The 72,089-nt window shown below is 36.6% G+C and overlaps 1 protein-coding gene across 1 annotated transcript; it reads right to left on the bottom strand.

Annotated features, from left to right (window-relative positions):
• Positions 1-5,063: 5,063 nt before the first annotated feature.
• Positions 5,064-60,542, bottom strand: LOC142339532 (zinc transporter ZIP9-like). The gene is made up of 7 exons (XM_075389637.1): positions 60,335-60,542; positions 59,708-59,912; positions 56,040-56,147; positions 33,140-33,337; positions 28,694-28,798; positions 13,544-13,773; positions 5,064-5,609 (listed from the first exon to the last, which is right to left on the bottom strand). Exons 1-7 carry the CDS (start codon positions 60,476-60,478, stop codon positions 5,319-5,321), a joined length of 1,281 nt encoding a protein of 426 aa, XP_075245752.1. The 5' UTR covers positions 60,479-60,542; the 3' UTR covers positions 5,064-5,318.
• Positions 60,543-72,089: the final 11,547 nt, after the last annotated feature.

Genomic DNA, 72,089 nt, shown 5'->3' on the forward strand with positions numbered 1-72,089 from the left:
GTTCAGGCAGCAAGTATACGGTACAGTTTTTGTTTACGAGTAAGCTGGGTATTAGCGATACGGCGATTTAAACAAGTTTTGGATGAAAGCTGGTTGATAACGTTCGGACATCAAAAGTAAAGCACTTTTTGGCAAGTACAAAAACCTTTAAGGACAAGAGTTGCCATTATTTGGAGTTTTTGTTTCAAACTGGGATCGACAGAAGAGGCGATGAAGAGGTTACTTGCATAGTTGTGGTCAGGATTTGAATGCGAATAGAGAACGATAAAAAGATGGTTCCTCATCGCTATTCTGTATCAGTTTCATGTACGTCTGTCCGACAACCCACAGTATAATGGACAACACTCCACAGAGGTTATATGAACTGTGACACTGTTTACTTCGCATGAAACGCAACTGATGCTGAACAAATTTGGACTGTATTAAGCAATAGCTTCCATATTGAATTTTAAGATTTATTTTTCGAGCAATTTCAGCTTACTTCAGCAGAAAACTAAATTACAAAGCAAATTTCTTACGCAAACAAATATCTTTCGTACTAGTGTATCAAAAAAGGCCGCAGCCGTTTGCTTCAAAACAGGCGAAAGTTTCAAATAGACGCATTTGCAAAACCACCTGGCTTCACACCCGAAAATCACTGGCTTTTTCGTTCAACTTAATTTTCGGCTAGACCAATTTCACCACTAAAATATGTCTCAGAAAATAACCAAGACTGACAATTTGTAGACAGATTCAAAAAGAAAAAGCCCCAATTTAATTCAATTGCTTTGAATCGAAGAAACCAAGTCCGATAATAGCTCCGCTCAGCTATTTTCTGAGCAATTAATAATGGCTCCAAATTTTACTGGAGAGCAATAAAAAGCGTTCATGACATTATTTCGGATCTTTTCTACTAGCCCCCCCCCCCCCCCCGCTTAGTTAGGCACCCCCCATTTATAAATGTGTAAACATATTGCTAAAGCTAAGTAGTCTTATACGTGAACATATATGAACAATATGCATTTAATAAAAGCTACCACAGCTATGGTTTGAAAGTATTACGTATTCAACCAAAATTTGTTGCATATAGCGTAAGCATCAATAATAATTTCTGTATTAGATCATTTTTGGTGTTATCGGCTACAATGAGGGCTTGATTTTTTAAAAGTTCTTAAGGAAATTATTCTAAAAGTGCCTTCAATCTACCTAGACGACACTCTTATTTCAATGAAATGCAATATCGCTCTCACAATTCGCGAAAACTTAGATTTTGGGGGGTGCAAATTTAACGGCTATATAAGGCTGGGGGGCGCTAGCAGAAAAGATCCGTTATTTCCTCCAGGTGACTCGTAGTTAAAATTTGATATATTTTCACGGGTCTCATAAAAAATTCAAACAAAGGAAGGAAAGAAGGAGTTTTTTTGGAAGAAACACTTGAGAAAAAATTAAGTTCAATTAACAAAACTGAAAGCATTTCACCATTAAAAAAAATGTTTCGGCTTCGCGATACTACAAAAAATTCAACTGTACAATAGGAGCAACCCTACTTAAAATATATTTTTAGGTTTCTATCAACAAGTTTACATAATTTTTTCTACCAATCAACACACGAGCACTCGCTGAAAAGGTTTAATATTGCTGTCACAGTCAGTTCAGACTTAAAAACTGCAACTTATTTGCCTTCAAATTGAATCTCTAACCTATTTTTATGACACATCGCTATAGTTTCAAATTTTGGCAAATTAATTTATTTAGCCGAATATGTCAGCAACATACCAATGAGGCAATCATTTAGCAATCGCATTTGAGCGCTATATGTTCTAAGCCCACTCATCTTGAGGTGGCCGGGGAGGGGGGTTGGCAAAGAAAATCTAACCGAGATCTGACCTATCATTTGAAAATCTGTCTGTTACACTTCACCTCTCAATATTTGCATTTGATTTATTTAATTGTTCCGACCCCCACTTTAGTGGGGAGGGAGGAACTATACACTCAGCTGGGTTTTTTTTTGTTCAAACAAATTTTGGCCGACAGATGAATTTTGGCCGACCGATATATTCATCGCAGAGAATTGTGAGTGGTATCATTAAAAAGCCCGTCCAGCGTAGAATAGGGAATTAAAAAGATTTTTTTTGATTTTCGTGTTTTACAGGGAGTTATCGAGGTTTAAAGTTTTGTGAGCATTCGACTGTTTTTGTTCACATTTTCAGTAATTTTTGCTAAAATTTGGCACAATTTCGCTAATATAATTCAAAATAAGTTCAAATTTTTAACGGCAAAGTGCTTCTGTTACCGTTAGAGATAGAATAGCGTTGCTGAATTGTTTGATTTAAGTTTTCGGCTAAAATTTTTGATAAAATTTTCAAAATTCAAACTTTTTTCATCAAAAATGGCACAAAATATGCTTTTTTGGTCCACTTTGTTAAAGTTTGCCAGACTTAGTGACCTAGAAACCTTAACACAGACCCCAAATCTCAAAAAGAGCGCTAGTTCCAATTAGGCGCCGTATGAAAGTCTTCTGAAATTAAAACTTTGCCGTTTTTTGCCGATTTAACTAGATAATTATACAAAATGCATCTTTTTTTTCCATATTTGAAGAATTCCATCCAACAATTGGTCTAATTCGCAAATAACTTGAAAAATTGGTCGGCTTGCTGGGCGCGTGACAAAGTCAGGGAGAGGTTTGATAATATCATGAACTCTTAGAATCAGATTTTTTGGTTTTTATTTTGATGCTGCCTTTTTTCAAAATATTTTGCTTTTGTTTTTTTAATGTTAATTACTGACATTTTTATTCACAGCTCCCTCAATGGCAGCTTCAATTTGCGTATATTACAGTTTGTTTTCAGAGAACCAAATGATTTTTATGGCTTTGAGGAAGAGTTTTTGTAAAATTTAACTGGTTTCTTGTCTTTTGCTTTCAATTGTTATTCTTTGGTAGTCTGATTTTTAAATTAACCACTCAAAGATCTATATCTCTTCCTCAAGAGGTGCAAGTGAACCTTTTCTATTCATTCGGTTGTTACCTAATGTCTCTTATATTATTGAATGCATTTGTTTTAAGAAAATTGCTGTGATTTTTAGATTTTGTCATCTTTTATATTACTTTCGTCAACATTTTGCTTATTCTCAGTAAGTACAGGTCAATCTTTGCTCTTTATAGAATAAAAACTAATTTTGTGTCCAATTGTTTTAACAGATGGTCTTCTTGCTTTTGTAACTACGAGTTTTCATACAAAATTTTCTGATTTTTGTGCATAATTGGCCAATTTTGCTGTTGTTTTTGTTTTTTTTTTGTGAAATGTCACATTATTTAACAATCTACCTGAAAAAAGCTTGACAACATTTGAAACTGAATATTACTTTTGTTTTCATAACATATGTTCTGAAGGGCTGCGACACAGTTCTCTTGAATAAATTGTTTTTTATTTTCGCCCTTTATTTGTTGTTAATTTTTGTTGTCATATGCCAAATATTGTGTAATTAAAGGTCTCAGTGGCTAAATCTAGATAAACAAGTGAACTTAAATAACTGATTTTGGTAAATAACTAATGACTGTTTTGATTTTTGATAGATATTAATTTCAAAAAAAAAGTAAGTATTCTTCAACTTATCCCTTTTTGATCTGGTTTTCGTTTTTTTCGTATTTTACAGTGTTGTATCAATTTCGTAAATTAACCACATTATTTGGAGCTCTTTTGAATGTTTTGTTGAATCAAACAAAACAATTTTCCTGTTGTTTAAACTTTTTAAATGATGTCTTCAGGGCTTAGACAATTTGTTTAAGAAGAATTGTGTGAAGTTTAGACACTTTTCAGTTTTTGTGGTTCTTTCTGTTGTCATTTTGTGACGGTCTTCTTGCAAAAAGATAATATGATGATCAAAGGAGACGCAAATGAAGATGTTATATTCTCGCGGTTAATATCTTATGGTTAATCGCGGTTAAATTTATTGGCTTCAAAACTGGTTCCGTAAAGTTGTCTGTGAAACTTATTAGTCCAGATTGTATTTAATGTTATTTTATAGTATTATAATTTAGTCTCATTAAAAACAGTTGCAATTAGTTTTCCAAGTAGTTGCAAGACAAACTGTCTACTCTTTTAGTCGAAAGCTTTTGTTGGCTATGAATTTCGAAAAAATTTGTTTTTAAAAAGAGATAGATTTTTTGAGATCTGCCAATTTTATTTCTGTTAAGTTGTAGCTAAGGATCTCTATATACAATTCACATCATTTATCGTTTGAAATATAATTTGCTCTCCATAACGGTATTATTTTCCTCAAATGGTCTTTCTTCTTGGAACAACCAGTTTTCATAAAACCATATTTCGTGATTTTTGCAAATTTGCCCCCCTTTTTTGTAGGTTTTTGTTTTCTTTTCACAGTATCACAATAATGGGCGTCATTTGACTAACAAATTTTGTCACCTGCAAAAAGTGCAAACGAAGATTTTTAATGCTTTTAGTGATCAGCTTAATATTAATTGATCGGGGGGACATCATTTTCGTGCATAATTTTTTGTGCAAATTTTTCGTTTTTGCCTGTATTTGTCGTTCTTTTTGTAGTCGTATGACATATCCTGGATAATTAAAGGCCTCAGTCGCTCTCTATTGAGGTATAAAGGACTCTCTCAATGATTTCATTTGATGCGTAATGTTTCTAATCAGTTCGAAATTAATTCTTTTTTTTTTAAAAAAAGCAATGTTTTAATAAACTGTTGCCACTGTTGCCAAGTCGCATTGAGGAAAAGTCCCATATTTTGTTCCAAAAACTACCAGTTAATCTTCTTAGTATAATTTTTATCTGATGCCACTTTGATTTGGTTATTAGTGGTTTTCAAAAAATGGACAAGGAGTTTTGGTCGTAATTAATATTTGTAACAATTTGATTTTTATTGCTGTCCTTTCTGGTAGTCATATTATGGTAGCCACAGGTCTCATAGGCCCTCTAGAGTAGATTGTTTTAGTCTTTTAGTAGTTTGTTGAACGATATGTTGATATGTTAATTTTTTTTATCTCTTCCTCATTTGGTAGACAATTAAGTGAAAAATGTAGATGAGCGGGGTCGGAACTTAATGTGCGAACGCACATTACCGAGCCTCCTTGTTATAAGTTAATTGACCAATATGAACAGCTTCCATTTTACTCAACAGGATACCTTTTCAGCAAGAGAGATCAACATATGGTTGCTGATCTGCAAATATAACCTCAATATACTCATTATTCTACAGTATGTTCCCATAAATCCAATTTTCCTCCATTTGAAAGACATTGAAATATTAGGTTGTGCATTGTGGTGTAGTAAATTGGGTTGTTCCTCCCCTCCCTCCCTCCTCTCATCTGCTACCCAGGGTGTGTGTGGTGGGGTGCTATATGTGCCTGGGCCTGGTGAGTTTCATGGCTGTGGTGATCGTGGCTGTGGAACATATTCAACAGAGTGGGGCAGAATGATCCAACAAGGAGTAGTAATACATGGCCAGTGGATAGATGTCCCCCTGGACTGGAATGCTGGATGTTGGGGAGGATGTGGATGGTGGCCACGTACAGGAAAGTGCCGGCTGAGAAGAGCATTGCTTTGCCAGAGAAGTTGGAAAAGATTGTGGCAGATCCACCAGCACCTCCATCCACACTCGGCTGAAAATGCGAATTAGGTTTAAAGTCAACAAATTGAAACAATTAATCGCTTTCTTGCATAGAAACTATTTCTTGATTGTTTTCTGCTTCGCGTAAGGACTTCTGGTTGTTAAAATGATGAAGCAAAATGACTTTTATCAATTTAAGTTATTATCTCAACTGTGTAAGTATAGGGGTTGTGGAAATGACATGATGCCGCAGTGTCAATCTTCTCTCACAGATAACTCAGCAAATGCTTGTACATAGATACAAAAAACATACAATGAAAGCGTCGTTCTATTTGGCAATACGAAAACAACTAACTCTATCTCTGATTCGTACACAATGAAAAAATAGCTGCCAGATTGCCGGAAACTTTCCGCAAAAAACACGCACATCCAAAAAAATGAAACAAAACAGACACAGACCGAAACAGATTTTTTAATTAATTAAGGAGATATTATACTTTGATTAGGAATCTGTAGAACTTATTGCTGCTTCTTTTAACTGCTCTCAAATAACCTGCAATTAGAGTGACCCACACTCAGTTGACCTTATTTTTTCAATTGAATTAAAAACCATTTTGAAAGCAAGAAAAGAGTTATGCTAAATGTAGATTAAGAACAAGGGCGACACGCGCCCTATGGCCGATAACCTCAATTCCTACATTACCATTACTAATTATTAACAATACTTAAACAATTTTACACACCTCAGTCGGCACCTAACGCGGTATACTCGCATATTACCAGTACTCAATGACCATTTATAATTAAAAAAAACCACACCAATGAACATTTCTTTACAATTTTAAATAAACATTGAGATAAACATTTTCTAACCATTAAAAACATCGGAAACACTAAAGATCACCATTTCATAAAAAAAACTCAATATCCTAAAATTATGGGTCTAAACGGATTCATAGACCTATAGTAAATTAAAATTGATCAAGACACATGGAAGATCTCGAACCAAAAAATATTGAAATTGAACAAAAATCACAAAACTAGTTAATTATTTTTCAAAGAACTCCCACAAAAAGGTCTCAGAATCATTCTTAAATGTTTAACCCAGAGTTTACAATTTTTCGCGCACTTAACAAACACAACACTACTAAAATACATGTGGATAAAGCTGATACACCAACATAAGATGAATTAGATGATTAAATCAAATCTCTACATTGTATCACAAAAAGTTTCAATAAATCAAACATACAGGTTAAAATAGAAACAATTTTAAGCAATGAAGACCAACAAGACCATTTGAAGAAAAATTCTTAACCAAATAACAGATTCTAATCATAATCCAACGAAAATATATTTCTCAGAAGAGATACAATATAAGAAAGGAGATACTAAAAATTATAATTGGACATACAATTATTCCTTTCAACAATTTCCAGGATGTTACAATATACATTTAAACAATTTAAAGAAACTTAACAATAAGCTAAAAGAGGGAATCTGGTTGGATGTTACAAAGAAGAATATCAAGAACATTACAAATTTTATATAAAAGCTGTTGGTTGAAGCAATAGAGAATTAAAATTTAAACCACAAAAAAATACTAAGGATAAGAATACAGATGATAACTGTTGTTTAATATGGCGTTCATTAGCCAATATTTTTCCATAGCAGTCATTCAGAGAAACGAAAAAAGAAAAAAAATTGTAACAAAAAAGTGTTCTGACTCGATGTGCAATTCAGTTACATTCTAAAATGATACTTAAAAAATGAAATGCAGCTCCTAGACTGAGGGCTATTAAGCTTAATAATATCAATAGCAGCTAGCAATCGCTTTAATGAACTTTGATAACCTTATGCACTTTGACTTAATGACCGGGCTTTATCGGTTTATCCCGTATCTGACTGTTCTTTCTAGCCTGACTGTATTCACTACATTGCATTATTCAATGCCTGGAAGAATTTAAAATCCATTAAGTGGAAACAGTGAGTGAGGTAAGTCACCAATCCAACGTGAAAGTCGTGAAAGCGAAATAAAAAAACATAGTAGGATAATTCCTGAATTACAATTGAAAAGCTGAACGATCTCATGACCTGACAAGGCTGATCGTTGCAGCAACATCAACTAGGGCAGTCAGCAAAGCTCATAACCGACATGAATGCTGCTAAAAAATTTTCTCTTTCCCAAATTTAATGTTTTAGGAAAAACGGATGATAAAAACAAAATAAAAATTGACAATAACCGCCCTTAGAAAGAGTTCACATGGGCGAACGTTGAGCGAAACAATGACAAACCAACCAAAAAAAAACAACGTACGACCCTTTACCAACAAAGTACGCGAGATTGTATTGGGTACAGAAAGCATATTAGGCATATTAGCGAGTAAAATAGGAAAACTAAACGAACAAGGGTGAGTTAAAAAGATTGGAAAGACACACAACTACAATAATTGCTAAATATATGAACGATTGACGTCAGAGGAACTGCTCTCAAGCGACAAGCGGGGTATCGATTCTATTAGAGTGTTTGAGACAGATTGGGTAAGTGTTGATTGTAGACCTAGCGCGGTGGGACAATAATTTAAACGGCTTCAAATTGTGTTGTTAGATCTTAACTTGCAGGTCCGTAAAAGCAATCTGAATGCATCTTATCTTGAAACTTTAACAATTGATATTCTCATTGAAATCTTATTATTCTCTTCGAAATCTAGAGAGCCAAATATGTAAAAAAAAATGCGAGTTAAGAGTAATAGACGTTCTCACAGAGCATTACAAAATCAAAACAGATAGAATAAGGTATGAAGAGGGTGAGAAAGAGAGAGGTCGATAGCAGCAGAAGTATATAATGAGTCGGAGAGCAAAAAGATCTAAAAATAAAAAAAAACAAGACATAGAACAAAAGAAGGTTGAAAGCAGAGAAGGAAAACAGAAAAAAATACAAGAGTCTGGGAGAAAGCCAACCCGAGCGAAAAGCGAAAAAAGGATTTAACGAGATAAAGAGAAGGAAAATCGAAATTGATGAGAGGAAAGAACAGAACGAATACAAAGCAACAAAAACCTTAAGAACATGAGGAACCCACCGTAGGAAAAACAAGAGGAAACAAAAAATTTCATCAAAAACAGATATATAAAAAGAAAACAAGTTAGTAAACCGAGAGGAGAGAGAGAGAGAGAGAGAGAGAGAGAGAGAGAAAGAGAAATGAGGAAAAGGAAAGTGAGCGAGAGAAAGAACGGAAAAAACAAAAGCGGTAGAATGAAGGAAAATGGGAAAGTAAAAAAGAAGCCGAAATTACAAGAGAGAAATTAAAAGAACAGCGAGATAGTGAGCGTGCGCAAAACTTTGCGTGCAAAAGCAGAAATTTGAGCGCAAAAAGAAACATCACAGTTAGAGAAAACCCTTGAGGAGCAGAAAAAAGAGAAGATCGCACAACAGAAAAAAAAAGAAAGATAGAGACATAAACTGAAGAGAGGGAGAGATACAACAGTTAAAAAATGAAAAGAAAACAGATCATGGATCAACCAGAAATTAACAAACACAAAACTGAGTTGAAGGGCTGGCTAATGCCACCAACAAAATTTTCCTCGAAAACATTAAAGAAAGAAAATTATAAACCTATCATATTTTGTATGCAATAAACAAATAGTAACAGCCCTTAACAAGAAAAAGTCCTCTACTGAGCTATATGATTTACAAGTCCTCATATATGATTTTTTGTGCACCTACTTTGGGTTTTTGCATCCGCACCTTTTGCATCATTTAGACTTCATACAAATTTTGTTCGCTGAATTCTTTTGTATTAAAACTTTCGTACAGTCAAACTTCGACAAAACAGATTTCCAGCATCCACCTTTTAATACTTGACGTTTTCGGCGAGTGACTTTTCCTTCACATATTTTCAATACAATCTTTTTCATCATCAACAATTTTTTGACAATGAATTACAATGAATGAGTTTTTTTCGGTCTAAACACTCTTTGTCTCGACACAAATTCGATCATTTGCCTTTAGAGTATCAAAAGCTTTTCGGTCACAGACCAATTTCTGAAAAAGTTCTTGATCAGAGACCTTTTTCTTAACAACTAATCGGCCAATGATTTTTCGACCATTGTTTTGTTTTACTGAACCACCGATTGTCTTTTTTCAACGAAGAAATTTCGGCAACAGAGTTTTCGCAAAGAATTTTTCGGTCAGTGACACGACCTCTGAGCAACATCTTGGGTCAATGACCTTTTGGCAACACTTTTCGGTCAATGACCTTTTGTAACATTTTTCAGTCAATGACCTTTCAGAAACACTAATCGGTCAATGACCTTAAAGCACATTTTTTCGGTCAATAACCCCAATTAAGCAACCCTTTAAACGGGCTCTTTGATAGTACTGTTCAGTGATGCCTCTAAAACATGCCGCCTTATGTGATCACGCGATTAACATATAGATAGTACGCCACATCAACGATTCAAACTTTCAAAATGATTCAAATTTTGGTGCACTTTTATTCGGAGCTCTTAGTATATTGCCACCAATTGGGCTCAGCTATAACATTAAGGACAAGATCCGTATAGATCAGCAGCGCAATCAAAGAAGCCATCCAAAAAACAATCAGGTCAAGCTAACAATTTGCAGAGACAATAAACCTGCCGCCTTGTGTTCACGCGATTAATATATAGATAGTACGCCACAACAACGATTCAAACTTTTAAAATGATACAAATTTTGGTGCACTTTTCTTCCGAGCTCTTAATAGTACATTGCCGCCAATTGGGCTCAGCTATAACGTTCAGGACAAGATCTGTTTAGATCAGTAGCGCAATCAAAGAAGCCATCCAAAAAACAAATAGGTCATGCTAACATTTTGCATAAAGACCGTAAACTGAAAACATAGCCGGCAGATTGCCGGAAAATAGCCACGATAGAAGCTTGTGTCCCAACATGAATTGAAACAACTAAAGAAAAAAGATTGACAGATCGACCACCACCTATTCAATAGACCACTAGACTTTTTGGGTTAGATTCGGACTGTCATTCAAAGAATTGAATGAAAAACTTAAAAGTACTCTATCTGACCAGCAGATCAATTGAACAATGCCAGCCAAAACACAAATAAAATCATCAAATAAACAAAAAACTAAAACAATCAAACAAGCTAAACAAAACTATGATCAATGGTTCAAAACCAATCTTTATCGCTAAAATTGGTCCAGTATAATATCTGTAAGACCTGAAAAAAGTTCATTGGCCCTTGAAGATTAACTCGAAAATGACCAAAAAGAAATCAATTGCAGATTTTAATGAAATGTTGCTGAACATCGTGATACTAATATCTTCAGAATCAATTCTATGCCTCTAGAGACTATTCAGTACTCCAATTCTAAGCCTTAAAAACTTCATTGGCTCAGATCGAGAGGCAATAATTTGTAGAAAAAATATCAAATTTCAAAAAGCAAAAGTTCTAATAAAATGTTGAAAACCATTCAATTGTTATCTAACAATTATTTAATTACATAGTATCAAACCCTGGATGAGGTTACCTGACTACTGAGGCAAAAAAAACTCTATAACTCAAAAAGTTAAATTGTTGAAAACAAAAGCATTGACACTAACAGCCAAGCAGTAAGTTTTTATTAGAAAAACTTCTTAAAGTTTTCGGTCAATGACCTTTTGTAACATTTTTCAGTCAATGACCTTTCAGAAACACTAATCGGTCAATGACCTTTAAGAACATTTTTTCGGTCAATAACCCCAATTAAGCAACCCCTTAAACGGGCTCTTTGATAGTACTGTTCAGTGATGCCTCTAAAACATGCCGCCTTATGTGTTCACGCGATTAACATAGATAGTACGCCACAACAACGATTCAAACTTTCAAAATGATTCAAATTTTGGTGCACTTTTATTCGGAGCTCCTAGTATATTGCCACCAATTGGGCTCAGCTATAACATTAAGGACAAGATCCGTTTAGATCAGCAGCGCAATCAAAGAAGCCATCCCTGGCCCGTGAAGCTGGAAAAACTAAAAAAAACTTCACAAAAGTTTTCACAAAAAATTGCAAAAATTAGTATCAATTTGCGTGTTTGTGTTTGTAGTACCAAAACATATAGCTCCTTAGATGGTCATAACAGAAAATTTTGCCTCATAAAATGCCTTCGTCAACATTTAAAAACTTCAACCTAAGACCAGTCAAATAAAAGCTCAAAAAAATAAAAAAAAACGAAAGAAAAATTGCACCATTTTGAGCCCAAAAACTCCTAAAAATAACCTCTTAACATTAAATTAAGGCCATCCCAGCAGATACACCACTCTAAGAACTTGAAGGACTACTGAAGCTCACTTTGGGCCTCTAGTGAAATTTAATGCCCGCTGGGCTTTATCTGTTTATCCCGTTTTGAAAGATCAAAGTCATTGAAAAATGTGTGAACACATCTTAAAAAAACAGCGCCCCACTACAACTCCAACTCTTTGAATTGTAAAAAAAATAGGAGCGCAATAATAGTCACCTGGAATTGCTGACGCGGCTATTAAACATAACCGAATTGAAAAACTAACGCCGTGCGAATTGATCTAACAGCTGGCGAGCGGTTGGTTTTGGTAGTACCCCGGCGCTTAGAGATGCTAGCATTGGGGGAGGGGTGAGCGGAGGGGGTGGAGGTCTACAGATGGAGGAGGGCAGGGTTGCCAGGACTGGACGAGAGGAGAGTGCAAACCGACAGGTGGTGGAGGGTGGACTGGGGGTGTGTTGAGGGGTAGGGGGGAGGTGGTGTGACCGCCCTTCACACCATAAAATTGTCTCCTGAATACAGTTTAGGTGAATCGCATTCTTAGACATTGGTTAAGCGTAAGGTTCAAAGGGAATTTAATGCCCTCAGAGCGGTATCTGTTTATCCCGTTTTTGAGGACGAAAAGCCAAATGAATGGGTCAGGCGAAAAATCGGTCATGCGAAAAATGGCATAAAAAAGACCACAGGACTATAACTGCTACAAACTTCGTCTGAGAGCAATCAAACATGAGGAAAATATTTCTTTTTAAGCAATTAAAAAGATCTCTATGCAAGCAAATCACGCAGATTTTCATTTTTGTTTCTCTTTGAAATATTTTCAACTCTCTTGATGAAATCTATCGAATTGAAGTAGCAGCTGTATGAGCCAAAATATTCTTTTTATTCTCCTTGAAGGTGTCTGTGATAGCTCATTTACAGACACTTAAGACATTGGGTTTGTGTGAGGATAGAGAAGGTCAATTGAAAACAGTGAAAACTTCTTCGGAAGAACATTTGAAAGGGGTGCAGTGACATGACATGGCCTCAACCGGGTCCAGATTGACGTTAGTTGACAAGTGGCACACAATGACATTTTACTCCTTACAAGTTTGAGAGGGAACCTAATTATTTGATATAAATTACAGCATGCTTACCAGTAGCTAGAGCAAAAAAAGCATTATTTACAACAGCTACACGCCAAAAATGTATTTATTCGATATTCGAAGGCTAATTGACTTCCACTTGGACAACTAGACAATTGGCTAACTTAAACACAATAATTTTTACTAACTGTCCAAACCTGGAGCATATGGGATTGAATTCAAACATGTATTTGTTCTTCCAAACGATTTTGAGTGCATTTAGAAGACTCGATTTAACAAAATTACAGTTACAAAACAATTGTTTTTTTTTCTAATGAAAATGATCCCATATTGATCAAATTTGACAGTTTTTAAAGATGTCCTTCCAAAAGTTAACGAGTTTAATAATTGTGTTAATGTAATTATTGTTTTTGTCTGGAAAACTATATCGTCTCATTAGCCCACCATTTGATAACTTGCCGGTTAACAACTACAGTTAATATCAAATTTTATTTTTACTTTTCACCAAAATGCAATTGGTTAGCTCAATTCGAGAATGACCAATTTACTGCAACAGTTAAAGTTATAGCAACAACTCACAAGTTTGGAAAAGGACAGACAAGCACATGGACAATAGACAATACTAACAGTGGTGATAATGGCCATGAAGAGGTATGTGACTAGAGCCCCCACAGGAGCAGCCAGACTGAATGCCATCAAGTGTCTTCTGATGCGCTGTCTCTCTGTCTTCTCACTCAGCAGAAAGGACACTAGGCCGAAGCTGGCAGGGAACTTGTGTAACATTATGGCCACGAACACAATAACCTGTAGCTCACTCCGCTTAGAGGCACTCACTGCAGCCATAGCTATGCCGTCCGCTTAAATACACACAACCTACTAAAATCATAGCCGTTCAAGCTCCTGGGATAAAAGTTCGCAATAAGTGTTTAGAAGTAAATTCACAATTTGATACAAAGTTTAACAAATCAGTAGTATATATTGAGAGCGTAAAGAAAAAGGGGTTTCAATTTTTTGAGCTAGGACTTTCGCAAACATTCTTTTGCTTGCGAGAGCGATTCAACTTCTTTCCCTCTTCGGAATAAACTGGTAAAACCCAATTGCATCAAGTATCTGAGCAGCTCCTTGTATTTCAGGAGCTAACAATAAGCTTCCAGTGTCGGATCAGCAAAGCTGCTGAAGAGAGCTTGATGAGTTTCATGATTTATAGGGCGATCTTGGACTACTCTCCTCTACCCTCACCCAGTTTTACCTCACCCTTTTTAATCGCCCTCACTTTTTGAGATTAGCCCCCGTCTGCTTCAGCTAGCTTAAACCATAGCCAACACGTCACCTGTCCTACGGGAGCAATTCGTTCAACGTTTCTCGGTTATGTATACAATGAAGTGATCTCCAACGAAGTGTAAGATATCCGCAAAAAGTGAGTTATTTGACAACCCAATATATCAACAAAAAGCTGCTCAGTTATCTCATTTCAAAGAAACAAGTCGAGCAACCTGGAAAAATTAGAGAAAAATGAGCAACCGATTGAAGTGTTAACTAAAAAATGAAGACAACCAAAGCAGAAACATCAGAACCAGTCAGAGATAAAGTCAGATTGAACCCGAAATGAGAATGAAAAACTCAGATTTGAGTCAAAAAGGACTGCACTTGGATTTATGAACAAAAACAAAATTAAAAGACTTCAATCTATATTTGACTTTATCATGCAATCTGACTTAATCTCTATAGAAGAAAAAGCTGTACCTCATTTTAAAAAGAAACACTGGGCGTTAAAGTTCCAACTTTTGGTACAATTTGCAATAGCCAAAAGAAGAAATTAACATTAGATAATACCAAAAATCCTGACTGCGCTCAAGATTTCACTACATTTAGTATCAAACACATAGCCTGGCAGCATCTTGCAGGCAGCATCAGAAAGTGAAAAAGGATTTTAAGGCACTCGAGAACAACACAGCAGTAGTGGTTCAAAATGCAACCCAAAAACAGACAACGAAGTTTGGCTTAGCTTTTTTCAAAATGCCCAGTCAGATGTGGAAGCATGCGGAAATATTTTCAAAATCAGATCACGCAACATTAAGGCGAAGTCCAGTCCTATTTGGAGACAACTAAAATCCTTTACAAAATATTACCCGCTTCAATTAAAATTTCCAGACTCTGTTTAACTGAAGTTTAACTGAGAGAAACTAATGAAAATGTCATTAAATTTGGCTCCCTTTGACAAACTGACAGCGTAATCGCAAGGTGAAGTATCTATTAGGTGCAAGGGAACCAATGAAAACGAAATAAGCAGCACAAGCAGCTAACGCTTTCAAGAGCATGCTAGAAAACAACCAGATAAGGTATGGGCAAACGATGGAAGATAATTTCTCGGATCATTCTTAGAATTGTCTAACAAGCACGGAATTCATTTGAATAGTATATTCAGCGAAAAAAATTATGTTTTTGCTGAGGTGAACATTAGTTCACGTAAACATAATCATCGTTATCTTGAAGGAAGACGAACAAACGTACTCAGACAGTGGCCAAATAGATAAATTTGTAGACACAAACAACTCACCCGTCAATCGAGCCACACAACTTCCACCAAAAAAGATGTGCCAAGACTTGTCTCCTTAAGCGCACAAACAAGTGCAAAACAAACCTAATTTTTACATTGGTATTTTGTCGGAACCTATAAAAAAGACAAAAAGGTAAATTTAACAATAGTACGGAAAAGTTTTTGAAATAACTAAGAGGAGGTATCCTTTTTAACTAACATTATTGGACGCAGACAACCAAATAATTAAAGAAAACCTTTATCAACCCGATCTTCGAATCGTCTGTCATCCTCTTCAAAAGGATGTCAAATAAACGATTTGAAAATAAGTGTACAATGCATATCGTTTCATCAGCTTCGAATGACATAAATGGCTCCAACCCATTCGCATCTTTCTGCAATTTTCCTCGACGATCAAATTCAACTTTCAAGCGAACAAATATTTAACGGATAACGGACATTTAATTGCGTACAAAACTAACTAAACTGAGCAAATCGGACAATAAGAGCCCATTTCGGGAAACATAGAAGTCATTTCAACAAAATTTTAAAAGAATAGCCAGTAAGATGAGTTCTTGCTATGCAAACAATACAACATCTTTTAAAGTTGTAGAAGTAGTATAAGACTTTAGTTACCTTTCGAGTGTCTAAAAAATGTTGGGAAAATGGTAGAAAGATAAAAATGACACTAATTATGTTTAAATAGAAAATAAAAGCGACAAATCAACAGAAAACCAGGCGAAACAAAAACAATATTTACATCAAAGATACTAAGAGCAAGACAAGTTATTCAGATTTATCGTTTCTCATGGCCATTGGCAGATTGTGTGTTCCAATTTGGATTTGTGACAATCTTGGAAAAGTTTGATGCTATCATGAAAAATATCCGCGTCTTCAGCGACGTTTGTAATACGTTCAACTCTAAGATATTTCTGTGTATCTTTGCGTAGCTCATGCGAGCGCCAGTTGTTCACAATCAATATTCCGCAAGTTCAAGTCCCTTGAGTCAAAATTGAAAGACCTGTCAAAATATGCAATTTCGATTGTTTACGATTGCAGTCAAAACGCGTATGTCACACTTGATAAGTTGAAGTTTGGCAGCGAGAAGTAGTCATTGTGGCCACAGTACCATTGCAGGCTATGGACACGGCGTTGTTCTAATCTTCGTAGATCAGAAAGTCTAAGAAACCAGGCCAGATATGCATGTAAAAGATAGGACAAAATAATTGTCTTCAACAAAATTGCCTCCAATGAATTTATCTCTGATAGGCAGTTTGAACGGAACACTGTTTTTGAAACTGAATAACCTACGAGCTTTTATTTTTGTTTGTACATGAAGACTCCACGTCCATGATTTGATAACTCAATTGCCAGATCCCTAAAATAACGAATGTATCTCGTTATCAGCATGAAACATTATCCAACGACATTCCACTAATATGAAAATAACCGCCCTTAGTTGAAAGAAAAGACAAATAGTTAAAATAATCCAAAAACCGTAGCGAATAAAGATTATTTTGAGCACTCATTATGCAAAAGAGGTTCTGACAGACCAATTTCGTGTCTTCAGCGTAGAAAGAAAGATTTTGATAATTCGGGTAGTTCGAGACATTTCAATATCAAAGCGAAAATAGGTCTGAACACGCTTACCTCAGCAGCACTACTAGTTACCTCATCTGAGAACTGTTCGTGAGCTTAAGGAGACATGTCTTGGTAAATCTTTTTTAGGACTTTTATTGTAACATTATTGGACTCAGACAACCAAAAAATTACAGAAAAGCTTTATCAACCCAATCTTCGAGTCATCTGTCATCCTCTTCAAAAAAAATGTCAAGAAAACCATTTGAAAACAAGTTTACAATGCATATCTTTTCATCAGCTTCGAATGACACAAGTGGCTCTAACACATTTGCACCTTTCCGCAATTTTCATCAACGATCAAATTCAACTTTCAGCCGAACAAATAATTAACGAATAACGGACATAGTTGCGTACAAAACAAACCGAACTGAGCAAATCGGACGATAGCCCATTTCGTGAACCACCCAATTCATTTCAAAACATGAAAAATATCACCGTCTGCAGCGAAGGTTGTAAAACGTTCAACTCCAAGAAAGTTATTTCTGTGTATCTTTGCGTAGCTCGTGCGAGCTCCAGTTGTTCATAATCAATATTTCGCAAGTTCAAGACCCTTGAGTGAAACTTGAAAGACCTGTCAAAAAATGCAATTTCGATCGTTTACGATTGCAGTAAAAACGCAAAAACGCATATGTCACGCTTGATAAGTTGAAGTTTGGCAGCGAAAAGTAGTCATTGTAGCCACAGTACCATTGCAGGCCATGGAAACTGCGGTGTTCTAGTCTTCGTAGATCAGAAATTCCAAGAAAAGAGGCCAGATATGCACATAAAAGATAGGACAAAATATTTGCCTTCGACAAATTTGCCGTCAATGAATTTATCTCTGATAGTCATTTTGATCGGAACACTGTTTTTGAAACTGAATAACCTCCGAGTTTTTATTTTTGTTTGTACATGAAGACTCCACGTCCATGATTTGATAACTCAATTGCCAGATCCCTAAAATAACGAATGTATCTCGTTATCAGCATGAAACATTATCCAACGACATTCCACTAATATGAAAATAACCGCCCTTAGTTGAAAGAAAAGACAAATAGTTACAATAATCCAAAAACCGTAGCGAGAAAAGATTACTTTGAACACTCATTATGCAAAATAGGTCTTGACAGAGCAATTTCGTGTCTTCAGCGTAGAAAGAAAGCTTTTGATAATTCGGGTAGTTCGAGACATTTCAATATCAAAGCGAAAATAGGTCTGAACACGCTTACCTCAGCAGCACTACTAGTTACCTCATCTGAGAACTGTTTGTGAGCTTAAGGAGACAAGTCTTGGTAAATCTTTTTTTAAGACTTTTATTGTAACATTATTGGACTCAGACAACCAAAAAATTACAGAAAAGCTTTATCAACCCAATCTTCGAGTCATCTGTCATCCTCTTCAAAAAAATGTCAAGTAAACCATTTGAAAACAAGTTTACAATGCATATCGTTTCATCAGCTTCGAATGACACAAGGGGCTCTAACACATTTGCACCTTTCCGCAATTTTCATCAACGATCAAATTCAACTTTCAGCCGAACAAATAATTAACGAATAACGGACATAGTTGCGTACAAAACAAACCGAACTGAGCAAATCGGACGATAGCCCATTTCGTGAACCACCCAATTCAATTCAAAACATGAAAAATATCACCGTCTGCAGCGAAGGTTGTAAAACGTTCAACTCCAAGAAAGTTATTTCTGTGTATCTTTGCGTAGCTCGTGCGAGCTCCAGTTGTTCATAATCAATATTTCGCAAGTTCAAGACCCTTGAGTGAAACTTGAAAGACCTGTCAAAAAATGCAATTTCGATCGTTTACGATTGCAGTAAAAACGCAAAAACGCATATGTCACGCTTGATAAGTTGAAGTTTGGCAGCGAAAAGTAGTCATTGTAGCCACAGTACCATTGCAGGCCATGGAAACTGCGGTGTTCTAGTCTTCGTAGATCAGAAATTCCAAGAAAAGAGGCCAGATATGCACATAAAAGATAGGACAAAATATTTGCCTTCGACAAATTTGCCGTCAATGAATTTATCTCTGATAGTCATTTTGATCGGAACACTGTTTTTGAAACTGAATAACCTCCGAGTTTTTATTTTTGTTTGTACATGAAGACTCCACGTCCATGATTTGATAACTCAATTGCCAGATCCCTAAAATAACGAATGTATCTCGTTATCAGCATGAAACATTATCCAACGACATTCCACTAATATGAAAATAACCGCCCTTAGTTGAAAGAAAAGACAAATAGTTACAATAATCCAAAAACCGTAGCGAGAAAAGATTACTTTGAACACTCATTATGCAAAATAGGTCTTGACAGAGCAATTTCGTGTCTTCAGCGTAGAAAGAAAGCTTTTGATAATTCGGGTAGTTCGAGACATTTCAATATCAAAGCGAAAATAGGTCTGAACACGCTTACCTCAGCAGCACTACTAGTTACCTCATCTGAGAACTGTTTGTGAGCTTAAGGAGACAAGTCTTGGTAAATCTTTTTTTAAGACTTTTATTGTAACAATATTGGACTCAGACAACCAAAAAATTACAGAAAAGCTTTATCAACCCAATCTTCGAGTCATCTGTCATCCTCTTCAAAAAAATGTCAAGTAAACCATTTGAAAACAAGTTTACAATGCATATCGTTTCATCAGCTTCGAATGACACAAGGGGCTCTAACACATTTGCACCTTTCCGCAATTTTCATCAACGATCAAATTCAACTTTCAGCCGAACAAATAATTAACGAATAACGGACATAGTTGCGTACAAAACAAACCGAACTGAGCAAATCGGACGATAGCCCATTTCGTGAACCACCCAATTCAATTCAAAACATGAAAAATATCACCGTCTGCAGCGAAGGTTGTAAAACGTTCAACTCCAAGAAAGTTATTTCTGTGTATCTTTGCGTAGCTCGTGCGAGCTCCAGTTGTTCATAATCAATATTTCGCAAGTTCAAGACCCTTGAGTGAAACTTGAAAGACCTGTCAAAAAATGCAATTTCGATTGTTTACGATTGCAGTAAAAACGCAAAAACGCATATGTCACGCTTGATAAGTTGAAGTTTGGCAGCGAGAAGTGGTCATTGTAGCCACAGTACCATTGCAGGCCATGGAAACTGCGGTGTTCTAGTCTTCGTAGATCAGAAATTCCAAGAAAAGAGGCCAGATATGCACATAAAAGATACGACAAAATATTTGCCTTCGACAAATTTGCCGTCAATGAATTTATCTCTGATAGTCATTTTGATCGAAACACTGTTTTTGAAACTGAATAACCTACGAGTTTTTATTTTTGTTTGTACATGAAGACTCCACGTCCATGATTTGATAACTCAATTGCCAGATCCCTAAAATAACGAATGTATCTCGTTATCAGCATGAAACATTATCCAACGACATTCCACTTATATGAAAATATCCGCCCTTAGTTGAAAGAAAAGACAAATAGTTACAATAATCCAAAAACCGTAGCGAGTAAAGATTACTTTGAACACTCATTATGCAAAATAGGTCTTGACAGAGCAATTTCGTGTCTTCAGCGTAGAAAGAAAGCTTTTGATAATTCGGGTAGTTCAAGACATTTCAATATCAAAGCGAAAATAGGTCTGAACACGCTTACCTCAGCAGCACTACTAGTTACCTCATCTGAGAACTGTTTGTGAGCTTAAGGAGACAAGTCTTGGTAAATCTATTTTGGTGACTTTTATTGTAACATTATTGGACTTAGACAACCCAAAAACTACAGAAAAGCTTCATCAACCCAATCTTCGATTAGTCTGCCAACCTCTCCAAAAGAATGTCAAGTAAACTATTTGAAAACAAGTGTACAATGCATATCGTTTCATCAGCTTCGAATGACATAAGTGGCTTCAACACATTTTCGTCTTTCCGCAATTTTATCAACAATCAAATTCAACTTTCAGCCGAACAAATGATTAACGAATAACGCACATTTGGTTGCGTACAAAACAAACCCAACTGAGCAAATCGGACGATAGGAGCCCATTTCGGGAACCACACAAGTCATTTCAAAACAAGAAAAATATCCGCGTCTGCAGCGAAGTTTGTAATACGTTCAACTCTAAGAAAATTATTTCTGTGTATCTTAGCGTAGCTCGTGCGAGCGCCAGTTGTTCATAATCAATATTTCGCAAGTTCAAGAACCTTGAGTGAAACTTGAAAGACCTGTCAAAAAATGCAATTTCGATTGTTTACGATTGCAGTAAAAACGCAAAAACGCATATGTCACGCTTGATAAGTTGAAGTTCGGCAGCGAGAAGTAGTCATTGTAGCCACAGTACCATTACAGGGCATGGAAACTGCGGTGTTCTAGTCTTCGTAGATCAGAAATTCCAAGAAGAGACAAGATATGCACATAAAAGATAGGACAAAATATTTGCCTTCGACAAATTTGCCTTCAATGAATTTATCTCTGATAGTCAGTTTGATCGGAACACTGTTTTTGAAACTGAATACCCTACGAGTTTTTATATTTGTTTGTACATGAAGACTCCACGTCCATGATTTGATAACTCAGTTGCCAGATCCCTAAAATAACGAATGTATCTCGTTATCAGCATGAAACATTATCCAACGACATTCCACTAATATGAAAATATCCGCCCTTAGTTGAAAGAAAAAACAAATAGTTACAATAATCCAAAAACCGTAGCGAGTAAAGATTACTTTGAGCACTCACTATGCAAAATATGTCTTGACAGAGCAATTTCGTGTCTTCAGCGTAGAAAAAAAGCTTTTGATACTTCGGGTAGTTCGAGACATTTCAAAATCAAAGCGAGAATAGGTCTGAACACGCTTACCTCAGCAGCACTACTAGTTACCTCATCTGACAACTGTTTGTGAGCTTAAGGAGACAAGTCTTGGTAAATCTATTTTGGTGACTTTTATTGTAACATTATTGGACTTAGACAACCCAAAAACTACAGAAAAGCTTCATCAACCCAATCTTCGATTAGTCTGCCAACCTCTCCAAAAGAATGTCAAGTAAACTCATTGAAAACAAGTGTACAATGCATATCGTTTCATCAGCTTCGAATGACATAAGTGGCTTCAACACATTTGCGTCTTTCCGCAATTTTATCAACAATCAAATTCAACTTTCAGCCGAACAAATAATTAACGAATAACGCACATTTGGTTGCGTACAAAACAAACCCAACTGAGCAAATCGGACGATAGGAGCCCATTTCGGGAACCACACAAGTCATTTCAAAACAAGAAAAATATCCGCGTCTGCAGCGAAGTTTGTAATACGTTCAACTCTAAGAAAATTATTTCTGTGTATCTTAGCGTAGCTCGTGCGTGCGCCAGTTGTTCACAATCAATATTTCGCAAGACCCTTGAGTGAAACTTGAAAGACCTATCAAAATATGCAATTTCGATTGTTTACGATTGCAGTAAAAACGCGTACGTCACAATTGATAAGTCGAAGTTTGGCAGCGAGAAGTAGTCATTGTAGCCACAGTACCATTGCAGGCCATGGACACGGCGTGTTCTAATCTTCGTAGATGAGAAATTCCAAGAAACCAGGCCAGATATGGACATGAAAGATAGGACAAAATATTTGCCTTCAAAAAAAACTTGCCTTCAATAAATTTAACTCCGATAGGCAGTTCGAACGGAACACTGTTTTTGGAAACCGAATTAACTTTGAGTTTTTTATCACTGTTTGTATATGATGACTCCACGTAAATGATTTGATAACTCAATTGCCAGATCCCTAAAATTACGCAATGTATCTCGTCATTAGCATGAAACATTAGCCGACCAAATTCCACTAATAGGAACATTTCAGCGCTTAGTTGAAAGAAAAGACAAATAGTTACAATAATCCGACAACCGTAGCGAGTTAAGATTATTTTGAGCACTCTTTAAGCCCAAACGTTTCTGGCAGAGCAATTTCGTGTCTTCAGCGCAGCCAAAAAACTTTTGATACTTCGGGCAGATCAAAATAATTAAAAATCAAAGATAGAACAGGTCTTAACACGCTTACCTCAGCAACACTACTATTTACCTCATCTGACAATTGTTTCTGCGCTTAAGGAGACAAGTCTTGTCAAATCTTTTTTGGTCACTTTTGCAAGTTGAGTGTCTGGTGCAAGTTGAGTTGCTCGATTTATGGCTGAGTTGTTTGTCTAGAAATTAATCTACTTGGTCACTGTCTGACTACTTTAGTTCATCTTCCTGTAAGGTAACCAAGACTATTTTTTAGATTATCTAATGTTCATCTCAACAAAAGCGTACTTTTTCGCTGAATATGCTATTCGATTAAATTCAGCGTTTTGTAGACAATTCTGGAAATACTCCAAGAAATAATTTTACATCGTCAACCATTACTTTTTCAGGCTGTTTATTTTTTTAGCATCTTTAAAACGTGAGCCGCTTGTGGTGCACAATTTGATTTCATTGGTTCACCTGCAACTAAAAGCTAATTCCCCTTGCAACTATACTTTGCCAGTTTGTCAACGTGAGCCAATTTCAATGGGCAAATTTCGTTAGTTTCTCACCAAAAAACTGAGTCTGGAAATTGAAACCGAAACGAGTGATGATTTTTAAAGGATGGTGTTGTCTCCAAATACAACTGGACGTTGTCTAAAGGTTGCGTGACCTGATTTTGAAAGCGTTTCCGCATGCTTCCACATGTGGCAGGCCATTTTGGCCGAAGTTGAGCCAAGCTTTTTACTTCAAGACCTTTTCTGCTATGTTTTTTCTAAAGTTTGGTGCTTATCATCTTTGTCCGTTTTTGAGGTGGATTTTGAATCACGGCTGCTGGGTTTGTCTCGAGTGGCGTAAAATCCCTTTTTATTTTCTGATGCTACCTACAAGACTTGCTTGGCCTATGTGTTTGATACTAGATGTGGTGAAATCTTGAGCGCAGTCATGATTTTAAGTACCTTCTAAGGTTAATTTCTTCTTTTGTTAATTGCAAATTATAAAATGTGGGAAGTTTAATGCACAGTAGGACTGAAAAATCCAAGATTAAACTAGAGAGCAATGATTTCTTAAAGAGCATCTTTAAAACAGCAGATTCGGAAAAAACAAAAAAGGAATATTAAAAAGACTCAAGAAACTCTACTAAATTGTCCCAAAATATCTTCTACCTCAAGTTTTGATGTTATTACTGATAACTACAAAATGGCCCAAGTGCTCAACTAAAAAATTTCTAAATTAGGTGATCGCATAGAAGCGCTTGCAACTTTTTTCCCACCAGCCACAGGACATCTAAAAACAGTTCTGATTTTAGATTCGTAACCACAAAAGAAGTCTTACTGACTCCAAAAAAATTAAGCTCAAAAAACCATCAGGTCCTTCAGATATCCCATCATGGGCTCTTAAAGATGGCTTTTTCTTTTTAGCTGATCCAACTAACTTGTTTTTTAACCAATTTTTAGCTGAAGGAAAAATTCCTTGAGATCTTAAAAAGGCTGTTGTTTTCCAATGTTTAAAAAGGAGAAAACTCTTTGCCTGAGAAACACAGACCAATATCAATTAAAAGCTCCCTTGCGAAAGTTTTTGAGCGTTTGCTTCGTGAGCAAACTTTAGAATATCTTGAAAACTTTGGGTTGCTTTCCAATACTCAATTTGGTTTTCGTAACAAAGTCTCAACGATTGACGCCCTCGTTTGTTGTACTGAAACTATTAGGTACCATATAAATACTTCTTTACTAGATTTGTCTAAAGCTTTCGATTCGATAAATCACAAGATCCTTCTTCATAAACTGCATGAATTGGGATTTTCCAAAAAAGCCCTAAACCTTATAGAAAGTTATCTATCACACAGGCTGCAAAAAACCATAGTGAATCATGTGGAATCCGAATGGATTGGGTTATATCAGGGTGTCCCAGAGGGAAATATATTGGGTCCCCTTCTTTTAACCTGTACATTAATGACTTGAACAAACAAATAACTACTAATACAAAAATAAATCAATACGCCGATGATACTATCATTCTTACATACAATACGGACCTAAAATTAGCAACATATACTCTGGAACAATCCTTAAGAAATATATCTGAATATTACGAAAACACGGTCTAATGCTCAATCACTCAAAAACTGAATTTATTACATTCTCAAAAATCAAATCTAGAAGAAACAATCTGTTAATTGGTAATAACAAAATAACAAACGTCAATTGCGTAAAATACCTCGGAATTTATCTTGATTGCACATTAAACTTTAAAGAAGAATTAAAACACGTATTACACAAAATGGCTAATGGGATAAAAACATTAAACGTATTTCACGCCAGTTCCCTGAGCAGACGAGACTACTCCTGAACGCCTTAGTGATAAGTCACTTACACTACTCAGGCCTTTTACTGACCAGCTCAAAAAACAATTTCTTTATTACTTTGCAGAAACAATTAAGCTGGGCTGTAAAGACGTGCTTCAATCGCAAAAAATACGACAGTTCTTCTGATCTAAAACATCAAACTCTGCCAATAAAATTTTTCTTGGAATACAAAGTACTAAATTACTTTATGAAAATTACCAGTAACCAGCTTCCGATTTTCGAAAAAACTACACTTACCAACACCAAATCTACGCTACAGCCAGCGAACCAAAAAAACTCAATATAAAATCTCTTCAATCACAAAATAAACTCATGTGCACTAGAACACTATCCTGAATATCGGCTTCATAATAAATTTCTTAACCTTCATAATAAATTTCTTAACGTGAGTTTTTTAAAAACTTAATTGAAACGGATGCAAGACCAATAGTTCAAAAGAAGCATCTTAAAATGTTTTTCTTTCATTTATTTAAACAAAACTCGAATAATGCGTCGTAAGGCAAGGCATCATGGAAAACTTCCATAGTACCACTGTCTCAATTTAAACCGTAATATATTTAGTTGATTTCATTTATACTCTGACCTACACAGCCCATTTAGTTGTTTGCTGTTAATAACTTAATGGTAATTCAATGTGTTTTTTTTATTTGGACTGTCAATTTTGTCACATACGGCCTATAAGGAAAAAGCCCTAAATGAGTTTTTCAAAAACGATAATCGAAATCAAAAACTCAAAATTAAGACTCAAGAATTACGGCATATAAGCTTGGCACTCCTTAGATGCATACTACTGATCTTCAACTAGTAAATGTTCATAAAATTTAAAGTTCCATAAGTTAGTTCAGAAGTCATTTTTTTGAGTGAGGAAAGTCACGCAAATGACCTAAAAGCAGAAATGACGCCAAGCACAAAAATTTTAACTGCAAAGCAGTCGAAGTCACTGAAGTCATTCAAAAAGTCAACTCCAAGAAGTCAGATTGTAAGAATCATCGATGGAGACGACGAATTAAAAAAACATAGCAGGTCAAGTCCTGAAATACAATTCAAAGAATGCTGAAAAAATTAAGAAATGGAAAAGTACTCTACCTGAACAGAAGATCAATTGAACAAAACCAGCCAAAACACAAACAAAATTAGCTCAAAAAATTGAGAAACTAAAACAATCAGACAAACTGAACAAAAATATATTCATTACTGAAACTCTTGAAGCTTTTTCCCTTAGTCCAAGTTTCATCCCTTTAAAAAAACATGTTTCAAGAATATTTTCAAGACCATTTTTTGTTTTTGAAATCGGTCCAGTAATAAATCTGCATGACCTGAAAAAATTCATTGGCCCTTGAAGATCGATTAACTCAAAATTGACCGAAAAATAAAAATGAAATCAATTGCAAAATTTAATAAAAATTTACTGAAATTGTGATATTAGTATCTTCAGAATCATTTCTGTGTCTCTAGAGGTTAATCAATAACCCAATTCCAATCATTAAAAAATTAACTGGCTCAAAGATCGATAGGCAAAAATTTTTATAAAAATCTCAAATTTCAAATAGAAATTCGTTCTATTAAAATGTTGAAAACCGTTCAATTGCCTCCAAGCAGCTATCTAATAACATATTATTAAACCCTGGACGAGGTTAGCTGGCTACTGAGGAAAAAAACTGAATATAAGACAAATGTTTTAAAAAAAATTTTATTGCAAATTTTATCAAAAAATTTCTAAAATTCGAAAAGCTAAATTGTTGATAACAAATCCATTGCAACAAACAACCATGCAGTAACTTTTTATCAGACCGTGGAATAGGTTTTCTGGCACTTGAGAATGGACAAATATCAAAAATTGACAAAAAACCTCAGGAAACATTGAAAAAATTGCAAATTTTGTATGAAAAATTTCAAATTTCGAGGCATTAAAATATTGAAAACCAATCCAAAATTACTAGAAACATTTCACTGCTCTATTGTCAAACAACAAAGGATATTTCCTGGCCCCTGAAGCGGGAAAAACTTGAACCAATGACAAAAAAACTTGAAAAAAATTAGTATCATTTTGCATGTTTGTTTTTGTAGTACCAAAACAGATAGCTCATAAGATGGCCATAAAAAGTTATTTTGTCTCGAAAAAGGTCTTCATCATTTTTCAAAAACTTCAACGTAAAACTAAAACAAAAAAATCATACAACAGGAAAAAAAATTGCAACATTTTGAGCCCAAAAACTCCTAAAAATGACCTTTTAACCTTTAATTAAGGCCATCCCAGCAGCTACACCACTCTAAGCACTTTTAGGACTACTGAAGCTCACTTTGGGCCTCTAATGGAACTTAATACCCGCTGGGCATTACCTGTTTATCCCGTTTTGAAAGATCAAAGTCATTGAAAAATGTGTGAACACATCTTAAAAAAACAGCGCCCCAATACAATTCAATTTCTTTGAATTGTAAAAACATAGCAGGACAAGTTCTGACGTACAATTCAAAGAATTTTCATTGACTAAACGAAAAACTAGACCCAGAACGGACTACGAGTGAATTAGAAAAACCATCCCTAAAAAATCAGATAGAAAAATTTTAAAAAAAAGCAGAAAATCAATGTCAAAATGCCGCATGTGAACAAAAAAACACTAGCGAGAAATTGAAAGTTAGTTCAAAGAAAAAAATAGGCCTAGAAAAACTATTAATGCATTGGGAAAACCATTTAGAAACAAAATCCGATCCAAAAAATCGAAAAAAAACAGTAAAAATCAAAGTGAAATTGCCGCATGTGAACAAAAAAACCACTAGCGAGAAAGCGATTTTTTTGTTCAAACACCGTTTCCTCTTTCTACTTTAAAATTAGAGCGGAAAAATTTCACACCGCAAAACCACTCACTTTTTTGCTCCATTTCCTGTTTCGGCGTGACCAAAATCACCACTCAAATTTGACTTCAGAAATCATAAAAATGTGTGAAAAAGACAGCGCCCCAATACAATTCAAATTCTTTGAGTTGTAAAAACCACGATGTCCCCAATAAAAGCCGCTATCGCTTCGCGGCTATTGAAAACCACAAATAATTATTAGTGGTGCAATCAGGGGTTATTTTTCAATCTGATAATACTTTCACAAAAAAACTAAAGCCGTGTACCAAAGGGCACAGTGCATTGGACATACATGAAAAACAAATTCACTACAATTTCGAAAACCGTAGCTCTGGCCAATTTTTCCTTGAAATTTACCAGGTTCAAATAAGCCCAGCCCATTGAAAACTCATGCATCCGTGAGGTTAGGTAAAAGTGATGATTAAAACTATTTATTTTACCTGCAGCATGTACCAGTAGCCCAAGAGTGGTGGTTAGTTTGACTCTTGATCTGCTGTTTCCATTTCCACCATTGCCTCCTTCGCTTTTGTGTTGAGACTCAGAGTCTAAGCAAACTAACTATAACTAGATAGTATGTTGATTACTAAACATTAAGATTTGGATTTGGAGTGCAACTTTCATTAGTCACACGGAGATAAGATCTCTCACCAAAAAGCTCGTTCAAAAAAAAGTTCCAGGCAAAAATTTCGAGTAAAAGAAAAAAAATTAAGTCCTGGGCTTAGTTCAGATGCCGGCAATGGCCGTTCGTCAAGTTAACACATAACAATTGAAACATCACATCATTTGAATCGATAAGGTAGTATTTTCGAGTGTGACAGGTCAAAAATTCTTCACACATAAACCTTCAAGCTGGCTCAAAAGTGATGATCAAAAACGCAAATTCAAAAACGAACGAATTAATGTAAAAACTATCTGCTTCTAAGAACACATAAACCGACAAACTTCAGATGAATTGCTCTCGAACGACAGGTGGGGGCCATCAACTGGTCAGTAGTCGGTTGTGATAGATTCTTATCAAGTCCCACGGGCCGCTGAAGCATGGCCGTGGTCCGCAATTATCATTGTTTCTTTTAAAATTTTCTCCCTCCAATTATCTTGTCCTAATAAATAATACAATCCAAAATCTCACAACTGCATTGTGATTGGTTCAGAAATTTTGTGCCCATTTCAGTTAAAGTGACTTGATTGGTTTAAAATTTATCGGGTGAAAAATTGAATTAACTTTCGGCACTCTTATAATCGGCATAGTATTACATCAGCATAGTTGTACGTCACCTGCCAGAGAATAGCTTCGTAGTACTAGTCAAAATATCCATAAAAGAATCAAATTTTGAATCAACTTGGTTCCTGTCCAAAGACTTTGCTTTTAATTTACAGTTGATTTAGGGTTACGTAGTGTAACGCTGCTCTGAAATTATCTTCATGAAAATTTAGTCATTCTCAATTAACCTTAATTAGTCCTAGTAAAGCATGCTTAAGTTGATTAAACATTACGAAATATCATTTTGAGAACGAGGTATGTCACGCTGTATTCATTTGTGCTGATTCAAAAAAATATATAATTGAATTTAAAAAAAGCTACACCAATAAGTGTTAAAAATAACGTCACGCAAGAAATTGAGTAGAACATAGCCGACGGTTTAAAGGGGTTACCTTTAACTTAATTGAAGGCGCGGAATGTGAGCGCAGCTGGGGGTGGGTCGACCTCTTAGACCCGCCCTTACACCATAAGTCTCCAAAACAATTTCTGTGAATCGCTTACTTGGAGACTAGTGAGATGAAAGGCTCTAAGAGAACTCTAAGAGAAGAGGGTCAGACGAAAAATCAGTCAAGCGAAAAATTGCATTAAAAAGACCAACAGGACTAATACAATTGCTACAAACTTCATTTGAGAGCAATTAAACATAAACCGACTAACGTCGGAAAAATTGCTCTCAAATGACAGGCGGCGCAAATTAATTCAGGGGCTGTAGCCTCGATCAATTTTTCTTTATGGGTGCGAAAACAACCGCCGGCTCAACCCGATGTCCTGAGTCCGATTCCGTCACCTCGACGGAGTGTTAACCACTCGACTATCAGGGACTTGTCATCGAGTCTCTAGCAATCGGTTTTCCTTGAACAAGAACCTTTATTTCGGAGTGAGAGCAATTGAAAACATAGCTGGCAGATTGCCAGAAAATAGCCGCAATAGATTCGTAGATCGGCAGTCTAAAAAAACAGTAAAAAAGACAGACCAAAAAAATTCGTCTTTTCATTGCAGGCTGATCTGTTATATTTTGATTAAAAATCTGTATAAGTTATTGCTGCCTCTATTAGCATATCTCAAATAACCTTCATTTAGAGTGACACACCCATTTGACCTTATCTCTTTGAATTAAAATAAATAAAGTCAATTTCAAAGTGAGGAAGTCATTTTTGAGAGAGAGGTAAGTCAAGCGTGACCAAAAATTTAATCACGCGCATGAACAAAAAAACTCGCTCCACTAAGAGCGAAAAATATCGTCACACATGCAATTCAGTTAAAATTGCATGAACGAATGAACAAAAAGTGGCTGTGACGTCATATGGTCGTAACAAAAATCATGACGACGAAAAAAACATAGCAGGACAAGTCCTGACGTACAATTCAAAGAATTTTCATTGACTAAACAGAAAAATTAGACCTAGAATGGACTATAAGTGAATTGAGAAAACCATTTTTAAAAAAATCAGATCAAAAAATAAGAAAAAAAACAAAAAATCAATGTCAAAATGCCGCATGTGAACAAAAAAACAACTAGCGAGAAATGAAAATTTAATTCAAACAAAAAACTAGGCCTAGAATGAGCTGTGAATGGATCGGGAAAACCATTTAGAAAAAAATCCGATCCAAAAAATCGAAAAAACAGTAAAAATCAGAGTGAAATTGCCGCATGTGAACAAAAAACCACTACCGAGAAACCGAATTTTTGTTCAAACACCATTTTCGCACTCTACTTTAAAATTAGAGCAAAAAAATTCACGCCGCAAAACCACTCGCTTTTTCGCTCCATTTCCTCTTTCGGCGTGACCAAAATCACTACTCCAATTTGACTTCAAAAATCATGAAAATGTGTGAACAGATCTTTAAAAAAAAAGACAGCGCCCCAATACAATTCAAATTCTTTGAATTGTAAAAAATCAAGAGAAGGCCAATAATAGCCCCAGCTATCGCTGTGCGGCTATTAATCACTAAAAAATAAAGAAGTGCATGAAAAAGTAACTTGAGAAGTCAAAGATTACTCTAGAAGAGAAGGCCAGAACGGTCCAGCCAAAAATTTTTTAAAACGAGACGTTTATAATAATTGTTTCTCATTCGAGCAAATAAAAAAGTTTTAATTATAATGATCAAATTGTATTTGAAGTAAAAACAATTTAATAGGTAGTAACAAAAAAGTCAAAAAATATAGCTGGAAGAATTCCGAAATAATTTTTTCAATTTTCTCTTTATAATTGACGAGATGTCATATTTAGTCATAATTTTTTCAACATGTACAGTTTCCTCAAGCAATCTGCCTCAAACAAGGTTCAATTAGAAATATACTCAGCTCACCATAACACGTTCAATAAGTAACTGAACGTCTTTTTTAGAGTTAGGAGAATCACTTTTTGAGAGAAAGGAGAGTCACTTTTGACCAAACTGAATGTGAACTAAATTTGCTTTGGACAAATGCAGCACTCACACAATTCAATCTAAGTTGCATCATTGAAACATAAGCGACTACTGTCAGCCGATATGCTCGCAAACGACAGGCGGGGTTTCAATCAGGACCCATTAATTAAGCCAGGGAAGGGTTATAAGGTCACTGAGGGACTTAAAATGAGCTTATTACAGACTACATTTCAGATAATTGAACCCCATTGGATTAAAGTAAATTGCAGTCAAGCAAGTTTAGCGGCTTAAACATTGAATGAGAGCTATTTATATCAAGCAAAAATCAAGAAGTCAATCGTGGTAGAAGTCACTCGAAAAGTCAAAGCGTCAGACGAAAAATCGGTCAAACGAAAAACGCATTTAAAATCGCACGACCAATATATTGCTGCAAACTTTCTTTACGAAAATTTTTTTTTAAAGTGAAAGCAGATTTGAAGTGAGCGTAGCAAAAATCTTGACGATGAAACAAAATAAAAACAGAAGGCCAATAATAGCTTTGCTCAGCTATCGCAACTATTAATCATAACCGACTAACGTTGGCTTTGGGGCTTAGGGAAGCTTAAAGTATCCAAATGGGGCTTAGGGAAGCTAGCATTAGGTGCCGCGAGGTGGAGGAGGGTGGATTGTGGTGTTCTTGTGCGGATGACTGATTCGATACTGATTGTGTTCAGTTGCCGACGAAACAAATTTTTGTCCGACGAAATAAAAAATATAGCAGGACAAGTCGCGAAACAATTCAAAGAATATCCATTGTCTAAACACAAAAGCTAGACCTAGATTGGACCATGAATGGATTGGAAAAACTATTTAGAATAAAATTCAATAAAAAAACAGTGAAAATCATGTCAAATTTCCGCATGTGAACAAAAAAACACTAACGCGAAAGCAACTTTTTGTCCAAACACCATTTCTTCACTTGTGCTTTAAAATTAGAATGAAAAAAATTTCACGCCACAAAACCACTAGCTTTTCGCTCCACTTCCTGTTTCGGAATGACCAAAATCATCGCTTCAATTTAACTTCAAAAATCATGAAAATGGGTGAACAGATCTTAAAAGACAGCACCCAAATACAGTTCAAACTCCTTGAATCGTAAAAAAGGAGCGCTAACTGAAATTCACGGAGTATTCACAACGACCTTTATTCTGGCAGCTGTTAACAATACACAGGAAATAAGAATCACACAATCGTTGTTAGGCTTATGCGAATCAACCTGTGGAATGTGAGTGCGGTGCGGGTCCGTGTGAGTGTGATCCGGCTGATATGTGGTCTACGAATAGCATGAACACGAACCCAGTCACCAATGACAGTCCTATCACTCTGTTTGCCCTCATCTCTTCATCCCTCTCATCAATTTCACTCCCATTGCTGCCTCCTCCACTACCTTCTGTGTCATGCTTATGCTCCCCTCCTGTAATACACTCAGTCAAAAACAACACACCTGTTTACATTGATCAGACCTGCTACACTCGAAGCCTCTTGAAATCGTCGTTATGATATAAAACGACCCAATATGACACTCCGTTTCCATATTTTGCCATTCGTCAAAATTTGTAGTACTAAATAAAACTGATATTTATGGCATTGTTTCAAATTCAAATAGCTGCATTCTGATAAAAGCGCATTTTTTACATGGTGGATCGGCAATGTGCGTTCGGACAATCTTCTAACACATCAAATTGCACATTTTTCTTCATTCAACGTTTTCTTGCCTTCACAATTGAGCATAGCAAGCAGATTACCGGAAAATGGCCGCCGTTGACCCCTTTGAAGGCCACCGCCATTGAAACATACCAAAGGTAAAATACAAATTGACACCATTTCTACTTTAAAAATGCGTTCTAATATGGTGCGTAGTTTCACTAGATGATTACACATCAACTTTATTGCAGCTTTTAAACTAACAGCTAAGTTTAGAACTACTGCCGGCTAGCAATCACTCTAATGAACCAAATACCTTAATGAACCGTGACCTAATGACCGGGCTTTATCGATTTATCCGTGCTTTATTATTTATTTTGCTCTTTCGAGCTTGACTATATTCAAATTGCGAAATACAATGCGCGGACGAATTTCACCTCCATTCAGTCGAAATAATGAAAATGAAATAATGAGGTACGTCCGAAATCAATCGTGATATTCTTAACTTAGGTAAAACATTTTGAATAGATCAAATGAAAATATTAACTTGACCAGCAGATTATTTTCAAATTAAAAACTAAAAAGAGAAGAATCACAAAATTGGCGCAAAATATCTAAATTAGCACACAAATTGTTAATATTATTTGTGTTGAAGCACTAATAATAAATCCGAAAACAATAAACGCATTAATAGGAAGCTGTAGTGCTAACAAAAATATCGCTTGGCACTTAAGATTTACTGATAGCTATGTCTCCTAAAGCAACATTGAGTACGTAAAAATTACTCGAGAAACAAATTAAAGCTCGAAACTCAATTGGCTTTGCGAAATGAACTAACGATAAATTGATAAACAATTGTCAAAGAAACATGAAAAAATTTTTGGCAAAATTGACTCTCAAATCTTTACAATCTGTGGCAATAATGTCTTCAAAACCAACTAGTTATTACAATCAACGACAGAATTCCTCTAGGGCTATCACGGACATAACTGGAAGTATAAGAAGCAACAATTAGCAAAATAGCCCATATGCAAGACTTTAGAACGTTTAATTCGCCCCTAGATGAATAGCCACCAATCAAAAACTTTACCAAAAATTTAAACCAAAAACTTGTATTCAAACCAAAAGCCCTTCCTGTCAAAAAACAAAAATCAACTTACCTGCAGACTCACAGGTAAAACTGAAAAAAATGCAAGACTGAAAAAATTTCCTTTATAAGTGATTGAAAATTATTAACCTCACAACCAATTTTACAGCACTAAAATCCGTCAATTAATCACATCTTCCTTACCCCTCCTTCTCCCATGAAAATCAGGAAACATCAAAAAAGACAAACAGGTTGAAAAAAATTGCAAAAGCTACTGTCAACATGAAAAAAGTTACAGCTGGCCAAAAAAAACCTTTATGTAACCGACGTCACTTTAAGACGTATCTAAAAACTCAAAAAATGAAAAACTTCACAGATTGGGTCTCAAATATTACCTTCTCACCTTGAATTTAGTCCTCCTTGCAGCTTCAGCACATTGTGAACTTGAAGCACACTAAGCACTTGAAAGACAGCGAAAGCCAATTTAGCGCCTCTAATGAAACCCGTTGGGCTCTACCTATTTATACGGTTGTGAAAGCCTAAGATCATGGAAAATGTGCAAACATCTTGAAATTTAGCTGGCAGATTGCCAGAAAACAGCCGCAATAGCTTCGTAGATCTAGAGTCAAAAAGGCAGTAAAGGAAACAGACAAAAAGAAATCCGTTTATTAAATGCTGAGATGTTTTAATTTGATTAAGAATCTGAATAAGTTATTGCTGCCTCTAATAGCTGATATCAGATAACCTTCATTAAGAGTGGCACACATTCACTTGACCTTATCTCTTTAAATTAAAGAAGTCAAATTCAGGAGTGAGGAAGTCATTTTTAAGAGCGAGGTAAGTCAAGTGTGACCAAAAAGTTGAGAATGAATAAAAAACTCGCTCAACTAAGAGTGAAAAATGACGTCGAGCACAAAACTCGGTTGAAATTGGATGAATAACTGAACATAAAGCAGATGTGATTGTTACGTCATATCGTCGTTACGAAAATCTTGACGAAATAAAAACCAAGAGAAAGCTAATAACAGCAAGCTATCGCGGTGTGGTTTTTAAAAACAAAACGGAGCACAAAGAGAAAACAAATTCTTTGGATTGTAAAAAAGACAGCACCTAAATAAAAGCTTTTTGGGGCGCACGGCAGCATTCAACCAATTATACCCATTCACTAAGTACATGCAGTTGAAATTTGAGATAAAACATTTTCAGACGCAAGTAGTAAGATAATAGGGTACTAAGATAGGGGGGGGTTATCCTTCGAATTAATACGTGTGATAATAGGGGGTTATCCTTGGCGGCGCTACATGTAAAACAACGGCCGTGCGTGATACATGTAAATTGGCATGTAGGTTGATTTGGGTGGAAAAGCCTGGCTAGAGTCATTTTTGAGTGAGTGTTCATAAAATCATATGGCTACAATTGCTACAGTTGATTTGAAGAGTATTCACGAAACTTATAAGGAAATCGAAAAAGAATATTCACAATACGGTGAACGGTTTTTATACTTTTTAGCTACTTGTCTTCATTTGGATCCTGAGATTGATTCAGATATAGCTTTGAAACTACGACCTTATTGTGGTTTGATTGGCATCGACAATTCAGCCCTCGACAAATATTTTAAATCGTTCAAAATTTTGAGACTGCATGCGATACTTCACGACGCTTCCGGTTTTGTATATGAATATAGTGAAAAGGGTCCAGGCTATTCCTACGTATTACCTTGTTCAGTCACAAATGAGTACCTTGGTCATGTGACTGGAATTGCTTTTTGTTTATACGTAAAATCCTTCAAAAATAGTTTATTCAATTTGCTGGAATGTTGAAATCTGGAGCAGTTGTTCTTGATTTTGAAGGCTTTAGAAGTAAAAAATCTGGATTTATAATAAAAGAACTTGCGGTATCTACCAAAAATTACAACGATACAATTTCGTTTTTACCTCCAAACTCATTTAACATACTTTCTTCGAGTGAGCAAAGATCTTTCCTGTGGGTATCTAAATTCCTTCATGGTCTCTCGTGGGAGACAGGAGAGTACCCTTATCATTATTTGCAACAGATTTTTCAAAGTATAGTTCTTCGATTTCCCTTTTCTGATTTTTACGCAAAAGGATTAGAAAAAACGGAAACTTTACGGCAGCTGTTACAGAGGAACGTTATCAACTTGGAAACTTTTTTTTGCCCAAAAATTGAACACTTGAAATTATATCGGGAGACACCAGTTTGTAAATTACATGCATTGAGTTGCCCAAAACGACAAAGAAGCAAGCATTGTGCCAATAAGAAGGCAAAACTCTTTTACCAGTGACTGACGAATGAATCGTCGGTTGGAGAAACCAGCTCCGTCTCTACTTCAAGTGAATTTGTCTCCACATTTGACAGTTTACAGTTGCATAACGCCTGAAAATCAGTTAACGGTTACTCTTATCAAGGAAGAAAAAATTGACACAAGAGGGCAAACAGTTTTGAGAAAACAGCAGATCGTGTGTGCTGGTGCTGAAATAGAAGCTTGCAGTGCCAATTCTGATGTCTCTGGACGATGAGACTCTTCCCGATGAAATCAAGCAGCTGATTAAAGAGAACAATGTAGAGTCAATTGTTTTTAGAGATAAACAAGATTCGATGAATGCAAACTATACAATCACTTACAAACAAGGAGAGAACGACTCTGGATATGATTTGTATGAATTTTTTTATTGTTGAATAATTATGTAACATTCTTGAAAAGCAATTCATTTTTTGAATAATTTTGTTTCAAAATGAGTCAAACCGAAGATCAACTAGATTCGGGCGGAGGCATAACTGACATGGTTTTTGACGCTGACCACCAAGAAAGACGATCTTGGAGGTTTTGCAATTCGAGATTGCCTCGATCAGAGGTTGTATACTTTACACATATCTTAATAATAATTTTTCTTATAACTGTGTCTCTCGCCAAGTTGGTTTTTTTCAGTCTCGACTGTGAAGAATCCACATTTTGGTTTTCACTTTTCTCTTGTACAGTTGGATACGCTCTTCCAAATCCAAAGTTATGAATAAAATTATTTCCACCTCTGACCGGTTGTTCATGGCTGTTTGCGGGCCATCTTGTTGCGGGAAAACTGAGCTCATTTTCAAAATGTTATTAGTTGGCACTTTTTTCCCAGAATTTCAAACAATTTATTATTTTTATCAGCATGATCAGCCAAAATTCCAATCGTTAGAGAATAAACTGAACATACATTTTAAAAAATTCTCTAATTTTGAACTCATTTCAGAGTTAGACAACTGCCTCCTTGTGTTCGATGACTCATGTGAAGAAATTTTTAATGACAAAGAATTTTCAAAATTAGCAACCGCAGGGCGACACAGAAACATCAGTGTAATTTATGTTAAACACAATTTGTTCCAGCAAAGCAGATGGTCCAGAACAATTGATCTAAATACAACACATATCATATTGTTTAAATCACCACGTGACACACAACAGATTACTTTTATTGGTAGACAGTTGAATAACTCTCAATTTTTAAAAGAAAGCTATGAGCTGGCAACTAAAGAACCGTCTGGCCATTTATTAATTGATTTGTATCCCAAAACATCAGACATCTTGCGCTACTGTTCAAATATTGTTCCTCCAGGACCACCAATTTTTTATCTGCCATTAGCTAAAGCCGTTATTACAAGTTTAAGCGATGAGAGAGAAAGAAGTTTGTATGCTGGGGCGGCTGCTAAACATATCGGATACAAAACTAAAAGAGAAGATAGAGAGAGCTCCAAATCATTTCATTAAGTTCCTTTGCGAATGTTTGCTCAACATTGTCAATGGTAATGTTCCAATACGAAAAAGTTTTTTGCAAGGTTATGAAAAATCATTCAGAAAACTATTGTCTAGACAAACAAGTTTGAAAAAGAGGCAACTTTTTGCTAGAGAAACAGATTTGGTCAAAACTGTTGGTTTCGCTTGTTATCGTTATTTGACCAAATCGTAATGCACACCGAAGAATTCATTTTAATTCCAAAACGAATTTTTGCTTCACATCAACCGGTAAAAAACGAAGTTTTGGACAATCCCCTTTATAAACAGAAAGCTGCACAGCTGTCTCTTTTGCAAAGAAACCAGTCGGACTCAATGGAAAAACCAGAGGAAGCAGTTGAACCAGTTGAGACTGCAGACAAAATTATTGAAACAGCAGAAGAGGAAAAGACAGAACCCATGAGCGAAGACAGCGAGATTGAACCAGTAGTGAAAAAACAAAAAAGCAAAGATTTCGACTCCATATTGTTAGAGCTAGATTTTATGCATAAAAACCAAATCAAAAGATCAAACATCATAATTGACTTGATTAACCAATCTGAAACAGTAACTGTAGAGTCGAACGACGTTCTTCACGTAAATAAAGAAAGACTGGGCATTAAAGCTTCAACATTTCTGTACAATCTGCAGCAACCAACTAAAAAAATTGACATTGAAAAAAATTTCCAAAATTTTAATTGCTCTTAATATCTCACCTCATCTTGTAACAAATACACATGCCAAGCAAATCTTGGAAGCCTCGTCTGAAAGTGAACAAGAGTTTTTCCCAAGTAGAGAACAACCCAGTCGGCAAGAGCTCTTCTCTAGTAGAGAACAACACAGTGGCTCGAAACCAACCCAAAAAAGATAAGAACCGGACCAAACGACAGACAAAGAAGAGACCAGTCAGAAGATGTGGTCTTTCTTTTCCTGAAGTAAAAAAATTGGATCAGTTTTATTTAAAAGGACCAGCATCGTATGGAAGCATAAAGCGGTTACAGACGCAAAGCAAGATCCCTCTAGGCAAAATTCAGTCCTATTTGGAGACAAAGCCGTCTTTCACAAAGTACCGTTCAATTCGATTAAAATTTCCCAGGCTTAAAGTTTTTGTAAAAGACATAAACGAAATTTGGTCTCTGGATTTGGCACACGTTGATAAACTGGCAAAGTATAACCGCAATATAAAGTATCTTCTAGTAGCGGTTGATTGTTTGTCAAGATAATTACGAGTGGAACCAATGAAAACAAAGTATGCAACCGAAGCAGCTGAAGCATTCAAAAAGATGATCAAAAACAAACAGCCCGAAAAAGTATGGCTTGACGATGGTACGGAATTTCTTGGAGCATTCAAACAATTGTGTACCAAACGTGGAATTCATTTATATAGTACCTTTAGCGAAAAAAGTCAGCTTTTGCAGAGAGGAACATTAAATTCATCGGTATCTTGAAGAAAAGTGGACCTATAGCTACATTGACCAATTAGACCAATTTGTGAAAACAATCAATTCAAGAGTCAATCGAATAACAAAAATTGCTCCTAACAAAGTTACAAAAACGGATGTGCCACGACTAGTGTCATTGGCAGCACAAACAAGCTCAACTCAGAAGCCCAAGTTTTACATTGGAGACTTTGTGAGAGTAGTTAAAAAAGATAAAGCATTCAGGAAAAGTTATATGCAATCATTCACAGACGAAGTCTTTGAAATAACGGGAATACCAACATTAAGCCCACCAACATACACCTTAGACGACGCAGACAAGGAACCAACTCAAGGAAAATTTTACCAACCAGAATTACAACTTGTCAGGCTCCCTCTTGTTTAAAATGTCCAACAACCGGTTTGAAGACGAGTTTACAGTTCACGTTGTTTCATCAGCTTCAATGGAAATATTTGATTCAAATACACTTGAATCATTTCGGAATTTTTTCAATGACGAAAATCAACTTGCAGGTGATTGGAGAGTGGCGCTAAGTGAAATCATATTCCCAACAAAAATAGAAAACATAGTAAACGGAAATCTAATTGCGTACAACTTAAAAGACTTTGAAGATTCCCAAAAGATTTCTTCGGGAGCCAATGTTAATTCTAGACCCTATAGTCGACAGCAATTTAGTTTTATGCCAGGAACCTTTGATACAGTGGCTCAACTTCTTGCTACAATTAAGCGCACAATTGGCCTGCGCCATTTTTCATTCAGAGAGTTGAAGAGCTCTGGGAAATATGAAATTTTGTTTGGCAAGTATGAGGGAATTACGTTTCCCAGCGAAGAAAATCCAAGCATTATTGGATTTAAGGGTATTTCTGACGGTAATGGAATACACATTGGGTACAAAATGATTCCCAATGCGAACAGGTTTATGAAAAGTGATGATACGAAAGCTTATTATGGGGAGTTCCCAGCTGACCTTTGTGCTGGAAAACATCTGATTTTCATCTACACCAACATAATTGAATACCAATACGTCGGTGACACTAAGGCTCCTCTTTTGCGAGTCATTGATTCAAAACAACGTCTGAAAAACGGTAGTGTTTGTGAGCTTGAACCCCCTCATCGGATAGTTTTTACAAATTTAGACTATAAGAAGCTCCTAACCAACACAATTCAATCGATTTCAATTGAACTGAGAACGGAAACAGGACAATTAGTTCCCTTTTCGGGAACTGGAAAAGTTATTCTAACACTACAATTCAAAAAATTTTCCCATTAAAATGGATTCTTATCATGCCAATCAAGCAACGTCTTTGCCTCACTTCTCTGGACATTATCGTCCAAGAGGAAGTGGTTTTGGAGCTCTAGCTGCAGGCATTGGACGTGTTGCGCTGCCTTTAGCACGTCGTTTCATTTTGCCTACAGCGAAGCGTATCGGGAAAGAGCTATTGAAACAAAGTGTTCCAGAGATTTTGGATGTAGTCGGAAGCAAAAAATCTCCTAAACAGGCGTTTAAAAATACAATCTCAAAAACTGTCAAGAAACAGACAGAAGGATCTCGCCGAAATACTTCACGTCGGAGGAATTCAATACGAGTCAAGCCACAGAAAGCAATCAACAAACGCAAAAAACCATTTCAACGCACAGAGCTCCAAAAAAAGTCGGTCAGATTTTTCTGCCAGAGTGAACGATGATCGCTAATTGGTTACCATCAGAGGCAACTCACAGTTCTTTGGATTTGTTCGAAAAAGCTTCTCTCTTAGTAACTTTCAATGGTAGTTTTTGTCAAAAGTTGGGCCCAGTCTACAGTCCAAATGGACCCATGTTAGAATTTGAAGTCGCCGGTGACCGAAATAATTTTATTGACTTCCAGAAAATTTTCTTGGAAGTGAAATGTAAAATTGTCCAGTTATCAGAAGCTGATTTGAGATATGACGCAGGAGCAGCAACAGATGTTACGAAGACAGATGCTCCCTATTTTTGCAATAATGTTTTACATTCACTCTTCTCTGACTGTACAGTGTCTGCTAATGGACTAAAAATTTCAAACGCTAACGGAAACTATGCTCATAAAAGTTTTATTGAAACAGAATTTTCACATAACAAAGATGCAAAAAACACCTGGTTGGCATGTCAGGGCTATTCCTACGAAGAAAATCCAGGAGCGCTGTCAACTGGAGAAGTGAACAGAAGGAAAGCCTTAGTGAGGCAATCGGCTGAGTGCACATTTTACGGTAAAGTTGCAGTTGACTTTTTCACTTGTGACAAACATTTGCTAAGTGGTGTGACACTTCGCATTGCATTTAGACGGTCAATAGATGATTTTGTTATAATGTCTGACGATGCAGCCAAGCACTACAAAGTAAAAATTGTCGAAGCTAATTTGTATGTGCGCAAGATGACATTGAACGATGATGTCGTATCGGCTATAGAAAAAAACTTTTTTAACAAGTCCAGCTTCGTATCCATACTTGGAGACTCTAACAAAAACATTTCTGGCATGAACGGGTCTCCACAGTTGGAAACAAGAAGATATTTTTGCCAGAGAACCGATTCGTAGACTAGCAATTTGTCTGAACACTAACGAAGCGTTTCTTGGAAACAACAGACAAAATCCATTTAATTTCCGCAAAGTCGACCTTGAGCAGATTTATATTTACCGAAACGGTTTACCTGTTGCAGACAGTCCAATATCAACAAGTGATGACAAACGTCTCTACTTTAATACAATATCGGATTTAGCTTACATCGACAATGGTCATGGAATAAGTTTGACAGAATACGCGAACCATTTCATAATGGTTTTTGATTTGACCAGCACCCAACAAGCATCCCATGAATTTATTCATCCTGAGCTTACAAATTCGTCAATTTCAATTGAGTTGAAATTTTCTGCGGCCCTACCGAACAATATAGAGATTTTCATTATTTGCGAAAAAGCGAGCACAATTTTTGTTGATAGTGCAAGAAGAGTATCAAAGAATCACATTCTGACAAATTAATGATGGATGAAGATGATATTAATGATTTAATCCAAGGCTGCAAAACTCTTAAATACAAATTTCATGGCGTGTTTGCGGCCAACAACTTTCTGGAAAAAATGAACAGAAACAGCTTCCTTATTGTTAATGCAGAAACTGCTGAAAATATTGGCACCCACTGGTTACTTTTATGCAGAAAGAACAATCAACTTCTGTTTGCCGATCCCCTTGGTCGGCCCATTTCATCGTACAAACATCTATATCAAAGAATAATTTCTCTTGGCGGCAATCACAATATCTATCAACTCTTGGAGAATCAACTAATTCAAAATGCAAACTCTAAACTTTGTGGACTGTTTTGTATTTATATTGCTCATTTTGTTTTCAATGCTCAAAAACTTGTAAATATTAGCGATAATGAATTGATTCGTTTTGCTTTTCATATGATGTTCTAACCTTACTAACTTGAAAAATTTATTTTTTTTCAAAACTTTACTTTTTCTTCATACACAAAGCGAACACTCACTAAATCAGAATCAATATTCAATTTTCCATATCCACTCAAAAAAATATCCATAATTTGACAAAAAGCACCAGAATGAGGACCATACAAATTGTTTCAACTCTGCGTAAAGTTTCACTATTAACAAAATCAGTTTGAATTTGTTTTGATGGAGGCCGAAAATTGTAGATAGTCTTTTGGGCAACTACTGGCATCTTGGCACTCGTTTTGAGATTGACATTTGTTTGTTTTGCAGAGCTGCTTTTCGATAGTGTTGTTGTTGTTGTTGTTAGCAAAAGCTGGTAGTCGTTTGCGCACTGACTGTGAATCAGTTTTTTCTGCAGAACTGTTGAACTCGATTGCTAATTTAAGCTTTGAAAACACATCTCCATTAGTCTCCAAATTTGGTGCAGTCCAAAACACGAACTTGAAAGCTGTATAAACACAAGGCACAGGAAAGCTTTGAAATCGTTTCAATGTTTCGTTTTCAAAAGTAGTTGTATCAATCAGAACGTGATAATGGCTACTTACTAAATTGCAAAATTCGGAATCAAAATGTGCACACACTGCATAACAATTTCCAATAGAAAAGGTAGGTTTCTCTTCCACAATGAGAAATTTGAACTGTTTCTGAAATTGTTTAAAGTAATTTGGAGAACGCTCAAACATCGCTTCAACCATCGTTGTTGACAACTTCTTTTTGAATTTTTGGTTTCTTCGCTGGTGGTGGTTTTGGCGATGACTGCTGATCAGTCACTGAGTTCTGTATTTTGCTAGCTGAACTGACCAAACTTTCAAACTCTCCAAGAGCTAAGGAAATTCTCTGTTCAAACTCGTAATCGTCTGTTGCTTTTTTGAACAATTTCAGAAATATATATGTCCCTGTCCTTTCATAGGTTTTCAGCGTTGCCCTGATTAAGCGCTGATCAGTTTTGGAAATATCGAAAGAACAATCTCCAAACTCTGCGTCTTTAGTGGGAGTGAAAGGCATAGTGTCCAACTTGTTTTATTACTTTCAAGTGTTATAATGTGCAAAACTACAAATCAATGGGTGCGGCAAGTTGGGATTAAACAAGTGTCGTCAAACTGCCTAATTAAATCCAAATGATTTGTGAATACAGTCTCAAGTACGCCTATGGCGTACTTGAGTCTGTCTGTTGTTCAAATATAGTATAATTAACTTCAGCTGTGACCTTAGAGATAAGACAAAAAACATATGTGACCCTAGGTGTGTACTTGAACCAGCAGTGCTGTGTACACTGTTTATTGGAATTATATGTGGACCATATGTTTTGGTTCTATAGAGAAAACAAATGTGACCCTGGGTGGGTTTTTGACGTCATTGAGGATTGTAGTGTACACTGTTTATTGAAATTATATGCGGGCCATATGTTTTATTTCTCTAGAGAGAACATATGTGACCCTAGGTGTGTATTTGAACCAGCAGTGCAGTGTACTTTGTTTATTGGAATTGTCCATATGTTTATATCTTGGAACAGATGTGACCCTAGGTGTGTATTAAAATTGGAAACACATGTGAACCTACAGCAGTAGGGAAATTCTGATAAGAATAAACGTGTACCAGTGTACAATGAAATGCTAATAATAAAATACGTTATAGATAAGAATTGAGTTAGTACAAACTATAGACTGTATCAACCCATGTATAATAACAAATGTAGAGCATGTACCAGAGCATATACACTACCAAAATTAAAACCAATTATGACCCCAGACATAAGCTGTTGAATTACACGTTGTACAATACAACTTTAGAACTAGGTATTCAATTTCTTTAAACCTTGCGTTCAGTGCACTTTGCTTTCTTTCAAGAGTTCGTTACCAGACAAACATTATTTTTCAACCGTCTTTTATCAAATTGGTTTTAACTTCTTTCTTAAAATTTGTGCAAAAAATTATGTCCGTTCAAATACTTGCTGAATCTGTTATTTCTTTCGAGCGAACATTGGTTTATCAGACAGTGTTCGAAAACTTTGTTGTGCTGATTCAACAGAAGAGACAAGGTGATGTTTGGCAAACTTACCAGCACTGTTTGATACCTAAGCTTTTCATTAACGCAATTGCTTCTTTACCAGAGAAGACAGAACCAGCAGAATGCAGTGTTATTACATCAGGGGGACATTTACCTCCAAAAGCTTTGCCAACATTTCAACCTTTTGACATGGAGTCATTACCTAACGACGTTAAACGAATTTTGTTTCGTTACGATTGCGACTGTGTGCCTCTGTTTGAAAACCAGTTAGGGGCTTATCAAGCTTGCGAAAACTTAGCTGACATGTGGGGCATAAAGTCATCACCTTGCTCCCCAGAAAATCAATTGCAATTGGATTCAGCCAGCTTGCCAGTAACACCAGCAGTTGACCCGAGTCCCAGTTTGACACCGACATCTAGTCCATCTTTCTTTGCGGGAATTCACAAGAACAATTCTACCGCTCTGCTCAGTGAAAACCAGTTTGATACAGCGTTACTTTCAGCTACAAAATTTCAAACACCAGAACCAGCACGTGTTTTTGGCGTTACAGACACTCCAAAGATTTGCAATGCACCAAAGAAACGGCTACCTGAGAATTCTTTAATGGACTTATTTGATTGACTTGAAAAACTTTGATGAATCACCACAAACCTCTTTTATATAGTGAGGTGCTAACTTGATTTTGTTTCAATAAAGTGTGATTTCAACTTTTTGAAAGCTGAATTTAACTTTTGATATCTGTTTTTGTAGTTTTAAAATTGCTGAGCTAACGAAATTAAAATTTTGCAAATGATCAAGTTCGAACATGTTCAGAAAGGATTTTCATTAAGACGTAAACATTCGTTTCCTAACAAACACTCAACTATTGCAACTACTATGACGTGGTGTGCGAATTCTATCCATAAATACACTTCTCAATCTACAAAATTTTTGCTAACATTAAATATTAAACATAAAATTTAAGAGATATAGCCATATGTTAGAGTAAGCGGTATTGACGCTAATTACATGCAAACTCCATACCACAGCTGTAGCATGGATTGATTTCCAAATTCAATTCATAAGTTGAAGAAATTTTCAAATATTGAAAAATAATCAAAGAAAAATTTTGAAAAAATGCATTTCAGACGTCAATTTTTAACACTTAATTCAGTAGATGCGCTCTCCAGCTTACACTAGAATCACCTCTCATTTGTTACTTGGAAATCAATTGAAAGAAAAAGAGCATGTTTGTTAAAAAAAAACAAAAAACCAAAAAAAAAACAATTTTTTGACACATGACCTCTGACCTTTGACCCCAAAAAAGACGGTTCCAAAAATAATTGGGATGAAACTGATTGCTCAGTAAGCCTCAGCATACTCTGAAGTACAAAACATCTCATCACACTTGTCAAATTTTACTCATCCGTTATGGAGATAATTAACCCCTAATTAGCGACTAATTAAGGGTTAATTAACCTAATTACTAATTACTAGAAAAAAATTTGAAATTTTTGCAACGGTTTTGTAATCACTACTTGATGTCTGATGAGCATCATCATCAAAAAATGGCTCCTTCACCGATTTTCAGAACATCTGGCAATCAATGTCACATTAACATCTGGCATTAATTAGCGTATGAAGTACCTTAAGGAAAGATGTTAGATCGCCTTTCTTCACAGTTTTGGACTTGATGGGTCCTCAGTGTAAATTTATCTCATAACAGCTGTCATCGAAAAAGGCCTCAGAAAAAAGACACATGTTTATGTCATGTAATTGTCATGTAATTGTTAATTAATGACTTGATTGACAGAAAAATAAACTTTTTTTCTGTTTATTTTTGAGCAATTTTTTTATATGGGTCCTATGTTTTTCGGCACGGGGAGCATTTTTGCTCATCAAACTTAAGAACGTAGGACAACTCTAACCACCCGTAATTGAAAATGCATAAAACAGCGCATTTTATTACAATTTTAAAAAATATCATGTTTTTCCAGCTTCTCCAAAAACGTTTTTTGAAAAAAAATGATCAGCAATACTCTGTAGGGTTCCTTATGGTGATATATTTTGGCATAGGATTGCAATGGAGAGTTGAAAACACATCTTTTTTCTCTCATAACTAACAAAATTTCGAAATAAAGGTAACCGCCAAAACCGACCAATCAGATTGCAGCATTTTGAAATTTTGAGTTTCGCGCACAGAAATTACATTCGTGCTTCAGTTTTGGTGAGCTTAGTCATTTCCGAGTTATTTACTTGTTATCAAAGTTCTGTTAGAATTTGAAATTTATCAAAACTATTAGAAATGGTCTATTCATGCAACTTTTGTTCCGCTACGTTTAGCACTCGTGCGAACCGTTCAAGACATCAACATAAATTTCATCCAGACGATGTTGGCCTTCCTGTTTACAACTGCTCCCTATGTGTGTTCAATTCACGGAAACTGTCTGAATTGGAACAGCATATGCGAACTTGTCACTCGAAGTTTACAAACTGCTGCCGATCGTGCTTCATGGGATTCAATGATGCGCACTTGTTTGCGCAGCATATGAACTCCCTTCACTCGCTGCCCGTATTTGGACCTGAATACCAACCGAAAGAGGCTACAGCGGAGACAGCCTTCAACGGTGTGTTACAAACTTATGAAATTGTCAATAACACAGCTGACAGAGATCTTGAGAGCTTCATGCTCAATCAAAGATCTGCAATTGCAACGCTAATTGAGCAAAGGCTGAGCCAAGGACCACAGAAAGTACAATTTGCGGTTAAAGTACAGTTATTGAAGCTGCATCAAGATGAAAACGCAACCGAAACGGAGGAGCGCATTGAAATTTATGCCAACTCTCTCATGACGCCCATTTACGTAGAGGGTCTCACAAACGAGTTGTACTGGAGCATGGTGGAGAAAATGATGGCCGTCTTGTCTACGTTTGCTTCATCTGGAAGTGGTTGGGTTGTTGAAAAAATAATCAAACTTGACATCAAATTTGCCCGCTACCGACCAATTCGCGGCTCATCCTATCTTGCCTTACCCCATAAGCTCGCAAACTGTCGCGGATTACTCAACATTCGAAACCACGACGATGCCAATTGTTTCAACTATTGCTTCGTGGCAGCGTATCATGCGCATCATGGAATCAGTCTTGATAGAGATGACAGGAACCATCATATTGACAAAACATCCCCAGCAACATATCAGCAAGAGAATATTCACCAACCTGTAGGCGAATTTGAAATGCCAATGGGATTTGAGCAAATGAAAGCCTTTGAAACCTTCAATGATGTGGCAATCAACGTCTTTGGTTACGATAAAGGACAACTTTACCCTCTACGAGTCTCCTCTTTTGAATCAGATTTTGTTATGGATCTTTTACTTCTTTATGATGCCGACATTTATCACTATGTTCTCATTACTGACCTTGTGAAAGTCGTTTGTAAAGTTAGAGACCTGAAATTCAGATTTGGTTATCGCATTTGTCGTAATTGTTTCTGGTTGTGTCGTGATGGACTGGAAAGCTATAATATTCATACTGAAAATTGTTATCTAAATGCCCCTGCAGTTATTCAAATGCCATCACCAGATAAAAATGAATACAAGTTCTCAAATTTTTCAGCTACATGGTTTGTTCCTCTGGTCATTTATTTTGACTTTGAATCCTTTCTCCTACCCGTCGCTGGATGTGATGCAGCAACTGACCAATCATCAACACGCGTGATTGAAAAGCACGAGCCATGTGGATTTGCTTTGGCAGTTGTTGATCATCACTCGAATGTTCCCTATTTTCATCATGTGGACAGCTCAGAAGATTGTATGGGCAACTTTGTTCGAATGCTGCATTCGTTTGCAAGGGACATACATGAACGCAAAAAAACAGTTTCCTTTCTACAACGGAAATCGGAGAAGCTTGGACAAAAAGAGCGCTACACACTGTTGGATATGCGAAGAACCATTTAACAGCGAGCTTGACCCCGAAGAGAGCATAGATTTAGACCATTGTCATTTTAGTGGCCAATTCTTGGGCTGGGCACACGAAAAGTGTAATCGAGCGAGACGGTATGTCAATTTTACGCCTGTGGTCGATCATAACATACAAAACTATGACTTACATCATATTTGTCTTGCTCTGAACAACTGTGAGTCTACCACAACAACAAAACTCATTCCGTCAACAGATGAGAAGTACATATCAATGACATTCGGAGTTCTGATTGATACTATTACAACTCAAGAAGGAAGAACACAAAAAATTTACGAGTATTTAAGATTCATCGATTCGTACAAAATGATGAACAGTTCGCTGGAAAAACTTGTAGAAATTTTACCTGACACACATTTCGATATCATGAAAGCAATGTTCCCCTCGGTTTCCGAATCAAACGCACACTTACTCAAACAAAAAAGATATTATCCTTATTCTTATGTATGTGATCGTACAAAGTTTTCTGAGCAATCTCTACCACCCCTCTCAGAACGGCGCAATACATTAGAAGGCGGAAAATTGGCTGTTAGTGAAGAAAATTTAGGTCATGCTAACCAAATGTGGAAGTTATTGTGGTGCAAAACTTTACAAGACTATCATGACGCATACCTTAAACTTGACTGCGCATTATTAGCTTGTGTATGTGAGTTTCACCGTGAACTTAGCTTTCGAACATACAAACTCGACTGCATGCATTTCTACACTCTCCCCAATATGGCAAAAGAAGCGTCACTAAAGATATGCAGGGCAAACATTGAGCTGATGACAGAACGAGAACATTTGGACATGATTGAACCGGCAATACGAGGAGGAGTAACATCTGTTTACGAGGAGCGTCATTTTGTTGCAAATAATAGGTATTTATCGGATTACCGGCCCTCTGAGGAGTCAACTTTTGCGCTGTGTAGACGCAAATAATCTCTATGGAGGTGTCATGCAAATGGACATGCTACCAGTGGGGGAATTCGCCTTCAACGTAGAAATTACCCTTAACGAAATCCTCAATACCCCTAACGACGCTTCAGTTGGTTATTTTCTTGAAGTAGACTTAAATTACCCTGTCCACTTACACGATGACCACCGAGACTTTCCCCTTGCCCCTACCAAAGAAATTGTTCAAGATGAGTGGTTGGGCGAATATCAACTTGAGCTAAAAGAACAACACAGATTACCCAGCTCGAATGTTAAAAAGTTGCTTCAAACGCTATTCGACAAAAAGAACTATGTATTGCATTACAAACTGCTCAAATTATACGTTAGTCTTGGATTAATTGTTGCCAAAGTACACCGTGTCCTACAGTTCAAACAAGCGAATTGGTTAGCACCCTATATAACACTCAACAGTAATAAACGTCAAGCCGCCAGCAATAAATTCGAAGAGAACTTTTATAAGCTCATGAACAATGCAGTATATCGTAAGAATTGCGAATCGAAACGCAGACGAAGTAAGCTTACCATTGCACGAGATGCTGATCAAGTTCTGAGTTCCATTTCAAAGTTTGAGTTTGATCGGTTCATGATATTCGGAGATAACCTGGCCGCATTGTCCTTCCGCGCTAGAAAGATTCATTGGAAAACCCCAACAATAATTGGAGCAACTATACTTGATCTGGCCAAGTATCAAATGTACAGTTTCCATTACTTCACAATGCGCGCTCATTTTGATTGTCGTTTGTTATATAGTGACACGGATAGTTTACTATATAAAATCAGGAGTACAGACTTTTATGAGGAATTAGCAAGAAAGCCCGCTTCAGTTGTTAGTGAATTCGATTTCTCCAATTATCCGAATGATCACTATTTATACAGTACGAAAAATAAACGGGTAGTCCTCAAGTTTAAGGACGAATTTGCAGGAGATTTTATTACGGAGTTTGTGTGTTTAAAGCCGAAACTATACTCAATACTCTCAAAAAGTAAGTATTCTTTGTCTTTTCTAATGCATGTTAGTTCTATCTTTAAATTACAAAGGTTGTTAGTAGGCTCCTGAATGCTATTAGTTTTATTATTATATACATAGGGGTTAGTAAACATATAAAGACTTGAGTAAAAGCTTTTTCTCTTTAGGTTGTTGAAAACTTTCGGCTAAAGGAGTAACAAAGGCCGCTCAACAACGTCTCCGGCATGATGATTTCTTGAGCACACTGACGACAGGGAACGTGTTTCGCACTGAAAACACACGAATAATGTCCGATCATCATGTATTGGAAACTGTTACTACCAACAAAATATGCCTTTCAGCGTTCGACAACAAAAGGTTTATTCTACCCTGCGGAACAAAAACTCTACCCTTTGGACATTATGAGACCGTTGATTGTGGTGTGGATGAAATTGATTGGGGTAGTGATGATATTCAGTGGGATAATGACAGTTACTCAAACTTACTTCTCAGCTCTAGTCCAGAATGGGATAATGACTTTGTAGTGTCCCAAACTTCCTCAACAGCCGCTCTCTCAGTGCCAGACTCCACCACCAGCTCTTGGGAGACTCCCGACCCAGGATTAGTAGTAACTGAGCAGATAACTGAATCTGATATTGATACTGACGATATTGCAGATTTTGACGCCAGTTCCAGTGAAAGCTCCTCTCCTGACAACCCCTTCATAAACTTGGAAGCTGAAGAAGCAAGCAGCAGCGAAGAACCAGCACGCAAAATAAGACGGCGCTAATGCCAATTTAATTGCATGCAATTTTGGTGAAACTGCGTGTAGTAATACACAGTGTAAATATTTAATTTGTTTGGAGTGTTTAGTTTGGTTTCAATTCAATCTTTTCTTACAAATCTAACAAACCGGAGAAAGGCGCAAAGGGAAAGGAATAAAAGCGGAAGAAAGCTAGTTTACATGTATCACGCACGCACGGCCGTTGTTTTACATGTAGCGCCGCCAAGCATAACCCCCTATTATCACACGTATTAATTCGAAGGATAACCCCCCCCCCTATCTTAGTACCCTATTATCTTTCTACCGACGCAAGAAAAAATCTGGAAGTACTTTTATTAACTTCTGATTATTTCAGAAAGATTTAATACTTTCTCAATCAATTTGCTGCCAACGTTTATGCTCAGTTAAAATAAATCAAATGGGTAGGAAAAAAACGATGTAAAGAGGTATAAAACAGATAAGTTAAACCGAGAGCTTACGCCTCATTTGGAACAAAACTTCGGCAAACTGATACGAATATGATAGCTTCTTTTTGTCATACAAAGCCTTCCCTGTCAAAAAAGATCAGATTAGGGAAAACATAACCCAGTAACATCAGTGGAATGGCTCTCAAACGGATGGCGAGCAATTGCCTTCGTCAGTAGATAGGTACGGTTTAGGAATGTTAGCTCAAGCTTAATTGAAGAGGCGTGAAGTGAGCGGGGAATGGGAGCATCACGTAGAGGGGAGTGGTCGAGCGCGCTGGTTTACGGGTGGAGCGATGTGCACTGCCTCTCACATCAAACTATTTCGGTGAATCGCACAATTAGAGTCCAGTACACCAAAAGGCTCTAAGAGAGCTTAATACCCTCAGGGCGTTAAGTGTTTATCCCGTTTTTGAGGACAAAGTAACGGGTCAGAAGAAAATTTGGTCAAGTAAAAAATCCACAAAAAGAGCACATGACTAAAAATAATTGCTGCCAACTTCTTTTGAGAGCAACTAAAAACAACACTTCTATAAATTAATTTCCCACGGTCCATTGACAATAATATTTTTCTTAAGTAAAAACACCTAGCATATTGCCAGAAAACAGCCGCCATTGATTACCATAAGCCTGATTGGGATTGAAAAAACAGAAAAAACGAAAAAAAACTGATTGATGTAAAAAAACTTTTTTGATGTGCGAACAACGAATTTCAATTTATTGCTAGACATATTCCTGCTACTTGATAAAAGGATGCAGGGGCTAGTATCAATACCAATATGCATTTACGCATTAGAGATGACCAGCAGGACTTATAAGAACAAACTTCGCGCAGCGGGAATTTGAAATTGGGCTATATAGGTTTATCCAGTTTCTGTTTTTAATTCCGTGTTTTGATACGGATTCTGATCATTTCAGATTGCTTTGCTAAGCAACTGCTGTTTAAAAACACCGGAAGACGAATGAGTGAAGAATGAAACTAGCCTAGAGAAGTCAGAAAAATTTTACGCAATATGTCAAAAAAGCAGCAAAATGAGGTACAGCACTTTGAGCTAAGCGAAGTCGAAAAGATTTTATGAAAATGTTGAACAAGTTGTGAAAAAAGGTAAATCGAAACAAGTTCTTGTTCGACAAAGTGAAAACAACATAGTAGGACAAGTCCTAAAGGATAAGTTCAAAGAATTTTTATTGACTAAACAAAAAACTAGACATAGAACGGACTATGAGTGAATTGGGAAAATCATTTCCAAAAAAATCAGATCAAAAACATTTTTTTAAAAAAAAAAGAAAAATCAATGTAAAAATGCCGTATGTGAACAAAAAACAACTAGCGAGAAAGAAAACTTTGGTTCGAACAAAAACTAGACCAAGAATGAACTCTGAATGGATTGGGAAAGCCATTTAGAAAAAAATCCGATCCAAAAAATTGAAAAAAAAAACAGTACAAATCATTGATAAATTGCCGCATGTAAACAAAAAAAAGAAGCAAGAAGCAAATTTTTTTTTGTTCAAACAGGTTTTTCTCAAAATTTCACGCCGCAAAACCACTCGCTTTTTCGCTCCACTTCCTGTTTTGGCGTGACCAAAATCACTACTCCAATTTGACTTCAAAAATCGCAAAAATGTGTGAACAGATCATAAAAAAGACTGCGCTCTAATACAATGCAAATTCTTGTAAAAATAGGAGCGTTAGCCATAATAGCCGAATGAAAAGATGAGGGCGGCTATTAAACATAACCCACTAACGTCAGCGAATTGCTCTCAACCGGCGAGTGAGTTGAAACAACTAAAGAAATAAGATCGACCACCAGTCCTTTAACAGACCACTAGACTCTCTGGGTCAGATTCGGAATGTCAGTTTTATGACAAATACGGTCAATAGAGAAAAAGCCCTAAACAAGCTTTTTCAAAATTGAGATTCGAAATCAACAACTCATGACTAAAATTCAAGAATTCGGTCATCTAAGTTTGGCACTTCTTAAATGCACACTATTGCTTTTTAACTAGTAAATGTTTATAACAATTAAAGTTCTAAAAGTGAGTTCAGAAGTCATTTTGAGTTAGTTCAGTCACGCAATTGACGTAAAAGCAGAAATGACGTCACGAACAGAAATGTTAACTGCAAAGCAGTAGAAGTCACTGAAGTCATTGAAAAAGTCAATTCCAACAAGTCAGGTCAAAAGATTCATCGATGGAGACGACGAATTAAAAAACATAGCAGGAAAAATCCTGAAATACAATTCAAAGCATTGTATTAACTTATGACCTGACAATCATTTACTCCGCTTTAAAAGGCAAATTAGAGCTGCTAGTAATGAGACTCAGCAATAAAACAACACAGAACAAAAACAAGCAAGACTATAAATTCAACTTTTATTTTTTGAAGACAGGATCGACACCAAAAAACAACTATTATGAACTCAAACTGGCAAATAAATTCCTCTATTTCTTATTAGCAACCTGTCCCCAAATGTCGATGAGACCTCTCACTAATAATATTAAATGATAAGACAAAATAACCAAAAATTGCAATAAAACTCGCTAAAACTTTTTCAAAACACTTAGTATCAAATTCACAGAACGCAGAGTTAAGACAAAGTTTGATCAAATTTTTTGGGTTTTGAAAACAATTAGCTTCAAAGTCATAGAAAGCACTAGTTTAGAACAAAAACGATTAAATCGATAAACTTAACCCCCATTAGCAGCATCAGAGAACTGTCCCCAATGAGATTAAACGATAAGATATCAAAAAGTACAATAAAGTTGCAGAACTCAAAAATTTACTCAAAATTTTCGAGAAAAAGTAGTGTCAGAGTCATGAAAAACACTAGCGATTAACTCGAGCCATTAATTAGGTTCTTCTATGCCTCATTAATAACCAATCAAACCTGTCATTGATGATACTAACTGATAAGACAACAGTTAATTTTAAAAAAGAGGGCAAAATCTAAAAAAATTACTAAAACTTTATGGCAACGAATATTGGCCAAGTCATAAAAAGTTTTAGCTGCCCCTTAATGAAATCAAGCAAAGGCAAATAGGTACAATTAGAACACATATGTACCGTCTTAAAAGCAATGAAGGAGAGGAGACTCTGAAAACAGAAGTCAAATTGACGAACCTGAAAAAAATTCCATCTCAAAAACCACCAAATTGTTCAAACACCAATTTCTCACTCCACTTTAAAGGTAATTGGAAAAAGTCACGCCTCAAACCTACTCGATTTTTTGCTCCCTTTACTATTTCAGTGTGACCAAAATTACCACTCTAATTTTACTTCTCACTGACGTGAAAAAGTCGAAAAAAGCGTGAACAGATCTTAAAACAAAAAATACAGCGCATCAAAACGATTGAAATTTATTGAATTGTAAAAAAAAACACGATTTCCCCAATAATAGCCGCTATCGCTTTGCGACTATTAAAAAAAAGACCGCATGACTAATATGATTGCTACAAACTTCGAGAGGAATTGAAAAGATGATCGATTGAAAATGTGTACACATCTAATATGGGACGGAAAACGACTCAAATTGATTCAAAATATCGGAAAAATCTGTTCAACTAATCTGTTCAAGTACGGATCCAAGTATTAATATTACAAAACCACTATTTCTATACAACACCTGCTCTTGCACTGTCTGGTCCTCTTCTGTTATTGTCCTGAGGAGACTGACCTATCCTGTCTTTCTGAATGAATAGAGGCCCTCCCTCCACATTGCTAGCTTCCGACTCTGCAAACAGTACCAGTTCATTCCTTCATTTCAAACCCAGCATTTAAAGATTTCAAGCAATAGAGCCTCAAAAGGCTATGGCTTTCTAATTCTACTAGGAGTTTACATCCTCACAATCTGACCATCAATACATTCCTTTCTATTTTCAAATCTCATTTATACTGCCGATTTCATTCGTTATTTCCGTATTTCTTTATAAACCGTAGACTCGAATTCGATCTGCCGAATTCGGACCCATTACACTGTTTACTTTTCCTGGATGCCATTTTTTCAAATTGTCGAGAGCTTTTGCTTCGCAGTTCTTGCGTCGTTCGAGCTCCCATTTCTACATACGGCGTCGTGTCATTCGTAAGTAATTTTTCTGATCGTGAAGTTGTCGCTAGCACTTGTAATTCGCGTATTAATTTTATCATAGGGTGGTAAGCAGTTTCAACAGCTCCATTTTCATTCTCCTCCTGCTTTGATCGACTATTCTCTTGCTCATTCTACTACTTCTTTTTATGAAAAGAAAAACTTTACTTATGATGTATTTAACTTCTTGGCTTGTTGGAGCGCATATTCATCGCGCTATTATTACACAGCGCTTGGATGGTTTCTCTTTATATTTTCAGCCGCTTCACTATCATCGTAACTACAACGCAAGGCAAAACGCAAATCTGACAGTCTGCGGCAATGTTCAGCATCAATTGTATAATTAGACGAAGATCGAGGTACATGTATCTGATAAACTATAAAAATAGGATTGACGCCATATATTTTACAATTTTTGTATTTTTCATTGGTTTTGGCTCTACAGTACTTTCTATCGAAAAGCAGTTCGGTAAAAAGAACGCTGAGCGATAGGCCTCGCGTTTAATGTGGGGCAAAATAGATTATCTATTTATTCACCCCTTTCGTTGAAAAAGTCTGTTTTTGCTGAGAGTTAACAATTTTGCAGAGTTTGATCACAAATTGAAAGGTTCAATTAAAAACGGTAGTCAGTTGTTGTAGCTCTCCCGCAGAGAGCTGCAATTTCCGGGTAATTTTAGAGGGATATCTGGGCTTATTGCAATTTTTAACTGGTTCCCTAGTTGCATTTGTGTATAATGATAGATGTAATAATAGTGTGACTGCCTGTCCACAAGGTGCTTGCGGTGCTGATGAGTGACATGTGGTCCCCGGGTTAGGGGGCCGGACGGTGAATTGTCAATATCGTGAGAAAGCCCAAGGAAGGCGGACATTTGAGTGCAGTCATTTTAGTTCTATCTTTGGTAGAGGTATCACTGGTTGCTTGCTGTCTTTGTTCAACTGAGTATGGATCGTGTGTCAGTGAATGTTTTTGAGCGCATTTTTGTATTCTTTGCTATCTAATTGCTCTTTATTGTCGGCGTGTTGTTTCACGCAGTCCCTAATTATTATTTAGTGTAATGTGATAAAACTAGTTCTGGTGGTTGTTTTGTGACCGGTACGATACAATGATAACTGACGGCCAGAAGTTGCGCCAGCAATTCTGTGTAAACTTCAACAGGCAGCATTTCACCGTTACTGTGTACGCATTGATGCCAGACACTTTTACACAGCCAGTAATTGTGTGAAGAGTAATGTTTTGTTGTGTTAGTAGGTTGTTCCAGTTTGTATTGCTGATTGTGGAAGCCCATATGCGAGTACAGTATTTCAGGACGCTCCAACCGATAGCTTTGTCAGTTACTGAGAGTGTCTCCTTTGAGAGGTTTTCTGTCAGTTTTGCAATGAAGATAGGACTACAATTGGCTTGAGGCTTTCGGATTCGTCTATGGTTTTCCCCGCTTTTGTAGGGGTATAACCCGCTCAACTTTCAGATGTTAGGGATTGTTACTGTTTGCAGAAAGATTTATGGTGTTAGTAAGGTATGAGCACTATAGGGCCTACATGGTGTAGTGGATTGGCACTATTCAATCTGGGCCCAGAGTCTTACTTTTCGTTGTCTCATAGCTTTTTTCACTGCGTTACACTTAAACATTTCCAGTTTTCCTAGTTCTTAAAGCATTTCTCCTTTTCATGTTTTTGTGAGTGTGGTGTGTATTGTTGGCCAAACTTGTTTGCGCATTTCTTTGGATCATGGAGATTTGTCTTCTTTCCGCCAAAGTATATTGCTGTTTGCACGTGGTTTAGCGTTACTTGATGAAAGTCATTTTACAGTGCTCCAGGATTTAGGATTTAGGGCAGTTATCTCTGTGAAAAAAGTTTTTACAAACTCAAACCATTTTTTTGCGCTTTTGGATTTGAGCAAATTTGTTTAATTCAGGATTCAGTTGTGTTATTTTACGGTCCCTGGATGTTTTCTTTGGATTTGATCTCTTTTCAGAAAGCGCTACTGCTTCGCTGGAAAACATAAAAACCTTTGTTTTCATTCTTCCTGGTAGGATATGGCTGCCAGCCGGGCATTTGATGGCTTCCCTTAAGCTCTTTTTTCCATGGTAGACATTTTTCGCCTTTTGTGTTTCTTCAGTAGTTTTAGTTCAATGCCGTCCATAAAACATGCCTCGTCAGCGGAAGTTGCTGATAGTTCTCTGTGGTCATGTGTGTATGATGAGGTTACAGGTGATGGATAGAACTATTGGTAAATAGTCTGAGCCTAATGCGTACTCCGTGCACCACGTGATGTTCATTGCTAGGCTTGAGCTGGCGAGACTGATCTCCGGGGAACTGTTACAAGAACCAGTTACTCTTGCTGGACTTTTCGTTGCGTACTGCATGATGAGAGGTCTATTTCACTTGCATTATTGTTTTCTACTAAGTCTTCTCTGGTAGTTCCGATTACCATCGAGGGCTATAAGCATTGAAATCAACGGCAAAAATGCAGTCATCTAACTCAAGTAGTTTACTGATTAATGTCTGTTATCCTGCATCACAGCTAGACGAAGGTGCTTTGTAGGTGTTTACTAGCTTCATCTAAGTATCACTTGCGGTGAGTTGCGTTGCTTGCACTTCTAGGTGTTCGTAAAAGTCTTGAGTTTCATTTCCTGGAACAGAACTGCGTCCTTAATAAAAAAAGTTACCCCTCTATCTTTGCCTCTTACTTTGGGTCCATTCTCTTGGATTCTGCAGTTTACAGGTGGGCTTTTGAAGGCAGATTTTTCATTGACGTTGGTCTCCTGGATGGGACCTATCTGGATGTAATTTTTCTATGATGCTGTCTAGATTTTGTTTGAGACCATTACAATTCAGTTGAAGGATGTTTAAAGCATACTAGGGACCAGAATCTGTGCTTGCCTGATCCCGCCAGAAAAACCCGTTTCCCGCAATCTGTGAACACAGCGTATAGATCCTGAGAGCGTTTGCCCGGTCGTAGTCCTGCCGCGTAGAGGCGTCCATACTTGAGAACCAGTCAGTTTAGGGGCCGCAATCAACTATATACGTTTATAAATTTTGACAGCAGCTAATAACAACAAGATTTCTTAAGCGAACTTAGAAAAAACACGCATGGTGATTACGAATTGCGGTTCTAAATAAATTTAAGAGATAAACTAAGACAACAGCCGCTATAATCTATTATTGTTTTTCGACAGTTGGCTTTACAAATTAATCAAGGTGACTATTACTTGATAGCTTTACAGATTGGTCCTCTGGGTGATTGAGTTGAACGGCTTGTTTGCTAAGATCACCACCACTAAGTGGCTGTGACAAACATGGAGCGCTGATATGCATGTTAGGCTGCACCATGTTTAGACCCTCAGGCAGAATGACGGCTAGTGCAGTTCCAATCAGAAGTCCACTTCCAAACACCGACATTGATCTTGTCTTGCTCTAAAGCGTTGCACACATTCACTCAAAGTAAATGAAACTTAAGTGCACGTCTTTAATATCAAGATTTACGGGTCTTTCCCATTATAGCCCCCCCCCCCATAGCCCCCTCTCAATAATGGTAATTATACTATAATGGGGGGCTATAATGGGAAAGATCCAGATTTACCCCATTAAAATACCCACGAAACTTTAACCAGCCCCAGCTTAGTGGGCCCATATTATTTGCTCTCCCCAGACGCACAAGCCATTTTTTACATAATGATATACTATGTAATGGCACATGCTCTGTAACTGGTGGCGCATAACGTACTGGGGAGGGGGCACAAACGGAAAAGATCCTTAAATTGTGTGCTCGTTTATTCGCTCTAAGCTCACCAAGCTAGAAGGCTTATGATCCAACAGACACTAATATTATCTTTTACCTCCGACAATGGAAGTGTAAGTGGAATTAACCCAGCAAGATAACAACCAACAAACATTCCGATTGACGCCCATATAAGGCTAATGAAGGACGAAAAAGACATCTGATTATCGCTGCTTGTATTGGGGCTCATTTCAGGCTGCATTTGGGGAGCCAGCAAGATAGTTAATTGTCAATCATGAGGGCAAATCTTTTATGTTGATCATATTTTTTCTGAAATTATTCAACGCACTTCTGACTATTAATGAAAACGAGTCAACCAGACAGGGCCAGCGTAAAGAACTAGCAGTTAACAGCACCCGAAAAAGAAAATCCGACGAGAATTTCGTCAGACGTGCCAGTATTCTCTACAATATCCTATCTCGACATGCACAGTACACCAATGTAAAACTGAACAAGAGCTCCCTGACGTACATCTATTGGCAATATTTTGTTTAATGTTACGAGAAAACATCTTTCACTTGGAGAATCTTATGCCTGTGTGGCTCATGCAACCCCTACGGAAAACTCACTAATACATGCCACCAGAACTGTACAAACAAATGAACACTCAATTGGGATGAAAGATGCCCCTGGAACCCCAAAAGCCTATTACTAAGGTCGAGATCGAGCCTTTGACATTTAAGAGCGGTGTCTGTTTCATATTTAGTTTAATTCTGTTTTGCCAAAAAAAAACATTATTGATGTTGATTTTTTGATCTTGCTTGATCAAGTATGCTTTTACTGAGGTTAATCAATTTCATGTCTTCAGCAAAACCGAAAAACTCTACATTGTTTAGGGCTTCAGGCAGATAATCAATAAAAACTAAGAACATCATCGGCCCCAGGATAGACCCTTGGGTGACACTACTAGTGACTTCCCTATTGTCTAAAAGATTCTGATTTACTCTCACATATTGCTGGAGACTCTTGCTCAACAATGAAGGAGACTCTTGCTCAACAAGACCGTGAAAAGGAAGACTTGGAGAAGCGCGAGAGCAACCTGCTGCTTTTCAATGTGCCTGAAAGCAAAAAACAGAACGCAAAGGAGCGTGAGGACGACGATCTTGAAAATTTTAACGACTTTTGTGTCGAAGGCCTCACAATACCCGCAGATCGCCTGCCGGCAGTGGAGAAAGCCATCCGGCTTGGAAAAGCGAGTACTGAGGAGAACGTAAGACAAAGACCTATGAAACTAATCCTTACGAGCAGAGATGAAAAAGCTCAAATTTTTCGATAATTGAGGAATTTGAAACAGTGCCAGATTGAGGAATACACTAGTATAAGTGAATCCCACGATTACTCTAAAGAAGCCAGGGAAAACATCCGGGCTTTGATAGAAGAAGCTAACTCCGACTTGTTGACTTCATCCATCGACATTCTTACGACATAGTACTCCTGACTGAAACCTGGCTGACGCCAGATGTCAGGAATAGTAAACTCTTTCTTCCAGACTACAACATTGTGAGAGCAGACCGCAGAGCCGTAAGAGATATATCAGCACACGGTGGAGTTCTTATTGCAATTAGAAATGAATTAAAGCACACAGAAATAGATATTAGCAGCCTTCCCCCGAGCATCCAATCATCGCTAAAAATTGTTAAAATCGAGATTAACAAACCGTGCTGGATCGCAGTTTTATACAATCCCCCAAAAGATAGTAAGTACCAGATCCCGCCAGAGCATATCGGAGACATGTTCTCTTTCTTGGAACGCCATTGTATTGGAGATCTTATTCTAACAGGAGATTTCAACATGCCCGAAACTGATTGGGGAGCCTATCAATCATCCAATGACTATGAAAATAAAGTTATCAACCTGGTCGTTGAAAGCAGCCTGAAACAATGCGTAGACTTTAAAACCACCGCATCATCATGCTTGGATTCAGTATTCACATCGACGGACTCCTTGATCAACAGTGTTGCACCTGCACACCTTGTCATGTTTTCTGACCACCACCCAGTTGAGGTGAACCTGGCGAAAAGGGAGAGGATAAGCAGGAGACTACATCGCGAGTACTATAGCTACTGCAAATGCAATTTTGCTTCCGTTATTACCGAGATGAAAGCAAACCCTTTCTAGCCTTATTGCTATAGCAATATCGACGTCAATAGTCTTTGGTACAAATGGTTATTCGAGCTGATTGACAGGCACACCCCAAAAAGAACGAAGAAAAGCCAAAGCTATCCACCGTGGATCACCCAGGAAACTTCTCATCATCTTAACCAACTGGCGACAGAGCGAAGGAAAATTGCCAAGAAAGGTTCTCAGCAATCAAGGAAGTTATTACTACTGTCGCAAATTTGCGAAAGAATGCAAGACGAAAATCGAACTGAGTATGAGAAATCTCTCTTCGCCACGAGAAACAAGCAGAAAATATTCAAGTACTTGAAAAGTTTGAAGAGAGACAACTTGCCACCCATGATTCAATCAGAAGCCACTAACTGTGAAGCAAGATCGGATGAAGAAAAAGCGAAACTCTTCAATTCATATTTCGCATCTGTTGTAACAGATGATGACTACGAGTACTTCGAACCTCCAAGTGGACATCGCTTTGGCAGCATCCAGCTGGAATCCAGTGAAGTGGAGATCAGGGCTGAACTGGAGCGATTAGACCCAAACAAAAGCCGCGGAAACGATGAAATCCCACCAGTATTCCTAAAGAAAACTTTCAACGTTAAAGTCTCATCGTTGAAAAATCTGTTTGCGAACATCAAGCGACTAAGGAAGTTTCCGTCGGAATGGAAAATTGGCATCGTATCACCAATATTCAAAGACAATGATAGAAAAGAAGTATCCAACTACCGTCCTGTGACACTGCTGAACATAGTATGAAAACTTTTCGAGAAGTTCATGTTTCGAGCACTGATGAAAGCCTTCGGAGCAGAGATAAGTAATTACCAATGCGGATTCCGAACGAAACGCTCTGTTGTTGTTCAATTACTCTTCAGCTTGACCCAAATCTACAAAATGATTGGATCTGCACATTCCGTGAACTTTCTTGTCCTATTTGACTTTTCGAAAGCCTTCGATAAGATCAAACACAGCCAGCTCCTACGGAAATTACTACAACTTGATTTGTGCGAGGGAGTATTTGATTTAGTACGTGACTACTTAAGCGGTAGAACCCAAAAAGTTAAAATCAACAATGTTAAAAGCGATTCCCTCGTGATCACAGGAGGCGTCCCCCAAGGTTCTGTCCTTGGCCCGCTCCTATTCTTGATATACATAAGTGACCTTCCCAATGTAGTTTTTTCTTCACTTGCCCTGCTCTTTGCAGATGATCTCAAGGTGATATTCAACGGAGATGACACCTCAATACAGAAGCTACAGGAGGACATAAATAACTTACACTATTGGAGTGCTCAAAATCTTCTGTTGTTCAATAGTAAGAAATGCTCTGTAACCAAATTCAAAGTTGGAAAACGAACAAATACTCTGAACCAGATGCAGTTCATGCTTGGTAATAACCCGATTGAAAGTAAGGACCTCGTTAAAGATGTTGGTCTGATTGTAAATCGGCATGTAATTTGGGGAGACCATGCTAAACACCGAGTCGGCAAAGCAGTGAAGTCACTGTTCCTTCTGCGACGAAATACTTCTATGGCTTTACCACAGGAATTAAACGTACACTTGTATAGAACCATTCTTTCAACAATCCTGCTCTTCTCATCGGAATGCTGGGAACTTAGAAAGTCTGAATACCAGATCATGGAATCCTTCCACAAGAAAGCAATGAGATGGATCTGCGGGAGTATTGACTACAAGGACGCTATTTTGAAATCGAATCTACTACCACCACTTTATTTTAAAGTATTGAAAGATTTAAAGATTTGTTGATGTTTAGTAGCCTTCTGAGCGGCAAGTATGATGTGGAACTCTCAGATATCCGAGTTGTTGGAGAGGACAGAAGTAAAAGAGTGGCACTCCCAGAGGCCAAATATGAGGTTCAGAGATTGACTTTCTGGTACAGAACGGTGTTCCGAGTGAACGTCATCCAGAAAGTGATGGACTTCTTATGTGAGCAGCAACTGAAGAGGAAACTCATTGAAAACATGTGGAGCTATTTGGAAAGGAACTGGATTGAGCAGAATCCTTGCACATGGACATTCATTTGTATCGGTGAAAATTGTCGTGCACATCCTAGAACCTAACAGCGGGAATAACATCCCAGTGGCATATCCACGAAGTAATAATAATAATAATAATAATAATAATAATAATAATAATAATAATAATAATAATAATAATAATAATAATGATAATAATAGTAATAATAATAATAATAATAATAATAATAATAATAATAATAATAATAATAATAATAATAATAATAATAATAATAATAATAATAATAATAATAATAATAATAATAATAATAATGACATCTACCGGTCAGATAAGAGGCCAGGAGTTTTAGTAATGAACAACCAATTCCAAAACTTTTTAGTTCGGCAATCAGTATTTCATGTGATAAAAGTATCAAAGACCTTAGCGAAAACTATAAACAGAACGCTGAGTTCATTAACTAAAATGTTGTCCTAATGTTGGTAAATGCAGTAGAAGAAAGCAAGAAGTTGAAACATGGCCGATATACATTTCGAGAACCCAAAATGATTCTGGTATAATTTCCGTCTGCGTGCTCTTAAAATTGATCAAAAATCATCTTCTCTAGAACCCTGGAAGTGCAGTTCTGTATGCTTATTGGCCGGTAACTTGTCAAAACAGTTTTGTCACTTTCCTCATAGATAGAGCTAATTTGGCTTATTTTCCAAAGGTTTGGATATTGAATTTTGTTGAAAATAGTCTTAAATATAAAAACGATTGATTTTGAAATTGCCTGGATAAGGTTTGTAAGCAGTAAAATTCCAATGTCACTGGTACAGTAAATTTGTTGCTGTCTGAATTTTCAGGAATTAGAACTATTTTTGATTGATGGCATTCAATTTTATTCAATTCTAATGCGTCATTTTTGACAAGCATCTAAGAGTTGGCATTGGAAGCACTAACTAAAAACCCATTGATCAAATTTTCAATGCAGAGATCTGTCGTTTGCTTTCTTGTTCTGTAATGCATTATTGAAGGCAGATCTGGGTTTTCCGAATTCACGAAATGTATTTTTTTATTTTCTTAATCTTTTATTTTTAAAAATCTCAGTTTCAAATTTGGAGAGGTTTGAGTCGCTGGCCACTATCAATATTTTTTTTTCATCTTCTATGGTTTGATTAATTTTTAAAAAATCCGCCCCGTTGATTTGCTTTTATAGGTCTTTAATCGTTCGATATCATTAGAGGTCTCTGAACTGATCCATGATTGCAACTTTGATCGGCTTTAGGATAAACATGGAACAAGTATGTCAAAAATTTTGTTTAACCATTTTGATACCATTGATAAAAGAGAAGATCTACAGTACTATAACAAAAGTAGTGAATTGACTCGTCGATGATCGATTGATTGAACACTTCCCAGTTCACTTTTTCGATTGCTATTTTTTTAGTGGTTTTAATGCAATGCATTTGAAATTTATAAGTCTCGTTAATGGTTAGTGATCTGAGCAAGGTTTTCCATTTCAGGAATTGCATTGGTGCAGTTGCTAATTGATTGTACAGCTCGTTACAACATCCTACTCATTAGATAACATAATATCATATTGCGTTGATGCAATGCTTGAAAATTCTAACTCAAAGAGGAAGTGGTTGCCTAGGGATTGAGTTTCAATTTCTTTACATTAAAAAAAATGTTGACCAATTTGTACTACGTAGGTTTAAAGCGCCTGCAAATAGAACTACACAGCTTTCCATGCCATCACTGATTTCCATTAAACTACTTAGAAACTTTTTCATGCGTTCAAGAGATAAATTTTTCATGAGATAACTAAGCAAGTATACAGCTTCGACGGTTATGAGTTTTCTATTACGGGACGGCCATCCAAAATTTCCAATTCATGTCTACTAGTGGAGCCACAACACTCACCACGGTGTTGACCTGACTGTGAATCCTTCATTTGGTGTTCTATTACTCTAGAGTTAACATGCCAGTTTTTCTGCACAATATAGATGGATAAATATTCACTTTTTTATTCCATTTACCTGATAAGAATTCAGCTTTCTCTTGAAAAATAATTTCAGGTTAGGGAGGTATGGCCTTAATTTAATTTTTGCATTATGCATACAATTTGCAAGTCAGGTAACGTTTCTAATTTAATTGCAAAAATTCAAGTTAATTTGCTCAGTTATTGTAGAAAATCTTTGGTTTTTTCATGAGAAGCAGTCTGGGTTTTTATGCTTTTTTGTTAATCTGTTTTTATTTGATCTGTACTGCCAATTATAATCTGACCTGAAGTCTGTTTCACTTTTTTTTGGAAACCATTAATCTTCATTTGGATTCTCGGTTCAGCAATTTTTTCAAGCGCCTAATGGAAGTCCAGCCCATCAGATGTTGCGATAAACCCATTAAGCCGTCACTTGAAGTAGATTTTAATGCTGAGGATATGAAGAGCTGAAAAAATTAAAAATTATTTCAGCGTCGGTTGGATTTGTTACGAATGACAGATTTTGATTATCTTTTATCACGTTTGCGTTGATATCAAGAAAAGCTAAGTTTACTGTGTCGTTCACTTTTTCTAAGATAAACTGCAAGTTTCTGCGTATGCTAATTGCATTTCGTAATTACTCTTCCCGGCTAGCATTTATAAACATTTGTTTTGAACATTTCATTTCCCTCATATTTCGCCGCCAGCTCTTGATTGCTCCAGAACCTACAAATCTGAACAACGCCTTGGATTTTGGCACGTGCCGTGCATATAGTTTTGGCTTTCTGGATGAAATCAGTTTTCTTTTGAAAAACTCACAGTCTACTATTTTCCTTGGACAATCCTTGTTCATTTGCAGCATTTACAATTCTTGTTTTGATCACATTCAGAGAGATTCCTACTGATTTTCGCTTTTGCAGTGAGGCCTCAAAAAATTTCATCCACAGTTTTCTGGTATTACGCCCAATGATACAACCATGTTAGCATTTCTGGAAATACATACCAGATGCCGTTCAAATTAACTGAACATTTGTAACTGTTGGAATCAAAAAAATTTTCTTTGCGGACCTTGGAATCCCTTGTGCCAGAGTGCTTGAGCAGCGTCTTCTCAAAGTTTTTCATAAAGCCTCTTCTTTAGAATTTTTACGTATGGAGACACCATTTTTTTGCTATCAACAGGCGATAATAGACTCCAAGATTTTTCTAGCATATTGTGCGTTATTTTCAAGGTTTGCAATTGACCATTTTTGGAAAAATGGCGATGAAAGTTGTTCAAATTTGCATTAACTCTATAGGGAATAATAGGAACAGGTCATGAGATGTATTTTTGTGCACTTTCAATAAAACATAAAGCTTGGCTGCTTGTGAATGAGTCGATCAGAGTTTCCGCTAAATTTTGTCCGTGCTTTTTCCGACTTCATAAAATGTTGCAAACTCTTAATTGTCTGTTTTTCAGTTTTGATTACATTTTTCTCCTTCAATTTGTTGGAGTTAATCAGAATTTAGCACATTCAGTAGTCTTTCTCGGCACGTGGGCTTCTTCAGGACAATGAATCCGTAGACTTTGTCGAACGGTACGGCCACCAAACACGTGGCCTTTTGAATAATCTTGCACTTTTTCACCTTTGGTTAATCATGTACTAGTCTTTAAATTTACATCGTTTTGTACTACATCGTTTTGCCTACATCCATTCCATTTTGCAGATGCTTCAACTTTTCATCGCACGTGTTGTTCTCGCGCATTTAACGTAAAATTAACGCAGTTTGTCAACTTCTGTAGGGAAGCATACCTCATTGAACTTATCTCCAAGAAGGTGTTGAGGTTCCAACGATAGGACCTCAAGTACAAACTTTGGAAGTTCACATTCATCAGTTATCACAACACTGGAGCGAGAGTTTCACAGCGTTCCACTGCGGTCCGATCTGTCTTTTCGACAATTTATTAAGTTTCCTTTTTGTTCTATTTCCTACTGTGTACTGCGGACTGACCTCTCGATTCTCGGCTAAAACAGATAACTATGGATGGCGTCAGTTCTGGTATTGCCCTATTTATAACCCTATCTGTTTAAAATTTTTCTTTTTAAACTTTAAGGCCTACTTCATTGCGTATTTTTCCTGTTTTAGGAGTCTTAATTGGAAACTCTGCAAATCAAAACCATTTTATTGAATTAGCACTAAGCCTCAAAAAAGATTAAAGCTTTTTTGTAAACCCTTTGTTTTTAAAAAGAATCCGATAATTACAGCGAGTGCTTCTTTAAGGTTTTTCAAAAGATCAAGATAAAGTTTGTAGAATCTAGATTTTCTAGAAACATACCTGATGCACGTTTTGCCAGCATTAGGCACATCCCTCAAAGATTCTCAAGGACAGAGGAAAGTTAAACCTGATTGATCAGGAGCTCATATTAAGTTTGGATCAGCTGCACCAGCGTTGCATTGGCTGTAGCGTTTTGTTCTTTTGCCTAGGTTCATGCTTTTCACCTTCTTGTGCAGATTTTTTTCTTTTTTTTACTTATGTTTGTGACGTAGCAATTTTCTCAGGGTCTTTTTCTCCAATCCAGCTTCCTGGTGCAGCAAAAAATACTTATTGGGATGTGTCTTCTTCTTCCTTCTCGAAATGAGGTTTTTGGAAACGCTGACCATCAATATTCAAGACATCAACCTGAAAATTGACATATGTGCCAGTTCGTCGACAGTACATAATATCAAAGCAGCGGTCTTTGTTCGTCATCAGGAACATTATCAACTCTGCACGCTGCAGGGCCGTTAGGTATTCGACTCGTGACCTGAGATCGTGTTGCTAATCATATTGTGTCAAACCGCCGAAGATTTCCTCTTGCTAAGACGACTTTTTTGAAGCCGATATCCTGCGTTCTTGCATCATTTTTTGGAGTTCAAGTTGACCAAAAATCCAGGAGCCAATGTCACTGTTCCTAAAAACTGCATCTTGTATGGTTATAGGAGACAATTTGCAAAGTAGTGAAGCGATATTGCGGCTCATAGGTCCAGCATCTCAATTATTCTGTAAAAATTATTCCTGCCAAAACGATGAAAAATTTTCAAAAAGTGATGCAATTAGCCATGCCATAGGCTCTGTTGTCAGCCAATTGACAAAGAAAATGATGAGGAGATGGAAGTTTGTCAAGTAATATCTAGTTGTGTCTTCTAAAACAAACGTGTTCAACTTTACATTCATCTTCAGATCAAAACTGTTTCAAAAATTCCGAAACTCAAAAAATTTTTTTCATTTGTCTGAGACCACAATGAAACCAATTCTCGGAAATATATTTATTTTTTGTCATCAAGATTTTTCATTACATCAACACAATATTTAGCTGACTTACAACCTCAGATTTACTTTCGCTTTCATTTCCTTTAAAATTTGCCAGACCCCTATTTTTCGATTTTTTTCTATGTTTGTGTATTTCATGGGTATTTCAGATTTTTGTCCTAACCCTCATTTCGGGTTTTGCATGTTTCGTTTTGCCATGAGCAAAAGAAAAACTTTTTTTCCGGCTTCCATTAAAATTCAGACAAAATACTTAACTGAAATAATATTTGAGCACCTACAAACTATGTTAAAGTCCGCTTTATTGTCTATACGTTTTCCTTCTCAGGTCCACTTCTACATATTCCTATACGAATTATGAAATATCACAGTTTTAGACGTCCCGAGTGAGTTCGTTTTAAGTTCAGCGACACTGGACTCAAGGAAGCGCATTTTTAACAACAGGCCATCCTTGACGATGTTGCCAATCACTATAAGATTTGTTGGTATCACAAAAAATTATGACTTTTTTAACCGAACTGATATGATAAATTTATGAAACAGATCTCGTTTTGGCCATCCAGTGAGGGGACTCGTGACAAAACGCACCCTGAGACATCAATAATGCAACGCTACCAGGGTTTTTTTCCATTTCAGTGGTCTCAATTGTCATACATAAAAGATGACATCCAATTAATCATTTATTAGGTGATTGCTAACCCACGCTTCTCCTATGCTGGTCATTGGAGCATCGTTGACACAGTACTTCAACCCTAAGCCAACAAAGGCGACGATACACTATTTTAGACCTAACACCGGTAAAATTTCAACGGTACAAAAGGTGGAATTGAACGTGCAGCCAGTCAAAAATACAGAAGTATATAATAAACAATTGCCTAGTAACAACATAAAATTCAAAGTAATCGAAGAAAGCAAAAATGAGGACCCGAGGAAAGACGGGAGTCAGTGTAACTCAATAATGCGATGTTTAAAAGTCAACACTCAGACTAAGAACTATCAAAGACTTGGTACCTATAAACTAATCAAGTGTAGACAGATTATAAAAACTCACAGCAGTGGAAAACGTACTTTGTTATGGGATTTGTCGGAACTTCGGAATTATCACGAAAAATTTTACAAAAGCAAAGAACCCAGCCCACAAGAAATACAAATTGAGAAAATGTCTCAAAAACTGATGCCTGAATTGCTCCAAACGGTTATTATCAAAAGGTGTTAAATCAAAATAAAAGATTTGGGAAAATTAGCAATGACTGGGTTGAAGACTAGGAGGATGTACTAAAAGACGTTGAAAGAACTAAAATCATAATTGTTAGGGTTAATGTCTAACAAATTTTGGAACTCAGGCGAAGAGCCTCCTTCCCAAGTTTTGTTTTAGTTAAAAACGAGTCGTCTTTGTTCGTCATTAGGAACATTATCAACTCTGCACGCTGCAGGGCCGTTAGGTATTCGACTCGTGACCTGAGATCATGTTGCTAATCATATTGTGTCAAACCGCCGAAGATTTCCTCTTGCTAAGACGACTTTTTTGAAGCCGATATCCTGCGTTCTTGCATCATTTTTTGGAGTTCAAGTTGACCAAAAATCCAGGAGCCAATGTCATTTTTCCTAAAAACTGCATCTTGTATGGTTATAGGAGACAATTTGCAAAGTAGTGAAGCGATATTGCGGCTCATAGGTCCAGCATCTCAATTATTCTGTAAAAATTATTCCTGCCAAAACGATGAAAAATTTTCAAAAAGTGATGCAATTAGCCATGTCATAGGTTCTGTTGTCAGCCAATGGACAAAGAAAATGATGAGGAGTTGGAAGTTTGTCAAATAATATCTAGTTGTGTTTTCTAAAACAAACGTTTTCAACTTTACATTCATCTTCAGATCAAAACTGTTTCAAAAATTCCGAAACTAAAAATTTTTTTTTCATTTGTCTGAGACCACAATGAAACCAATTCTCGGAAATATATTTATATTTTGTCATCAAGATTTTTCATTACATCAACACAATATTTAGCTGACTTACAACCTCAGATTTACATCCGCTTTCATTTCCTTTAAAATTTGCCGGACCCCTATTTTTCGATTTTTGCTATGTTTGTGTATTTCATGGGTATTTCAGAATTTTGTCCTAACCCTCATTTCGGGTTTTGCATGTTACGTTTTGCCATGAGCAAAAGAAAAACTTTTTTTCCGGCTTCCATTAAAATTCAGACAAAATACTTAACTGAAATAATATTTGAGCACCTACAAACTATGTTAAAGTCCGCTTTATTGTCTATACGTTTTCCTTCTCAGGTCCACTTCTACATATTCCTATACGAATTATGAAATATGACAGTTTTAGACGTCCCGAGTGAGTTCGTTTTAAATTCAGCGACACTGGACTCAAGGAAGCGCATTTTTAACAAAAGGCCATCCTTGACGATGTTGCCAATCACTATAAGCTTTGTTGGTATCACAAAAAATT

The sequence above is a fragment of the Convolutriloba macropyga genome, chromosome 5 (assembly GCF_964194025.1).
Source record: "Convolutriloba macropyga chromosome 5, txConMacr16.3, whole genome shotgun sequence".
Classification (NCBI taxonomy): domain Eukaryota; kingdom Metazoa; phylum Xenacoelomorpha; order Acoela; family Convolutidae; genus Convolutriloba; species Convolutriloba macropyga.

Excerpts from the sequence above, each read along its gene's own strand:
- LOC142339532 (XM_075389637.1), bottom strand. The coding sequence starts at position 60,478 with ATGCAGCCTGAAATGAGCCCCAATACAAGCAGCGATAATCAGATGTCT. Across the intron at positions 56,148-59,707 it reads CCAATCTGTAAAGCTATCAA|AGTCGGAAGCTAGCAATGTG; the intron begins GTAATAGTCACC and ends TACTGTTTGCAG. Across the intron at positions 28,799-33,139 it reads ACCGCACTCACATTCCACAG|ACTCTGAGTCTCAACACAAA; the intron begins GTTGATTCGCAT and ends TAGTTTGCTTAG.